Raw genomic sequence first — 70,748 nt, forward strand, 5'->3', positions numbered from 1 at the left:
ATTTGAAACAGTGGGGCAGTCTGTGGGGGGCTCTTTGTTCAGAGAGGCGCAGGAGGCATTTCCCTGTCCATGAAGACGAGACCCATGCGATTATGTCGGGGGGGGGGAACCAAAAAAAGGCGTTTCGGGGCTGCGTGGTAGGCCAAAGGAGATGGATGAAGTGGCAAGTGAACTGTTTGCGTAGTACAAACACAAGACGGGGGTCTGCTTCTAATGATCGTGTGGAAGACGCTCGGCACTCGGGGTCGCGCCAGAGGAATTTTCCTAAAAACACAGAGCTCTACCAAGCCCAAGATAGACAGAAAAATAGCGAACAGGGAAAGCGAGAGACCCTCCAGAGAGCCGTGAAATTTTTTTTTTCCGTCAGGGTTTGGCGTGCGCTCGTGGCGCCGGCATGGGTGTTAGCTGACGAGAGGCCGTCGTTCGCAGTTGACGCGGCGGACCCTCGCCGTGTTGCCGGTTGCGCCGGGCTGAAGGATGGACACCGTTATTGTGGGTGGGTGGGTGGTGGTGGTGGTGGGGGGTGTCACTGAAAAGCAGCCCAGGTTGCCTCGCGAAATGCCACAAACTCCGCGCCAGCGGAAGGCTCCCTACTTTGTGCTGGCCCTGCACAGACAGCCAGCTCACGTAAACATCGGTTCATGCTTTATTGCTCCTCTCTTCCTGTTGGGTGTGTGATTAACTTACCACGTAGCGTAACCTGAGCATGAGCAATGTTGTTGTTGTTTTGTTTTGTTTTTTTCTGGTTTAGGCTTCGGAATGTAGGTTACTACGTTAATTCTTCAGCTACATGAAATTTAAATTCATGTGCTGCACGTATTCGCATCACAAAACCTATACACTAATATTAATGTTTTGGCCTCCCAGTGTTTGCAGTGGTTATGTGGACACTTTTGCAGATCTGTGTTTTGTTTTCAGTACAAACAATAATTAATAGAAAGCACGCTTCTTTCTTTCAACCCCGCAGCAAATAGCAGTTCCATGATGATTAAGGTTTTACGGTATAATCTGTAAATGAAAACTTAAGAGTGCCACCACAGGTGAATCTCTGCCTCACATACAGTACATAAACAAATGCTCCCGTTTCTTTACTTTAAGATGAGAGGTCTTAGCAGGATCCCAGGGGTATAGGCCCACAGAGTGTCATTTCCGTCTTTCTTTGCATCGCTCCTGGATGTTTACTATTGCACTTGGGATTTTGTCTCCACCTGCCTCTGAGCAAAAGAGACATAAAGAACAGAGTCGTAAAGATGAGACTCAGTGCTAGTGCTTAATTCCAAAGGGATTTAGGCCTAAATTATTAGCCATGCATGAACATTTGCCTTGCATACTTAGAGTGTAATTATGGAATAGACTTCATAAAATTACAAAGAATTTCCCAGGAAAATGGACAAATGGACAAAAGTTACCTTACTGAATTACAGAATATTTCTAATATGTCAAAATCTGAACTCAAAAAGGATTTCTAGAATAATTATGGATTAGGGTGATTTTGTTGATTTAGTTGATTATGGATTTTGTGGAATTATGAATGTGAGATGTCCTATGAATTTGGTTGTTAGAGAGCTAGTAAATCAATTCAATAGCCCTAAATCTTTATAGTTCTTAACTTTTAAAAGTTGGACACAATCAAGAGATCCTAGTGGGATCCTAGCTTTATTAAAGTCATGATCTATATAATCCATACATCTACTTAGAGAGTACATAGGTTAGGGTTAGCTGAGTTATTAGGAGGATAGTGTTACCTTTTACATTTCTGTGTTTAATAGGAAAAAAGACTTTCTTGAAAAGCTTCCACAGACTTGCTGAAGTCTGTGTGCTCATGTGTGATGGAGCGCAGGGACTTAGTAACGCTAACAAAAGTGAAACTGATAAATTCATCAGCCTCCCTGTGAAAACACATCAAACCCCAAATCTTATGGATAAACATTCCAGGGCCTGTCCGAGCACCACTACGCTTATTTGAGTTTTAATTCGTTTTCGTGCATTTTTACAGATCCATTAACTAAAAATATCTGAACATACACAGAAGCGCTGGCACACAAGAACCAAGAAAAATAAGCCCCGGATAGCTAAGATACAGAGACTGTGTGTTCATTATAAGAGGTAGAAATTCGATTGCCTCATTAATTAGCTCATTGCCTACCAGCTACTCCAGAGTGACAGGTAGGAGTAGTCACTAGAGGACTGTCTGATTATATGTCAAGAGTGCAATAGCGTGTGTGTGTATGTGTGAGTGAGTGAGAGTGATTTATGAAGCACTCGATATGCGAAGGAGCACTATTCAAAGTGTTGTATTTTTAAGCCATGGTGCACATATGTGGGGTATTTGCAGACCAAACCCCTTGAGACATCATTTATCCTTTATCACAGGCACGCTGATAACATCCTCCTGAGCACACTAGGCAAATGTGTACATGGAGTCTGGCAGTGGTCAGCTTCCTACAGTACAGGGCAGGGCAAGAAACATAAATAAGAAGCCAGTGTTTAGATCTCAGTCAGTCTGCTTTTATTTGTTTATAATCCTAGGATGTTAAACAGGAAGTAATAGAACAGCATACAAAGGACCATTTCCTTCCTGTACAGACAGTATTCTAATTCCCACTGCTCCATTACTTTCCACTGTGTCTCCAGATTTCAGTTTCTCTCTGACGTGATTGTGGAGATGGTTGTTTTCATGAAAAGTTTTTAAAGTCAGCTGAAAGGTTTATTTAAAACAATCTAAATGCCTTGCATTAGAGGAATGCAACCCAATTGTGATTGATTTAGTGGAAAGACAAAAAACAGGGCGGGGTCTTAAGACATGTATGTTTAGGAGTTTCAGATTATTTTAGCTCTGTCTTTACTTTGAAGGAATCAAATAGTTGCTATTGCATATTACTTATTGATTAACTTGGTGAACAAATAGGACTTCTTTTTTTCTCACTAGTAAACAGGTATGCTTGGCACTGTAGCGTGACTCATTGCCGAAATCATGTTGGGGCAGTCTGGCATGTGCACTAAGACTAGGGCTTAAGAAGACACAGACGGGTGAACAGACACAGTTACACAACATGAGAAAACACGGTGTGAACAGAAATCTGGCACCAGCGTGTAAACTCAGCTGCTTTACACAGCAGCAAGCTGAGATGCTGCTGCCTGCTACCTCTGCTTGAGGATGGACTCGGACAGAGTGTCCTGAACATAGACACAACCGGGAGCCTTTTCTAGGTCTAGAAGAGAGAGAACGATTCTCAGTGGTAAAAACACACGGTTAAAGAGCAGGCACTTATGAGACTTAAAGAAAGCAAAGTACTCCACAGAAATAGTCATTTTTTCTGTATGCATCAGCAAGATTGTCTGTAAGAACAGCTGTAAGATCTGTTGTACTAATGGTATGACAATTCAGTTTGTGGAAGTCCGCTACAGCCCTTTTGCTTTTTTAATGATGCTGCTTGATGTGAATATTGTGGGAAAGCCATCTAAGTGATTATCTATCCACAGTATTGTATCTCCTTGTCCACTGGTGAAAAACATTTTGATATGAAAATGTCATTACATGGACCATTATTATCAATTATACTGATGCTTTTAGGATTATGTAATGCCACAGAAGAGCTGTATGCAATTGAATCTGAACAGTATTCAGACTGCAGTATGAGTTTGTGATGCATGCAGTCGGCAATGATTATGTATTATGTTACTTTTCCTGCAAGTTATACACAATATGGCTTCTAGAACAGATCAGAAATGTAAGATATGCAGTTGCAACCATACTGTGGAAATATCATAGCATTAACCTATGTGGTTGTAATGTTAATACAGTAATATTTCCATAATAAAACCAAATTAATAAATCATTCTCATCTGAAATTAGCATGAAGCCGAGATTTGATGTGTGCTGCATTTCCAAACACACTAAAAATGGGGGCACTTTGACTCTATACTGCAGGCAACGGCTCTTTTACAAGGAATCGTATAAACCTCAAATTGCTCAGAACAATTCCAATACTTTTGGAGTTGACCACTTTAAAACAAGTTATAAATACTGTTTGATGGCTCTGTCATTACAGGTCGAGTGAGGAGGAGGGGGTCAGCCATCTTGTGGCATCGGGGAAGAATGGCAGTGTTTGATGTGGGTGAGCTCTTTGAGTCTCCATACCGCAAGCTTCTGTACACATAAGAGTGGCACTAATAAAAACACACTCATGTAAACCAGATATACTGTACTTGCATATGTGCACGTTCACACACCACACATAGAGGCTCACATGTGCTCATTGTAAACACACAACTTGCTGAGAGCATAAACATAGCAAGAGTAAGCATGACTTCCATGACACGGCTTTTACGAATGTGTCTTGAACTCTGTAAACATGAGAAACAAGAGCTCTTTGTTGTTGCTGTTTATGCCTTTTCATTACCCTAAAATAGACACTTGGCATCATCTCAATTATCACCCGTCACCAGTGGTCGGCATTTCACATAAGCCACATATCTGATCACTGGGACTCTAGTCACATGGCACGAATGCATCAGTAATGGTCACGTCCCACTTTGTCACCTTCTCCCTGGAAACAGTAATACAGCGCGGATGAACTCTGACCCCTGCCTGTTAGTCAATGTGAGTGGAACTGAAGATCACTGGAAGAGCTGAAGCCTCTCATAAGCTTTCATTGTCTAGCTCAAGCCACGCTTCCAGTAAACAGTTCATGAGTTCAGCCTCGGTCTGCCTAGCATCCACAGCAAAAGCAACAAATTACTGCGTGACTCCCTCTGATGAGAACATATGACGTTTAGATGACTGAGCTGACTCAGCGCTTTGCCTGTGCTCAGACCTTGATTATAGCCCTGGTTTCCAGTGATCCAGGACTCAGATGTTTGGTTCTGTCTTTCAAAGTGCTGATATACAGTCAAACAATGCACACTATTGTGCTGCATTAGCATTTTGCTTCACTACTACATTTTTATGAAATGACTTGCTACAGCCTAGCCTATTGAAAGTTAGATAATATTCCCATTCACTGTGAACATAAAAAACAGAGTATACATCAAATAGCTAAAATAGCTAGTAGCTAAAAGCCTCTACATCAGTAATAAGCCATGTTTTTTTACAATTCATATTTTATATCCTTGTATGTACTGAAATGAAAATTTAATTGGAATTTTTAAAAAATACAAAATCAGGGTCAAAAATGACAATCACATGCTCAAGTTTTCTGTAAGCCCTAATAAACTGTGCGCTAATGTAGTAGCCCCCTCCTCAAATCCAGAAGGCCAGACGAATGCTTTTTTTTTTTTGCTCTTTTTTTTCTAAACGTTCCCATGTGAGTGCGCACACGGAGCCAGCAAGCAAATGAGAGGTTGGTGCGGAGATCTGAGGGGGCCTGGAGTAGTGATTGATGGGATGCCGGAGGATAGAGAGGTTTTGCCGTTGACAGGGAGAACTCATCCAGGCTCTGCCCGAGATCACAGGGCCCGGGGCTGCTCCGCCCGCGGTGAGCAGACCGGCGAGCTCTGCCTCCCGTCTCATCACTCGTTCGCCTCACTCCCCTGCTCAGCTCAGCCCTTGACGGGTGAAAAGGAGGGTTCGCACGGCCACCGTAAAAGCCACTGCATAATGATGGGCTCTCCCGAGATACCGTGCTATTCCAGCCTGGGAATGATTACACAGAAACGTGATATGGAGGGATTTCTGGAACCTAGTATGTTCCTGGCTGTTGCGTTATTTTTATTTATTTATTTATTTATTTGTGCTGTTAGAACAATAACATGGTTCTCACATGAATTTTAATTTGTAGCTTCTACAGTCATCAGACTTTAATTACTTTAATAGCGATTTTAACTGAAAATAAAATTCATTATGTCTGAAAATCGAATATGCTTCATTCTTTGCAAAATGAGTCTAAGAATTTGCAGCAAGCAAAGTGGGGGGTATGCTAAGCTTGGCATACCAGTGGATCTTTTATGGTCTCTTAACATCACAATAAATGACAATAGCAATACAGACACCTCAAATAATGGACAGAGTAGCCCCAGCAATAGGGGCTCTGTTTTATCTAGGGAAAACTAAGGGCTACACTCACATTTATTTATCTAGGGCAGCCTAACATGGCTTAAATCCTTCTCCTCGAGCTCTAATGGGTCCATCCGGCAGAGGGACAGTGAGTCAGCTGTCCGTTTACGTACAGAGATTCTAATCTGATCCGCTCCCTAAATTTTGCCTGATGCAGTTTAAAACCGAAAATGGAAAAGTATAGTCATTGCCTAGTCATATTTCAGTAAGGCCTCAGAAACAGTGTTATCCTGGCTTAATGTTTACTGTATTCCTGGGTCAGTGTTTGTGTAGATTACTATTTCTGTCTTAAAACACTTTTGTCGCATTACCTAGTTTTACCGCTTCTGGTTCACATCTGTGAATTTAATTTACATTTTGCATTCACAATCTGAACGAGGTAGTAGGCATTCAGATGCTGTTACTGTGTTTGACCTGGGACGCCTGACCTCCTAACGGCCCTGTGTTCCTGACCTTCACTGCTACTGAGTCTGCACAGGTAAGAGGTGAGGAAGTTACAGCAGCCTGGTCTGCTGGAACCCAGGCAAGCACATGTGAGGCCCATCTGGGAATGTGTGTATATGTTTCCACTTGGACAAAGCCTGTGCAAGCAGTTAAAACTCCCACTCAAACTTCCAGATCCGAAGGAAATTCTTTAAGGAAATACTTTGTCTGCTGTTTCTTACAGCCTTGCGATTTATGCCTTCTTCATGTTCAAACCAAGGGATCTTTGAATGAGTGGATGTCTAATTCAACCGAGTGACAGTATGTATATTTAACAGTTTATTTATTGAGGAGGGATGTTAAGGTTTATAGGGCAAACCAGAAAGATTGGAAGGGGAGTTGGGTCAGTGTTTTCTGAATCATACATAAACAATACTATAATTACTCAAAATTATTTCAGAGGAACATCAGAACCTTTAAATCACTCCCTAACTCTTATTTGCTAGAAAAGGAGTCTTAGCATACATTTCATATTAACTTCAGTATAAAAATGCCATATTCAGACAATTTTATATATATATATTTATTTATTTATTTAGTTAGTTAGTTATCTATTTATTTATTTGCAGTACAATAGTGTCTGAATATGGCAAATATTGGGGGGGGGGGGATTGGGGCTGGCCTTTAAGGCCTATTGAGGCCTTTAAGAAGCATTGATTGTCACCGGCTTCCTTTATCAGATTGATTTATCAGATTGAAATAATTCACTGGTGTGATTCAGATCATTTATACATAATGTACATTTTAATCAACAATAGCTCTAACAATTTCTTTGCTATGTTGTCATATTCAAGATTTTTACATTTTACAAATTTCTGGAAAGTTTAAAATATATAACTCAGGTAGTGTTTCATTTTCACTGGCCCATAACACAATACCCCTTGTGTACTCCAGACATGAGACAGTTAACCTCTAAGGTTCCCTGATGTGCCCTATTCTGGTTTTTTCCCTTCTTGAAGTATGAACTTGAAATGACTCAATGTAATCAAGTAAATAATAAAAATTTAAAAACAAATCCAGTTAGGAATTCAGTCTGGTTCCCAAAATCTCATTTTAGTAGCATGCAAACAAATGCCTGAGTGAGGCTGCATGAAGAATCCTACTTACAGCTGGGAGTAAGGTAGGGGTGAAGGGTGCATAGACACCAAGGCTCCCGAAAGAAAGTCCATAGAGCGACAGTTTTCTAAACAGCGCCATAACCCAGCTACCATCATTCATCCCCTGGTGGTTAGTGATGAAACGCCCCGGTGACATCAACTACTCCACAAGCTTCCAGATCTTGCTGATTTTCCACTTCTTCGGATCTTCTCGTCTTTCTGGTGAACAATGTTGATAACTGTTTCTTTTGGTGTAGGATATTGTTACCAAACATGTGCCTGACTGGCTGTGATATTTTGAAGTAAGGTAGTGATTGAACATGGCACACAAAGTTACCATAGCCTGACTTGGCTCATTACAGGCGTCATCATTAATTAAGGACGTGACTGTACAGCTAAATTTAACTTGCGCTGATCTTATTTATGATTCACTTGGAATCACACACTCTACTAAGAGCATTAGTAGATTGTGTGACAGAGCTCTATGTACTGTAATTTCACCCTAAAAAGCTCTTCAGGAAATCAATGTACCAGTGGATTTATGATGAACAGTTCCCACATGTACAATATCTGGAAGAGTTGTAGCATGAAAGGAAACACTCCGCAGTATGGCATTATGCAGTATGAAGCAATATAGAAAGAAGAAGATCTGCAGTTGGAGCTGAAGTAGATGGGAGAGGAAGTAGCAGTGGAAATTAGCTAAATATAAGCTGTGTTCCTATAAAAAGATCTAAAAGTGTTTTAAGGACTTAAAACGGATCATTTAATGCATGAGCATATTCTAGGAATGACTTAATTATTTAACATTAACTGCTTATTGCTTTCTTTGAGCACAGGTGGTTTCAAAGGAGTATATCAAAAACTGAGGCATTCTCTGAGACACCCATAGAACTGAAGAAACCATCATTTGCAGGTCTGTCCTCTTTTACCACAGAGGCACAGAATACGAGAGGCCTTGTTCTTTGGTAGTGTTGCATTAAATCAGTGGAGAAAACTTTTCACGCACTGCTTGTGCTACTCGGGAGAACTTATAAGCTCTCAGGGACTAACCGAGACCAAGGGTGATTCAAACTAGTTAAAAATAACATTAACGCCCTTACTAAGGGTTTTCTGTGCTAATATTTTCACTCTGAGCGGAAAAAATGGCCTGGTTAAAGTGCTGATGTGTTTCAGTCTCTTTTCCATAATTCCTCGTTTTTCATGAAATCCCAAAAAGACATGAAGCTCTACAGAGGGTTATTTATGGTTGCATTAATTTGATTTAGAAATATTTTGATATAGTTTGAAAACAGAAAATAGGTGCAAATTGACAGATTTATTACATACATGGTAAGCATTTTGCTGAAGTATACACATTCAGACGGCTGTTACATTTTATTCGATGTATTTATTTATTTTTTTATGTGTGAGGTCCATAATGAAATTACATATAAATCTTTGCCTTCGGCCTTGACTCAGTTTCGCACAAATTAATGAAACAATCATATGGAAGCAATCTCTGTGAACCCCTGTACAGACAGAAACCAGGAGCTCAATGAAGAACATCCTCAAACTCGACCACTCATTTGTTTTTATTACCTATTAAGTGAAACACCTCATTTATCAATGTCAGCGTCTGCACAAAATGATAGCTGTCCTCATGTAAATCAGCTAATCTGACGAATGGCTCAGAATTAAGTGGCTGCTTTCTTATGAAATGCTCACTCTGTCGGTCGGCTGCCCCTGCTAACCCACCCACGACCGGGCCGTTTTTCTTTCTGCACTCAAGCTGGCGAACTGACTGACAACAGTGTGAAACAGGTCTGATTAGACACAGAACAAGCCCTGTTCCCCACCACATAAACCAGTCAGCGGTGGAGGTGGTAATACCAGCACCCTGGAATGAGAGTGGAGCTCCCACAACAGCGCAGCACAGCCACCACTGTCTTCCAGCGGCCTGGGTCGTCTTCTTGCGCTTACTGCATTTAGATTAGTCCAAAAGATCCTACCTGACCACACATTTTCTGTGAATGGAACGGAATAAGTGATAAAAGGAGTTTGCTGAGGACATACCGCTCTTGAGAATGCTCACCTAATTAATGGATACTTGGGCGAACATGCCATGTTTCTCTTCTCAGGGTGTGAAGTCACTTATTTGCTAAAGGATAGTCAAAACAATGTCAAAATGCTGCCTTCAAAAACAAAGGTGCAAATTTTTTAAGCCATCTATTTATGAGAAATAAATTTATTATTAATCAAATTAATATTTACAAGATTAAAAAACAACCTGCCATATCTAATTTGATAAGTATAAGGTCCAACAGTAACACTTTTATTAGAGACAAATATCTCACAACACTTACATTTACACTTTAACAGAATTCAGATATTCAGAACTCAGTACTCAGAACTTGCCACTGATATACTGCCAAATTTTGTTGTAAATGAATCTATTTGTAAATGAATCTATTTTCAAATGATGCAGTGATGTTGAACAAGTGCTTTGACCAGTAATTTGAATTGTTGTCTGCTTGTACTAATGCCCTCCCAATTGTTTATATAAGATTACAGCCTAAGAAAGCTCTTTTCTGTAATTTTGCGCTATAGTGTGACAGCACTATTCCCTTTCCAGTGGAAGCAAAAAGGTTTTGTTTGCCTCCCAGCATTTGTTATTCTCAGGGAAACTATGAAGCTACAGAAGTGGCCTTAGAGCCTGCAAACTGGTCCTACAGGGCCAGGAAAAAGCCACTGGAGCCAGACGAATGAAAAGCAAAGAGCACAGACACCGACGCCGACGCCGCTCGGCTCCCAATCTGGTTCCCGTCAGGGTACATCAAGGGGACACCCGCAACGCAATCTCCAAACGGCCTCCCTCCCCTCAGCCATACGTGTCTCACTGACAAGGCGACTGAACCATCGCCAGCTCTCCGAAGAGGATGTTTTTTTCCGCCGTATTCCTTCTTCTACCCCCCTTCTTGAGTTGGAACTGACCCGCACGGATGAGGATCAGTTCTGTATGACAAGATAATTGTACCGTCATTTCCAATATCTATGTGATGAAGAGAGAACTCAAAAAGGGGAGAGATATAAAAGAAATTTCAAACTTTCCATGTGGCCCAGAGCTGAGTCTAAAAACCCACATTCACATGGGCATGCGTGCTTTATAATTGTCTTTAATGAGAAAGCAGTGATTATTACGTGATTTATAAGCATTAAGTGCTTCCTTGGTATCTGTTCCTGCACAGCTTTAGAACATCTGTTCAGTCATTAGGGATTTATTTCCTGATACTGTCCGTTAACACTAACAGCCACCACAGCGCGAACAGTTCTCTGGGATATTTTTCCCGACATCATTCTGGGGACACAAAGAAATCCACTTTTGCACACCAACCTGACATAAAAGCGAATTAAGCATATATACACAGTAGCTGCTCGGAGCTGTGTTTGGCCGATCTGACCTAGGCACAGGATGGATTTGTTTAACCCTGGATGTCAACCTGTGCAGTGGAGATCATACGAGCGTCTAATGTCTACCAGATGACTAGAGAATGAGTCCAGGCAAACTGAACTGAAATGTAGACTGGGAGAGGTGTTGCTGAAACGCCAGCCATACAGGGTTAAAGTGTTATCACATACTTCATTACACTGCCAGCAGCATGTGTTTATAAATAGGCCTACATAAAATATGGGCCTCTAACTACTGTGCTATAGATATAGAGCTATAAATAGCTGTTGGTTGTGAATAAATGTACTAATTGAAAACAGACTGATGCAACAGACATGATATCATGGCGCTGGATATGCAAATGTATTTGACTCTGCATGCGTCCTGTATATGAACACTTTCCCACAATAATACACAATTACCGACACCTTATTTTGGTGCTACAGTCTAAAATAGAGCGATTATGTACTCAGTTAGGTGGCTAAATGTTTGTCCACTAAATTGAGTGCTGCGTAGTCATTGGAGTATGCCAGGCAATGTCTGGATGACCAACCGCAGTCTTGGAGGATAAACGAGCTGCTGTTAGTAGGATGTACAGCCAATGATTGCTCTTTCCATAATGCATATTCATCCTGAACACAAATAAATAAATAAATATTCAAATCCAAACATAGGGGCATCTTTGGTAGGCCAGAGGGCCACCCAGGACGGCACAGGGGTTGGCTGCACATTTTTTAAAAGGTTACTTTACAAACATCCAAACACAAAAAACAAACATCAGCGCCACAAATATCCCAAAGCTCATCCGGGGCTGGGGCAAAAACTAAGATATAGATTACATTTAACATTATAAGAAAGTTAGATAAACGACCTAACAACAACCAAAATGTCCATGAGGTTGTAATCCTACCTTACGTAGCCTTGAGCTGTTGTTTCTATTGCATTGTTAGTCCTCTTAGTTCATGCTGTCACTCCTTTTTTTTCTAAAGTAGATTAGATTTTTCACACTTGCATAATAACACGCTAAAACATTGATGGCCTATTACTGTTAGTAAGTTAGCACCCACTATATAAGATGATATATACTGAGAAAATTAATTATTTGAAAATCCAGAATAGAATCCTATTCTTTTCAGCAAGCTTCCAGAAGAACAACTCCATAGAGTCAACTAAACGTCTTGGCCATCCTTCCCATTCAATGAAAAGATTTAACCTTGTACTCGAATGACCTGTAAGGGAGAATGAAAAACTGAGTGGAAAATTCGACAGAAAAAAAAAACATTTTATAAAGGACATAAAGGACATTTTATAACCTAACTACTTGCAATCAAATAGGGACGCTGCAGTGCATGTTTTATTTAGACTAAAATGCATCACAGACACAAGGGAGCTTTCTGTGTCTCTTCATGTAACTTACAGTACTGGACCTCCAACACTGATCTGTGTAACAAAGTAGAAAACAGACCCCTGGGTTTGAGAAAGATGTTAGGTGATGAAAGCTGACTTGAGGCTGCCTCCTGTGAGCACACCCCTAGCCAAGAGTTGCACCTGGTTCTAAGGAAGTGGCCAAGCATACTTCCTTTTCCCCTTGTGACGTCTTTTTACATCCTTGTTTCGGCACCTAAATGGTCTGGACAGCTACAGCGACTGCAAAAATCTACACTCAGACACTCCAACCAACCACGAGAATTATTCAACAAAAGTGTGTAGACTCGGCTAGTTTTGAAACGGCGTACATTAAAAAGGCTCTCTTGTTCCCCTCCATGCCCTTTGACAGAAACACGGTGCGAAAAATGAAACGTGTTCGAAGTTACAGTTGTGTAGACCTCAAGAAGTGGCTTTTACCAAGTCATACGGTGACACCGGGATGAAAAACAAATAAAACGCCCTGTTAGAAATGAGTAAAGTATAAAACATCTATTCCCAAGCTCAGGTCACTTACAACATCATGTCATACTGGAAGTTCCCATATTTAACAAATTTCAAAGTGGCTCTGATCATCAGTAACAACGCATGAACTCACTGCTTGTTACTACACATTAATCAAAGTGTCAGCTAAGAAGAGACAAAGCTTTTGTTTTGAAATAAGCCTCCAACAAGCTTCCAACCCAGTACATCTATTAGGGGGTTAAATAAACACAATTTGCTAATAGGGCTTGTATTCCTGAGTGGGAGGAAGCAGAATCACTTTTAGTTCTTCCATACATGTGCAGGTCTAACACTTTTAGACCTGAACATGTATGGAAGCAATCTCTTAGAAAAATGTAAACACTCAGTGTGTGTGTGTGTGTGTGTGTGTGTGTGTGTGTGTGTGTGTGTGTGTGTGTGTGTGTGTGTGTGTGTGTTTGTGTAAACTTTGGTGACCAACGCTAGTGCAGATGCTGTACACACTGTCAGATTTGGGGGTGTGGATGTGCACATCTGGAGAGAATTTATTGTATAATTCAGCCTATTATTGGTGTGGGCTCCGCTTAAGTAGCCTGAACACAGTCATGGTCCAGTCCTCAAGACTACAAGTGGCCCCTGCCCTACACTAATAAACCCAAAGGAGTTGGGAGTGCTAAACTCACTTGGAGCTGCATAAACATTTCCACCCAACCCCCTGCCATTATTCAAGGAACCTTGGTACATAGATAATTTGCGAATAACAGAATAACAAATAAAATCCTTACAGCAACATAAATAAAAATACTATATATACATACATGTGGGCTCACAAAAAAATGTGGTTCTTAAAAATGGCATGCTTTATATAGCTTTTTGTTGTTCCTCAGGATTTTAAGAGACGAATTTGTCCTTGATGTTACTAAGGTAATATAGTGCATTAATTCAAATGTGACACACTCTCTTGCACTGATAGTCACTTACAACCAAATTCTAACCTCCGTGGCTAATTAAAGATAATGTATCATAAAAACACGTTATACAGACTTTTTTACGGTGCAGCTTTATTTTGACCCCTAAAGCCTTGGAAGCATTGTATCTCTAGGTTCATCCCATCTGCAGAGCTAAATGTTTCATTTTATCTCTGTTTTCATGACTGAACAGCATTTTTCAATGCCAGTAGGTGGAGGAAAACCCTAATGAATGTTATCATGTTATTGTGGTTACTGTGATAGCCAAGAAGCACTATTGATCCAAATACGTGCTTGCAACAAACAAGCAAAGGCAGCTACTCTGCCTCCTACAGCACTGTTGAAACCACACTGTTGTGTCTATCTTGTGAGGAGATATCTCTGTTGACTATAGCACATGTTCATTCCCGCATATACATGGCCTTCTGAAGTTGCTAGAATTCAGGGCTGCTAAGATAGAGTGACTGGCACACTGAAGAATGTCTAGTAAATTGCCCGTATAGGTGGAACCTATAGGCCTGGGGGTCGTGTATTTTCCCTTGACTGGATTTCCCTGTTTTCTCCCGTTTCCCCACTCTTGGTAAGTGGATGTGTATAGGGCTATCACTTCAGTTCAGTTTTGCTAGGCTGTATTGTCAAAATGCAAGCGCAAATGTACAGTTTACGTGTGAATCACAGTAGACAAAACAAAGGGGAGTAATATGTAATATAGAAGTTACAATAAAAGTAGTAGAACAAGATATCACATTGACACAATAAAGCATGTTTGCAAACTTTTAAAAAAGCTGGACAGTACTGATTCAGAAGGATAAATCTTGAATACTGTTAATTATCACACTGAATAAATTAGTATTAGATGAGAAAATTGGCAGTTATAAAATGACTATTTCCACATTGGCTTTGAATAGTGGAACCTAGCAGCATATATACTACCTCTCTCTAGATACTTTCTAGATACTCTCTGCTTAAAGAGATACAAGGGGACTGCTAGCAGACATTGTGTTATTTGAACAAAGGAGTATGCACTGATGTGAGATGATAATGCACCAAGAATCAGGCATGCTGACAAAGCCCATGGGCTAATTTGACAGACTGCAATAGCATAAACACATACTCAGACATTAAAGGGTTGGGAAAGGTTCTGAACTAAGGACAGGGAACCGTTTGAACTTGCCCAGATGGCAGTTTGTGTATGATAGGAATAAAAGAAATAAGGTAGAGTGTGTTGGGATATACTCATCTCCCACTGTGAAACAACCAAGTGGCTTGAGAAGACGGTTATAAAACTGAAACAATGGGCCAAAATAGGTTAACATGTGAACTTGTATTATTTTACATGACCAGCCTAAAAGAGAAACTTTCAGACAACCAAGGGCTGAACCCTCCGTCAACTTCTTTATGGCGAGTCTCCAAGCTGAAGAGTAGAGTGTCTTGGGTGAAAACTCTCAATTAGAACATCTGTTAAGATGTATTTTTCCTTTAGCCAGTGTCACACCCATGGGGAACAAGGTTGGATGCAATTGTGAGACATTTATTAACAAAAACTCACAATAGTTCAGAAACAGGGTGAAACACTGGAAAACGTCAACGTCAAGAGACTTTGTAAACAGCATCAGCAGACTGAATGTATAGCGAGTGAGTAATTAGTCACAGGTGTATAGAAAGAAAGAGAAGAGGGTGGAGCCGCTAATCAATAGGACGCCGATGCTGAGCTCTAGTAAGTGGGAGGGGCCGGGCTCTGGAGCACTGACAGCCAGCAGCTGATAAATCATTTCCTGATGCCTAAATGCAATGGAGAAACCCACATACAAAGACACATAAAGAAGGACTAATTACAAGATAAAAAAAACTAAACCAAAATGCCATCAAATATTTGTGGTTTCTTAAAGGGTGTCATCTAACTACCATTCTTGACAAGGGATATGAAATGTATTGTGAATATGCACATTAATCAAACAGGATATGAACTAGCCACCAAATAACACCTTAAATGTGTTTCCAATATTTGTAGTCATAAAGAGACAGGACAATCAACTACTGTTAAAATGCACGTCGTGATTAACACATAGCGCGATATAGCTGGAGTGCCATCAGTAGGTGTCTAACCACATGATTATCAGCAACCCCAGTAGGAATCATATTGATCTTCAGACCAAGGAAGTGTTTGCTCAGCAAGCTACAAAAACAGAGCGCTTGGGAATCCCAAACCATCTATGACAGGAAAGCACTTGGGTGGCCTAGCCTGACTTAGATCAGAAGAGAATTCTGAACACTCTAACCTCTGGACATGGATATGCAGCATTTAAAAAAAAAAAAAGTAGTTTGTTTTTTTCCCTGTCTCTTGATTTTTGTATTACAGTTCTTACATGAGTGAAGATTCTCCCTATTGTCATTGCCCAGTTGATATAGTTTGTAGATTTAGACTATGGGTAATCTCATGGTGTGACTTGGGTCATCGGCTCAAATTATGTCCCCATCTAGCAAAAACGGTGGCATCCATGACCTGGACTTCTGAGTACATGCTCCAGTGAGCAAATCCCACCTAAATGAACAGGGACTAATGCTAATGACTCCCTCAAGATCCTATAATACCTCCATGGCCTACTCTAAAGGAGTATAGGTTGCAAAGTCTTGGTTGTTTCAGGGTTGTTACAGACTTGTCCTGTGTTTTTAACCCTACTCAGCCTTCTTTCCTTTCTAGTCTGAAGGATCTTAATCCTGGAACACTAAACCATCCTACAGAGTGAAACAAAACAATATTTGCCTTTCAAGACCTTAGAGACTTGAGACAAAATAAACATGGAAAAGGGGGACTCAACATGGGCAATGGAACATTCTAGAAATTTTTTATACATTCATTATTTTGCATACACAAAGACTCACTCACTGTTGGACATCCATCACGAATCAAACTGTTACCACAGCGCATTATGACCTATTAGGGTGAAATTATGAAGAAATACGTTCTAGCATAACACCATCCTATACATTTAATGACGGTTTTACCACCCAAAGTATACACACATGTAATGGACCAGTGATGGACCAAAGGCAGAAATGCTTCTAATCACTTAGACTACATTGATACTGTATATTATAGGCATACAGTCAAACAGTTATCCTCATGACATTTGACATGTTTTGTACTTTAAATGATTGCCAATCATTTCTAAGGTTTGAAAATCAGTCGGTGCTACAGTACAGTAGTTGTACTATCATTTTCATCAAGTTTTTTATCCGCCTAATTCTGACCGTCTTACTGATTGATGTACTTCTGTGTAAGGTGCCTGTCCACTTGTAGCTAAAACAACCAATTCAGTGTCTGTCAATAATTATGTTTACATGCACACCAATGGTTTGATAGTATTCTGACTAAGCTGGCAGACTAAGCTGTGATGTAAACATTGTGGCGCGATCATCAATCTGAATAGGGTTTAAAATAAATTGTCCAGTCTAATTTGAGTGGCATTATTAAAAGTAGACATGAAATACTTACATTGAGCCACTGATTCACTGATTCACAAGTTCTGTTGAAATTTTTGAGGACTTGCTTCAACACCACTCTTTGTTGTTATCTTTATTCTATTCAATTTCTTAGACTGATTAGTAGCACAATAATGTATGGCCCTGTCTGTCTGCCAAAACAGAGGGCTGAATAAAAGTGTAATATAAAAACATTTTTTGAATGTAATAGGGCATTGTAGATAGAGGTGTTTCTAGCAGAGACGCAGTGGCTGGCATGTGTGAGATTCACTCAGGTGTTCCAGAATGTCTGAGCTCAGTGTCTCTAAGCACAGAACTACTGGTGAAAGAGAAGACCCGGATGCAAGCCACAGAAATTATACACAGGAATATTGGCAACTGGGAATCCTAGAATTACAGGCAGCAATTTATATGTTCAGTATTTGGCAGATATTTTTATCCAGAATCCCTTACATATTTACCACTATGAAAATTTGCTTTGCGCTTAGTAGTACTGCACGCTACCCACTCTACTAGGTGAGCTGCGAAGAGGTCGCGAAGCAGTCAGTGAAGGTGACGGATAATTAAAATAATGAAAACGCGTTCAAACATAGAAAAATAAAATATATATGATTAATAGGCAAGTTACACTTCAGCAAAAGCCCCTTAACTGTGTGTTTTATTTGATCTGTATTAGAATTTTATAAATCTTTCATTCTTTTGTTGCTTATTTAGATTAGCACATTACAGTTTCCCATACTTCCATCACTGCATTCCTGCAATACTATAAAACTTATTTACAGTGAAGAATGAAATATAATGTAAACAGAAATGCAAATGTAAAGCAATAGGAAAATGTGGATGTGATTTACATAAAATATTTCACGTCTGTCCTACGCCACTCGCAAATCACTGGCTGCCTGCTCTACAGCCATTTTACATCCTCCAGCGATTCATCGGTTAAAACGTCAGCTATCTATTAGAAACACATGTCTCATATTGAACTCTTCCCCTCCACTTCAAATAAATCAAGCACACTTGACACTCCAGTTTATTGAAGCGGTATTACTTATAGCCACGCACAGTCTGCTGCGTCTTAAACGTTTACATATTTGAGATGACAGATTTATATTAAAAAAAACCTTACATAATACAAATTTAAATTAATTCCATTCTGTAAAACAGATTAATAATGAAGGAAGGAGAGCAGCTATGAAATGGTGGGTCCCTATTCCACTGGTAGGACTAATGTTTCTACTAATTTGACAGAAGAACACAATGAATAAAATACTTTGCTGTAAAAATGGCTCCGGAACCAATAATTGGGAAACGGTCGTCTTCTTACTCACTGCACTGTCTCACTGGGGCTTTGCTGCTATAGAAAACAAGTGTAGAATTCCTTTTCCTATGATGTTTCACCCATAAAAATCACCCATACAATTGTGGAGAGTGTGCAAATACCAGCGTAATACACTGTATATGTTTAATACACAAGCAAATCATGAAAAAGTAACATTAAATGGAAGAAAAATCATGAAAAAATAACTTTGCACAGGGTCTGGGATTCTACAGACTTCAACTGTATTTGATGCAGTGTCTCTTATAAGCTTGAATTAGTGTAGATGATGTGCATATTCCAGTTCTTCTCTGTTAAAATAGTACAGTCTGGCAGGATTGACAGGGGCCAACAAGCAAAGTGTGGAAATATAGGCTAGCATTAAAAATGATAGATGCTTTGATGTTCATACTGTGTTGGTGCCATTTCATAAATATTTTGAAGAATGTCAGTTAATGCTGAAATTCCAGGGATGTGCCCTGTACAGAAAAATAAACACCAGTTGCTGCTCTGTTCAGTCCTGGATGAAAACTTGTTATTTTGCTCATACCATTGGCAGGATTTCACTTCAAAAATACAGCTTATTTTGCTATGCTTCAAAATATTATACCCATGTCAGTTAACATTAAGACACCTGCGGTGTACAGCACACTCTTCTGCCCTGGTGCTAGCATGTTCCCTGGGGGAAAAAAAGCCACAATATATCTATTTAAAATATTTTTGGAAAATGTAAACTACTGGAAAAACTATTGGATCACAAATTGAACTTTAATGACATAAATCAAAGAATGAAAATCTTTAGCTATCTATCCTAAACCTTAAACCTTGGCAACCAAAAGCAATGATAGCTTGACCCTATGGTAACGTGATAAGCTGTCCAGCCCAGTAGTGAGCAGACCCCCACAAAACTACATTCCATACTAGTATAACAGCACAAGTACACCAGTACACCGCAGTAAATGGCAAAATTATTGCGCATCCATTCTGAGGCACGCCTAAGAAACCCCACTATGGCCACATCGAATGCCACTAACATCAGGTAGCACTTAAATCTCCCTCACCCCAACATATGACTAAACATGCTGCCCAGTAAGCAAACAAGGTAATTCGGACAGTGCTCTGTGTCTCACATCGGCCGTCACAACGAGATAAAGATGCCATTACTTCAATAACAGGATATGGTCAGAGTTTGCAATACTGAAAATCTGTATAAACAGCATTTTTAAGAGATGTTTTGGCTATGGTTTTGCTGCCCTCATTTATCCTTTAGGTCACTTTGTCATGCAGTCAACTGCACTTTACAGAACAGTCTAGCGTAATGGAAAGCAGAAGCAAATTAATTTAATATTGCCATTAGATTGTTATTCCCCAAATCAGGAAACAGACAGACCACAGCAGTGCATGGCTTAATGCTCTTAATGCTCCTCTCTATGGGAAAGCCTTGATCTACATACTTTTGGTGAGATTACTGGGAGTGTGTAACCCAGTGTAAAACAATTGGTCTTCAAACCACTTGCTGAAAGTATTCTCCTAAAACACAGACTGGCCACTGAACAAGCCTTGGCTGATATATTCATAATACTACCATAAACATGACCTATTGCATAAAGGACTGTTATAAGGTAAAAGGCATTCATCATGGACCTAACAGTTCTGCTATAGTACACGAAATTAACTAAATATTAAACATCATGAACTGGTTAATGTATAACTAGTGCTAATCATGAAGCAAAGGATATAGTTGGAAAGGAAAGCTGGACGACACTCACAAGAGGCCCAGGGGACTTCAAAATGTGTGATGAAATTCAGTATCCCTGAAGTTCACTTAACAGAAGCACAGATTCTCGCAGTTTCCACAGCTGGCAAACGCAAAAGAGGTAGAGAAGGGTTTAAGTAATAAGACTGCAATGACTTCCAGAGAATAGGGGCCCCTTGTCCCGGCGTTCCAATGAGCCACATATCACAGTCATACTAGTCATTTGTTTTCTGGATCATCTAAAATTCTGATCTGGCGCCACTGTCTGTTGCCAATTAAAGGAAAAGTCTCTAAGCAACACTGACCATCTGCAAGGTGGGTCTAGATCTCAGCCACGATTTATTGTCTCTCTTTACAGAAAAGATATTCTAGAACACCTAAATAATGACACATTGTGCAAATTGCATGCAATGACAAGCTTCGTCAACAATTCCTTGAATTCATGTAAGACCCCTTAATGAATTGTTTCTTAGATCACTAGATTTGTACACAACTGTGAGATGTTCATCTGCATAAATTTTCTTCACTGGCATTCTTCAGACTGAATTAGTCACTGAACTGCAGGGTACCACCTTATGCTGCATTTGTGGTAAAAAAAAAAAAAAAAAAAAAAAAGTAAAGTTCCATGGAATAACACCATATCCTGCTCATTTCTCTGCCAAATGTAATTATAACATCTGCATTACACTTGAAGAATGGCTCGTGAGCGAGTACCATGTCATCAAATGCACCTCCATAAATCAGCAGCGAGTGAGGACAGGGGGTAGTTGGGAAGTTAATCCCGGCACGGGACTGGGAGGTCTGGGATACGGCGCAGAGCCACGTGGCCCATGCTCTGGACCTGATTATTCACATTAGCGAGTGACTCCAAAGGCTTATGAAGAACTTAGAAATAGCACTCCCTGTCAGCAGCAGCCATCAACCTAGTGAGGACTGCAACCTTGAAACCATATGTGAGCTAGAAAATAAAGAATCTTCATAAAGAATCACCTATGAATCGTAACGGATTAAGTTGGCGTCGGCACAGGCGTTATAACACTATATTAAATGCATACTGTACATTAGAGTACAGTCATGGACATCAGTTGTAACTGGATAACAGGTACAAGTTGCTTGTACTTTTCTTGAAAACAAGACTAGTTGTCAGGCTTTGTTTAAAAGACCATACCCGCCAAGACGTAGCACATGCTTGGCTTTTTCCTCTTTTCTATGGCGTATTATGGTTGATATCTTCTAAATGAGCACATCTTCCTAGAAAGCACATCAATGGCATTTTAAAGGCTCAAGGACAAGTCTGACATCTTCATCTCTGCATTATCTCTTTTTCTGCCTTTCCTCCTACTTTCACATTCATTCTCATTGATTGCTCAGAGGAAGAATGACTGTCCTGTACGTTTATTGGCCAGTCGATGATCTGATTTGTAACTAAGATCACACAATTTGCTCCGCTAATTCACTTCAATGTTATTAGTTCCACTCAAGTTCACTGGGAGTGTATTATTACGTCCTATTCCTCTGCAATTACAGTTAATAATGAGGGAGCTGTACTGTTCCATTATGCTCTCAGCCATGAGTGCAGCCTCTACACTGGAGGAGCTTCTGTGTGGTGCAGACAGTCTTTTTTGTCTAATCTGTCATTTGTCCAGACTCACCCTCTTAATGTATGCACTGGAATTGCTTGTATTTGTATAGTGCACATGCACTACTCTTTTAATCTTTTAATACTGCATGTTGAGTGATGGAGAAAGGAACTTATAAAGATACATTCTTCATAAATAAACTGTACACATACACAGAATTGGAAAACACCATATAGTTACACTTTTGCACGGCACTGCCTTGCAAGTGTATATAATTGAAAGGATATTGCTGCATCTATATGGAAACCCACTGTTATTCATCCAGGCCAAGGAGAATGTCGAGGAGGCACTTGAAAGTGACAGCTTTTATGAAAGAAGTACTGTAGGAGAGCCATTATTCCCACTCTCTCTCTCTCTGAACCATGCAAACACAGTTCAGCATTACTGAATGATTAAGTGCAAGACATGTACTAAAAACATCAAAACCACTGATGTTAGCTTGTCCACTGAATGAGGAACTACCAAAAGAGGAACAAATGATGTAATAAATTGCCATGAATATAAGCCATTGTACATGTCAAATGCCACTCATTATGACCACCCATGTAGGAGAGCCATTCCACTATAGCAGTGTCTCTGAGGACAATCGCAGAGGTACGTGAGCGCTGCCTTATTGACCACACACGTAAGCACAATCATAAAAGAGGGAAAATATAAAAGGGAATAAAATAACACATTTCCTTGAAACGTTAGTAATAATAGAGGTTCTTTTGAAATGAACACTGTATCCGGAGTTCATAGCGCTCCAAGGTTTGCTCTTACACTTCCAAAGCAAGCAATCCAAGAATATCAGTTCCCAACGCAAACCTTTTCCAACAAAAGAGCCACCCAATAGCATTTATAGCGACACGAGTACAAACTGAAGTGAGAGAAGGTGGTGCTCCAGTCGAGATGCTATAACACCTTGTTTGCTCGCCGACGCCTTTAGATCTAAGCTGATTTTATGGTTCCAACACAGCACAAGCTTTATTATTTAGATTTTCATTACTATTAAACAATTATTGTTTATATAGTTTATTTTTTTATTATATCATGCAACATATTGATATATAAACTGATGGGTGCTAATCAATCTTTTTCATTCCAGGTCTGGATCTCATGCAGCCTTCTAGGTCCTCGCTACCTGCCATAGAGTCAAGAGAAAAGCAAATCAGAAAAGTCAACCGGGACATATTTTTAGCTGAGCTTGGTACCTTTTGCATGTCTAAATAAAAACATGAGCTTGCTCCAGGCTTGCCTTTCAAATGTCAAGAAGAGGAAAAATACATCTATTTGTAGTTCAAATTAAGTCTGGCCTGAATTAAGACATTTGAGCAGAAAAGAAACACTTCTAAGGTGTTTAATGTTTCACATATGGTCATTTGCTCAGGGTCAGACATGTATGGAATGGTCAAAAAATAGCATGGCAAATATGTGTTGGATCCAAACCCATGGTTTAGAGTAAATGGGTATCTCAACAAATCAAAGCCAGAAAAAGGGTCAAAGTGAAATATCCATATTCATCAAGTCAGTTTTTTCACACAGGCTGCTGTTTATAAAATATACTATAATGACATCCAACCTAATTAAAGTGTCTATGAATTCTAGGGCAGTGTAATCCAAAATCCAGTCATCACTGGTTGGTCCAACAGCAAACACACACGTCTCTGCAGGCTATCTTCCTTACCCAGCATCCAACACTAGCTGACCGAATGTCATGATTACTGTTGAATCATGACCTCTCAGGGTGATCAAACAGTCTCTAGGAGTCTGAAATCTATGGATTGAGCAGACCACCAGAACAGCAAATTGTTGGCACCAGGGTAGATTCTTTGGTGTGCCCATTAAATCATTCTTCCATATTCCCATCTCAGTATAGCAGTAGGGTAAATATTTGAGTAATACACACTGAAGGTACAGCTCTGGTCCCAAGCCAAAATCACCACTACAGGCAAAAATGCCTGAAAAGAGGGCATTCACCAGCCACCAATCACCACACATTTGGCATCCGAGTCCTCACAGGGCAGATCTGGTTTTTGTAGCTTGACCCGAGGCTAACAAACTAATAAGGGAAACTCTTATTTAGGGTTCGTATTTGCAAGTTCTTATTCATTGTGTAGAATGGACTCAGGCCTTCTGAGATTGAGTCTACTGGTATTTAAACAGGCAATGTGCAATAAGATTTGAGAAAACCTTTACAAACGGGAAAACAGCCCAGAGCATTAGTTTCTGTTTCACATGGCTAATTGTGCCAGATGGAATATTAGAGCTGCTGCATGTATTTTTAAAAAAGTATATAAGCAAGAGGTCAAATATAAGGCCTGTCTAGCCAGTAAACTGTAGAACCCCAGTCTTCAGTGATTTAGCAGAATACTAGTCCACAAACATTTAGCAACAGAAATGGATTACTGAAAAAGTGTATGAAAACAACATCCAAGCTTTACTCAGGAAGAAAAAATATTCCCCTTCGTGGCGACATGAATATTTGGCTCAATGTTTGCTATGTCTCTTGCACAATGCTTTTGGGGTTAACCATAAATCACAGTGACAGAGCTGGCTTTCATTCTACATAGAGTGGTTTTGCATAAATGAATGTGGAGTTTTACTCCTAATTCAATCTAATGTGACAAGCACCAGTATGCCCAGTGCGTATTCTTCATATTTCAGGCTCCTGCATTGCAGAAGCACATAGCAGTTGTCTCATGCAGGTATTTACACTATTAGCAGCACACAGAAGAGATGCCTGCATGGCTGAAACTTAAACCCGTAATCATGATGTCTGGGTGTCCTCAGGCACGAAGAGCATTTTCGAGCTTTACAAGTCTAATGCTTTGCGCTAGAATGCGTCACTAAAACCATTATGACGGGATATTGAGTTATTCATCTTTTATTATTATTTCCATTCCTAGATTAGATTTTCCATGCTATTTGACCTATATAAAACTAAATTCAGTTTTCAGAAAAGATGTATTTTTGACATGGAAAATGGACGAAATTAAAAAAAAAAATGTTTATGTAACTTGACATCTATCACGTGTATGGGCATATCTGTTTGATTTCAAAGCTATACATATCCACTATCTGTTCACATGATCGAACGGCCCAAATCCCTCTTTCTATTTGTGATACAGATTGAATTTGATCACAGCACTTGGTGCACATTAGCATGATCTTTCCATCTGAGGTTTGGGCTGCTCTAAAATGTGCTCCTAAATTCGACACATCCAGTCCCTGACAACGCAATCCAACTGTGGGCTATCAGGTTTGGACTCACAGGCTTCCGTACATCATGCTTGAGTGCACAGTCATGTATCACTGTCCACACTCACGCCTCAGCAGTGCACACCTCCCCTCCTACACGCCTCCCCTCCTACACCCACACTACTCTGTGCACTTCCACAGAAATAGTGGTGCTTTTCTCACCTTCTCGCCCTTATTCTCAACACCTGAGAATGTCAGCCAGCATCTGCAGCACAGTCTCTGGAATGAAGGCTTGTTCTGTTGCTTCATTCATTTCACAATTTCACCGATGAACATTTGTTTGTTTGTTTGTTTGTTTGGTTTTGATTTTGGTTTTTGATCATATATGCATTCATGCATGTGATGTTGTTGTTTTTCTACATGTGAGCACTTGGGCTGTTCCAGGCTATGTGTTTATTTATAATAAAATGATTTATTTCAGCAGCCTGAAAACATGCATGTAAAAAGTCACTTCAAAAAGATTGCAGAAAAAAAAAAAAATCTGAATCAAGAATTAATATCTGTAATGTAACCAAACCTGTTTTGAATTACATAGATTTCTGTATGAATGGCTTCTAAAATGTGAGCTGATCTTCTTCCAGGTAATTATATTAAAAATAATTTAAAAAACATATTATTTAATAAGCAATATTCATAACATTTTATATAGCAATATCTATATTGATCTTATAATTTAATTAATCAAGATCATTAAATGTAAAAGGATGTGAACTTTTAGGAAAATCACCTTGTTAAAAGAAAGAAATTGGATTCCAGGCATTTCAGGTGTAGGCTGGACCCGCCTTACCATAGAACACCTGGATTCTTGTAAAGCTGCTTTGAGATAATATCTGTTGTTAAAAGCACTACATAAATACAATAAAATAGAATTGAATTAAAAATGCACAGTTTTGGTTTTATACTCTTAACAGCTTAGCAATGTTTTGGTGCATAGTGTCAAAGATGCCTAGGATGATAATTCGCACTTGGTAATATCTGTGTTCATGAAGCTACCAGAAGGAACACTGAACAAAAGTGGCACTCAAAGTTAAGTTTACCACAGAGAGAACCACTACTCTGCAAAAAATATGCTGTCTGTCTCAGATTTGTTACAGATATTCCAGATCCTTACTAGAGCAATGTTATTTTATGTGAACAGATGAGACAAAACCTAAATGTTTTTTGGTAAAAGTAAACAGTGTTATATTTGAATACACTGCATATAAAATACTGTACCACCTACAATCACAACTTAATATAACCACAGAAGCATAACGAAGAGAAAGTAGCACTTTGGGGTAGTTTTTCTGCTTTGGGGCCTGGATAGCAATAATTGAAAGACCAGCAAATTCCAAGCTGTATGAGAAAGTTCTATAGAGGAACGTTGTGTCTGTGATCAGAGTTTAAAAGAGGTTGGGTCATGCAACATGACAATAATCCAAAACACAGGACTAAATCAACAACAGTGATTCAGGCAAAAGAAATTCTGTATTTTAGGACAGCCAAGTTAGGATCCCATTGAAATGCTGTGGCATGATCTGAAGGAGGTCATTCATGCAAGACATCCCAAAATTATACATAATACGTTTTGTATAGAGGAATATGCCAAAATACCCACTAACTGCTGTGTAAGATAGCTCTGCAGCTACAGATAGCATCTGGCTTAAATTACTTCAGATAAAAAAGGTAACACTTGTTAGCAAAGCTTTCCATCCTTTATCCAGTGATTTTAAATGTTTTCAACTGTTTGTTTAACAAAGATATAGCACTATAAAAAGTGTTTCATGTTGTTAATTCAATACAAGTTTGCCTTTATTTTTCATTATGACTTAAATAATGATGGCTGCATTTTGTTTTCAGTGTCTTCTGTCTCTTCTTGGTGCCACTGATTGACCTTCACATCTTAACATTACTTATATTAGCAACGTATATACTGCATCTACACACGCTCGCAAACACGCAGAGCTTGATCGCTAACTGTTATTCACATGTTTTTTTATTCAGTAGACAGACTTGACAATAAATGGTATGCATACAGTAAATTATTTTATCTGATAGGCCTTTCCAAGGTACTGTCATAAATCATTACAGGGCAGAATTTCATGCAAGTCTGAACATATCACACCAGGTTTCCTTCAAATCTGTGTGTCTCTGCTCTGTGAAATCTTTTATCTCTAATATCAAATACATTCCTCTCCATCTCCTTAATTGCTCTTTGCTAAGTCGAAGAAGTTCCATGCTTTTCTACTGCCTCATAATCAATGCATCCAAAAACAAGCTCCTAAAATCAGTAGTGTCCCCCAAACTCAGAGAGCAAATTGCACAGGCAACTCTGTTCTTAGACGCGATCAGATTCAGAGAGTTTCATGTCTCATAGTTTTCCACTAATTGAAAAATGTTCATTTCAGATACACACATGGCTTTTGAGGATCTGGCAGACACCATTTAACCATGACTAACCTCTTTAAAATTAGGGATCGCTCCAGTACATACAACCATATTAAATATAGGGGGAACTCATGAACCTGTGGTGTTTGCTGTAACAAACATAGGTCTGCCTAATCACTGTTTTCCACCATAATACTCTTGATGGGGAAAAGACAGATACCAAGGCTTTGACCAAATGGTCATATTCCTGTTTTTGATACTGGGTGAGTGCAGGTTTAGTGGTACAAAACCACTGAATTTAGCAGTAGACACCATGGCTATAGTGTCACATCTAAACACCAATAAGTGTGCTCTAGCACTGCACAGTACTTACTCCTCTTCATTGTGTAATTAGTAAACAAAACCTAAATGTACTGTTCCTCCCTTTAATGGTGACTGCTTAGTCTACTAAAACCTTTTTTATTCTAGACCATATTCTTACACATTTGGTAAACATAATTTTTAACTGAATTTAATTGGATGTTTTAGTCACTGTAAACTCTCCTCTATCCACTGGTGATATGCCTTTAATAATGCTATGGTGAAGCCACAATTACACAAAGCAAAATGAGATCCAGCTGTCATGAGTCATTTTTGACACATAGCTTTCCTCCCGTTTAAGCAGAATTCTAATAAAAGTTGTCTTTGTGTAAATATTAAGAATTAGCTGGACCTGGGCAAAATATATACATATTATAGATTAATAATACTCATTTTAAAAAAGCCAAAGTGCATGACTGTGTGACAAGCTAGGCTTTTTTCTTCATGTGTCAAAGTTTGTCAGATATGCTAATTACATCAATATCTGTCAGCTAAAGTACTTTAACTCCCCACCACACATATAATAAACAAATAAATAGACACATAATTAAATACATAACCAATTAAATGTTTTTAAGTCTTCTTTTACCTTTTAAATCACTTTCAGCTGTTTCATTTAGCTATAAAATTGCTATATATAAAACTAAATGTTCCAGTATGCCAGATATGGTGCATTAGTTTGGCCTATTGTAATGTTAAGTCAACTGCAATATTCCTACACATTCGAGGAAAGGTTCAGATAAATAAATAGATAAATAAATAAATACATCATCGACATATATGTGCAATTCATCAGCAGTCACTTCTATTCCTGAATGTCATTTAAGAAATGCAGTGGCTGGCGATCCTGGGACTAATCCCAGCAATATAAGATCCATACCCTCATCCATCTTTCTAAAGTTTCTCACTGTAGTAAAGCAATGGGTTATGTGTATCATTGTATTATGACGGACTGAAATGGGAGTCATTCTGCTTCCCCTGTAACATCATGTGAGGGTGCCAATTAACTGTCACATGAGCCTTGCCAAAAGACGTGGGGCAGACAAGGCCCTTTTTGTTCACTCGATTGTTCACTGTGCTGTGTAGATCACACTTACTTAAAGGCTCGTCGCTGAAGTAATTCATGCGCTTTTGTTTGCTTCAGATGCAGTCTTTCAGCAGGAATATTGTGTGTAGTGCCTTTCAGATAGAAGGCGTGGTCCTTACCGAAGTATAAGTTAGCTTACATTTGTTTCACTCACATGTTCATCTATCTAGCTAGACTACATTAGACTGTATACACTGCAGGTGATAATATAATTAATAACATGACAACTGCCATCTTTTCATTTTTTTGCACTTGCAGATGGTGTCTGAGCTTAGAGGGTACCAGATCAAAACTGCTACAACATTTCCAGCAGTAGCATGTAAGAGCCATGGGAGTCCTCTGGAGACCACAGTCAGGCTTACTGTCATGGCGGTTGTCTGTATGCGGGCATCGATACCCTCCAATAAACAGCACTGTTCTATAGATGGACCAGTACACTCGAATATGGGACTTAAGTCAAACTAGATCACAAAGTAATGTAAGAAAATGCCTCCCAAAGTAAATGTCTGAAATGTCTCAAACTCGGAGTCACGTACAGTCAAAGGTGGACAGGAGTCAGTAATACAAATGTGAACAATGTATCAAGAACCACAGTCATCTTATACGAAAAGAGTATGGAGTTGAGGACTGTATACTCAGCAAACACTACATACATCTTATGATCCTTCTGCTCTTAACCAAAGGATTAAACATGTGAGGGGAAAGGTTTGGAAATCATCACTCCAGTTCCCGAGAAGCTCTGCTGGTTTGAACTGCTGTGTAGGTAGACTTGTGTTTACCCTGGATGCAATCCTCAAAATGGCAAAAATGAGAACTTTTAGTGGTTAAGCCACCAACCTGAAATATCTTCTTTAGCAAAATAATGTCGCTGCAGTATGCTTTTACATCTTTTGTGTGCATGTGTGTGCATGTGTGCGTATGTTTTAAAATTTTGATTTAATTTCTACTCCGAGTTATTTTTAATGTATGTTGTGCTTGAAATTGTGCCATTCGATATTAAACATTTCCCCCCTCAGCCTATTCTGAGGGTGATTTTATTTTCCTTCCAAGCTGCAACTCCAAAAACAGTCTACCAGACACCACAAGAAAGGCCCTCAAGGTCACTGGAAGATGGAGGCTCACCGTCGGACTGCTAAGGAAAAATATCTACTTTCATTCAAATTATACCTTACAGACCATACTGAACAATTCTCGCTGAATGTAAACATCCTTGTGGAAATATTACCTCACGTCTCGAGTTTCTTTTAGCCTGGATGTGCTGTAGACTTTACAGAGGTGAACTCTACAAGGTTTCACAAGTCTTTTGGTTAGCACTGTCGATTCCCACCTTAAGCACTGCTGCCTGTTTGTCACTGCAGTTGATGTGCTGCCTGCCAACAGAAACTGATTACAAGTGGGGTTTGTTTCCTATGAAAGCATGGTAATTCAGAGGCCACCACAGTGTAAACTAGCCTGGCGTTTTGCAGATGTAGCCTGTTAAAATAAATCGCTGTACCTGCCTTTTCGTCTATTCATTTCTGTGTTATGCTCTGCCAAGTGGGATTTAATACTTTAAAGTTATGAGGAATTCATATGCAATCCAGTATACAAGCACGCACACACACACACACACACACACATGTACACACACGTCTGTGTATGAGAGCACATAAAATGCTCATTAAAATATTTCAGTCGATTTTCTATAGAGGATGGCCTATATACTTCAGCATTCAATCAGAGCACTTAATGTCACACTTATTTTATCGTGCTAACTAGTGACTGTAACATGGTAGATCTAAACATGGAAGACTTATGATGAAATCGGAGCAATGCACAGTCACAGGTACAGTGTGAGTGAGTGAGTGTTTAGCCAAATCTGCACCTAGCCTACTTTGAACTCACAGCCCTTAGCTTGCTGATGAGGCTAACAAAACTATTACCACGTGGTGAACGTCAATTAAAACTAAATCTAAAACTAAACCTCGGTTTGTCTGTACTCTGTTTTCAAAAGTCATGATGACAAGGATTTAGTGGCCTTCATGTAGCACAAGCATGGATTACAAACAGAGCACTGCCCCCTTCCCCAAGAAAACAAACAAACAAACAAATGTTAGCAAACATCTAGATGCCAGTTAACACCATGCCTATACTAGGGCACAAAGTGATCATTAAAATAGATGACATAAATGTTGATATGAGAATGGGAGGATCCCTTTACATGTTAATGTGCTCCTGGTAAACGGTCACACCCAAAGAACTGCATGCTCAAAGCTGCCTTCAAAGTGATCGTATGACAAATCAAATATCCAAGCTTATGGGAAATATTTGTGATGTGGGTGTAGCTTAGGTTTTGAAAACACACAAAGGAGTTCATAATGATTTTCTCCAGTACTCACAAGACTCATCTTGAGCTTATTTATCAATCTTTATGTTAGTGGTTATTCTAAGAATTTAATATATATTGTGATCAATAGTAAGAAACTTAAACAAACAAATTGTAAAAAAAATCTAAACAACAAATTAAAGGTGAATTAAATCAATTAAAGGTGCATTGTAGCCCACCAAACAAGTTTTAAGTGTTCTTTACACCTTCTTACATTCTAATTGGCTAAATCTATGTACAGGGAAAAAACTACAGCACATTCCGTACATTCCAAAGGGGAGATGCTGCTTGAATGCCTGCATGTTTCATCTGTAAAAACAAATGCCTGCAACCAGTGATTATAGAGCCGCCCCAAGCCCCAGCAGGAGTTTTCAATGTGGCGTGTGAACCTGATGAGTCAGCCGAGTGGATAGTGGTTCTTTGGTGGCTTTTCCACCCTCCCATCATCCTCCTGTCTATCTCACCCCCACAGCCTAGGCAGGTATGTGTCATTCACTCCCCAGCATGGTTCACCTCTTGTATCTTGTAGTGAGAACCAGTTACAGAATTGAGAAACAGGCTCCTACAAAAAAACACACATGCACAGATCTGCACCCTCTCATCCTTCACCCTAGCAGAAGCTCCAAGAAGTCCCATATAAATTAAGCAACAGAAACACGAAAAGAGTGACGTGAAGGATAATGCTACTGGCTGTTCCAGCCGCCTCCACACCATGTAGCAGGCGGGCCACCCTAACTGCCGTCCAGCCTGCTGGCCTCGCAACACCTCTGACATGACAGCAGCGACAGGCTGCAGCATGCCTGCCGCCAGCACATAAAACATGAGTGAAGGAGACGCAGGGAAAGCAGCAAACGCTCGGACCGCCACCCCTGTGCTCCGTGCGCTGTGGGAGGCTGAGGTTGCTTAGCACTCACACGTGCCCTCCACGCCCCGCCCCTATCATCACCCCGCCCCCCCCCCTATGACTCAGGGGAGCTGACGAGTTCCATCACCCACACCCCTCCCTCCACACAGCTTCCCCTGAGTGCCAGGAAGAGTTGCCGAACCACGCGTCTCCACAAGAAGAAAAACAGAGTGGGTGAGCGAGAAGGGGGAGAGGATAAAGAGGCAAAAGCCACAGCACTAAGCTGGCCCACTCAACTCTGGTGCTTCGGTGATGTCACGAGCATGTGACCATGCCTCTCCAGTGACAGAGTTTTGAAGGGAGGGAAAAAAAACAGAGATTTTTAAAGCTCGTGTCTTTTTGGGCTTGTGTGAAGGCTCTGCTCGCCTCCCAAGCAACCACAGAACCACAGAAGTTCGGCTCAGGATTTTTCTATGGTGCTCCCCGCGGCACGTAAATGGTTAATTGTTGCAGGTCAGCCTTGGGCTTACGGACCACACCAGCCAGTAAGTACGCTTCAACCACACTCTTCAATGCAGCAAGCTTGGCTCCATCCTCTCCAATAAGGGGACATTTTTTTAATTTTTTTTTAAAGCCAGACCTGGTCATTACTTGTGGTCATGAAAATAGTTGATACGAAAACACAATTCTTGTGGATGTTTTTTTTTCTTTTGCCTTTTCTCCTGGCATGATGCGCACTCCTAGCTGAGGACACCTCAAAGGTCATCAAAACCATAGAGAAACTAAATTTGTCTGCGGAGTGACCGATCGTGGCAACAATGGCATCCAACAGCCTCTTCAGCTCAGTGACACCCTGCCAGCAAAATTTCTTCTGGGGTAAGTGCTCAATAAGTTGAAATGTTTTCTGGAAAAAATGTATGTGGTCTGTAGCTGCTCTCTGTGGGGCCAGAGTTCAGGGATTACATAGAGGTCGAAGGACCAAATATGAATTAACATTACCTACACTACACCATGCGGCATATAAATATCTGCTGTCCTGTCAAAGAGCTTGTTCATATGTATTTGCAAATATTTGCAAATGACCAACCTGTTTGTACAACTAAGGCTACACTCATGAAGTGAAAAAAGGGGGCCTCAAAAGACATTTCTGTCAAGCGTAAACATTCAGTCAGCATGCCGCACGCAGTCTCAGACAAGCAGTCGGACTAGGAAGGAAAAAGGAGCGTGATATGGAAATGAATACAGGAATGTTTGACATCGCCTGCTGGATTAGCGCCTGTGTGAGCACCTCTGTAGCAGAACGGCCCTCACACCCCACAGCCTGGTGAAAGATGATCTAGAGTCAGTGAAACACACAGGATGTTTTAGCTGGGAAAACTCATCAGCATCTCTCTAATGCACCAAACATTTCTGGAGAAGAAGTGTCCCATGATGTATGAGCATCCCTAAAGATTCTGGGTTTTGAACATATTGAGAATCCATGTCTTGCACAGGGGCCAGTTTATTTCTGAAACTCTCAGCCGTTTGGAGTGTTGCATCAGATTTATTGTTTACTCCAAAGACAAAAATGTGTAATCAAATAAATGCAGCATTAAACACGTACATCGTAAAGCACTGTTAGAGGGATTCTGTTTAATTTCAAACAAGTCACAAGCAAGGTTTCAAAGAAAGTGCCTCAAAATATGAAAACTATTAAGGGACTAAAATGCAAACCCTGCCCTGAGATAAAAACAGCACAAATCTCCATTGTGTGTGAAGAAATATGACTTGTTCATGTCAGACCAGCAAAAAGCATGAAAGCCCATTCATTCTGCTTGATCTATGGGCTCACATATCCTTCCAAGAGAAATGTTTCAGAGCACTTCTGAATAAGTCCAAATGTGTAGTTTGCAAACGCAGCTGTGCGGGGCCTTCCCTGGGAGCCGCACGTGCCGCGCACTTCCCCGAGCGGGGCCACAGCCAGAGAGGCACTTGTAGCAATCAGCACCCCCCTATTAGCACGTTAACCTATGGTCCCCTTGCACGTCTCTGCGAGCGCAGGAGGATGGGAGCAGTGGGGCGGAAGTCCCGGTGCCTGGAGAACGTGAAGACGCCTCCATTATGGCATGTGCAAGTGTTGGAAACTGTGCAGGGCCGCATGACCTCTAATCAAAGGTCAAAGCATTTCAGCATCCAGGGTACATTTGAGTCCATTCTGCACCACAAAATTAATCACTATTAAACGTACAACTGGATGTCACATATCAGGAAAAAATATAGATATTGATATGTGATAGAACGAAGTAGATGGCTTTAAATTAATGTCATGCTGAATTAAAAGAAAATGTTATTTTTATTTATCATTTCAGTTCTATGTCAAGGATCTCCGAAAAATCACAGTTCTCAGCCTAGTCTTTGAAAATCTCTGTATACACAGTAGCCTTTTCTTTTGAATGCACAAATATACAACACAATGCAGAAAACACACACACACATGCACACATTAGATTCATTCAGGTTTCACTATGAAAGATTTGGATTTAATTAGCTAGAAAACATTCTTTGTAACTTTACAGATGGGTGTGGAATAATTGTCAGCACATGTGGCCAGACGCACACCGTCTCTCTAGGGCAAATTTTATTCCTTATTTTCCTTCTATCAAAACATAGTATTGACAATTCTCCTATGGTGGTAATTATCATTTACAGAAACTGGAGAGAGAGACAGAGAGAGAGAGAAAGAGAGAGAGAACCCACCTAAACTCCTGCTTTATGAAAGCAGAGAGGATGGTGACTCAGGATCCAGACCCATTCCAAAATATCCACGTGCAGTAATTGAGAGAAGCTAAGCCGAAAATGAGAAAGGCAGCTTCTGTTGCACGCACAACCTCCTTGCATCCCGCCACACACCCTCGCTTTTGAGATATCTTAAAAGCAAACCAGACATCTTTTTTCCACAGCAGTACCAGTGGAGGGAAGCCTTCTCATCAATAGATAATTGAACTGAGAGGAAAATCTTTAGGTCCTCGGTGAAGGATTCTGAGAGAAGAGAGTCATCTAGAAATACCAAAGGAACATTTATTTAGTGCAGTTTAATTGTAGCTGGTAAGCAAATGTAATTCTTACAGGAATGTATAGATAATGATGGCTGGAACTGTCCCTGGAATCTGTCAGTTTGCTATCAGTATACTGAAACTAATGGAATAAATATGTAATTTGAGGTGTTTTGGCTTTTAGTTTGATATTATGTGTTTTAGTTATATAGTGTGCAGCCTTAATGAAAAGTAGTCTTTACTTTATTAATTTGATTTGCTTGATCTGTTATGAAGCATTGTGTTTTTTGGTAATATTTCCATAAAGTTGACAGAAGCTGCCGAAAACCATTGTAAAAACTGATCATTTGCACAAGCCCCTGCTACTAAATTTGTTGAGGTTTCTGTAGCTATTGTTTGCAATACTAACTTGAATGATAACTCCTTAATTACATTTCCTTTCCTATGTCCAAATTATAATCATAATGCTACATACATAAAGATAAACAGATAAACATTACCAGTGGCCGGTCATTTTCAGAATAAAGATACCAGTAACTGAAACATGACAAAAGGAAGTGAAAATTTAATCAACGCACTTAGTCATAATGTAGGGAAAACCAACCCTCTGTGGTTCTGTCACTGCCTATGCACAGTCTGCAGTGCGCAGGGATGGTGAGAGGCGGAAATGACTGACCAGAAAAAGGGCAGACTTGGTTTCAGGATGCCGCAAGGGTCATCTCCTAATTTGCTCAGATTACCTCCCTGCGCACCTCCATGAATGTTGAAAGTGTGAAATGTGAGGGATCGGCTGCACACCTGAACATCAGCCCATTGGCCACCGGGTCCGGCTGCTGCCGCCCACGTGAGCCTGTCGCTGAAACCGGAGCCGGCCCGTCACAGGGCGCACGGATCAGCTTGCGCCTCAGAGCTGCGGTGCTGCTGTGTCACAAGAGACCCACCTGTGGATCAAACAGCACCCATCTGCTGCTGTGTGGGTGTTGGGGGAGCGTTCGCACCCCCTCTTCCTCCTCCCCTCCTCTTCCTCCCACGCGCCTAACCAAACCGGCTCGGTGTCCCTCGGCAGGGGGGGGTCACGCGCTCTGCTGGGAATGCCCCCGAATCGCTCTCAGCACCTGCAATGCATCCCGGCGCAGACACACTGGGTTTTGTGCACCTACCCATCCGTTCACAAAGGCTGAAATCATATATGTAGCAGACACAAAAGAAGGAGTGAGCGTGCACTGTGATGCTGTGTTCAGTAATTGCCTTTGAAGTAACAGCCGCCTGGTATTTTTGATGCTTCTAAGATGCCCTGAAGCAAGCAGGAGGGGGTGATTGGGGAGGTTTTTTTTTTTTTTTTTACCCATGCAGTTTAGGTTTACCTGTCACGGTGTCTAAGGGGAAACAGAGGGAATTCAGCTCCTATATTACCCCAGAGGACCCACAGAACCACATCTTTAACATGAAACTTCAACATGGAACAGCTGCACTTTAATATCTGTCTTGGGTTTTTGTAAAGCTTATAGGATCATTGTATGTATTGAACAAAGATCACACCTGACAACACTTTACAATCTACCTTCTGTTTCCCAAGATTATGTGAATGCAAATCCCTAAGAGTAGTCCACCTGTCCAAACGGTTGCACCAATGTATCATTTCAAACCAAGATTTTGTGAGAAGAATATTATAGTGCTTTTGTGCCATGACTCTTCACAGGAACTGGGATAATAGAACAAAGGGCTTTGGACAATAGAGGCTCAGGAATTTGAAGTCTGAAGCATTTGTTTTTTAGTTGGCAGCTGGGCATACTTCTTGCTTTGTTGTTTGGGATTCAGAGAAATAGGACTGGTTTGGATCGGGACTGTTAATAACAGACCCCGAGTTGGCAAAAATGTCCCAGAGGTCCTGGAAGTATATTGTAATTTCTTTCCCGAGTTGTCATACATTTTTAGCAACCGCAGGCCCTGTACATGAGAAAATGAACTTCAAAGCAGCTCTGTTTGAAAACACAACATTCTCAGACCTTGTGTGTTTCCTCTTAATTCATTTTGGAGCCTTAACTGAGCCTTCATAAACTGTGTTTTTGTAGAAAATACAGAACATGTCTATTTTAGCACTGCAGTCAGCAGCTTGAAAATGGTGTTAAATTTGAAGTGAATGTTAACTGAAAACATTTAACGTTTTTATAACTGGAAGAAGTCATTTAGCTTGTCGTGGTTTTTTTTTTGGATTATAACAATTGAAAAGGAACCAATACATTGTTTAATTATGCATAAAACAGTAGTGCTGTTCTTTCAAAAATCCAAATGTTTGAATTGTCATCAGGAAACAACATACACTGCTCTGCTGATCAAATATGTGCATTTGGTGTGTGTTCCACAGGAAATATCCCTTTAAAGGTTTCATGTGTCCATATATACCATCCCACACATACTTAGCACAACATATACCAAGCCACAGCTGTATACCATTCACAAACCTCCTACACACATTCTCCAGTTGTCTCCTGCTCAGGAACAACTGACTTCACTAATAAATAAACTCCCAGATGGCCTTTGAGACACCCTTCTAAATTATAATACACTTAATTCAGGTTCCTTTGAGCCAGCCATTTATTGACATTTGCTAACCATGCCCTGTTGAGGGAAAATTCAACTGTCTATGCCAAAACAACATGCATATTTTTTATTAATTTGTCATCTAAAATAAGATCCAGATATGCAGCAAAAACACCAAGCCCAAGAACCAGAAAATATAATAAATAAATAAGTACATTTTAAAAAATGGGTGCTTTGCTTTGACCCTGTTTCACTGCATCATGTTCAGTGCACTAGACAAAAATCGGTGGAGCTTTACAGGTCTCTGTAGGAGAGTAGCTAAGCACACCTAAACCCATGTATCCAGCCCAGATGAACACGGTAAACGCTTTACACAAAGGGAGCAATAAATGTAGAGAGCAAGCAAAAAGTTCCCAGCGTATAAAGCGTATGAGATGTGTAAACATGGTGTTTTAATTATTTTAATAAGACTACCCTAGGGGGGAGGATTCATAAAAGCTAATACTAATAACAGCCACCTCTTTCTTTTAATCGAAAGGAAGATGGATGGTTATACAGTTTTAAACGTGATGTGTTTTTAGTTTAACCAGCTTAATTCAAATGTCATTTCAGCCTTGTAATTATATTCTGATTTGTGAGTTTGTGAGTGACTCTGGAAAGAAAAACAATCCCAGTGTTCTCCAAAGGTTTGTTAGCCACCCTTCTTCTCCTCATCAAAGGTCATTTTCTGGACCACTCTTGACTAGATATGCTTGGGTGGGAGGCGGCTCACAGCTGTCACACGAACACCCTGTAAAACCCCCTAGCAGCACTACTCTGCCCGACTCACTTAACCAGTGCAACATTCCCTAACATGTCAATGTTACTGCTGTGTTGAGAATAACTTGCCAACCGAATAACATCTCGTCAGCAGCGGTTCTGTGGTCTGAAATTGATCAGTAATGAAGGGGGTCGAGTGCGGCTGACACATTGTACATGGCAGCTGACTGGCTAGTCTGTAGTTGTTCACCTGTGCAGTGTAGTTATAAGACAGGTCTACCTGGCCTGTGCATGTGAGTGAGACAGGTAACTGTTTCTAATAAAGTGGGTGTTCAGAGTATATTTAGAATATGACTGTTTACAAAAACCAATCGTTCACTTTAGTGCAAATATTTACAAATGCTGGAATCACTGTCACCATCGAACCCTCTGAGTGTTATAGAGCAGAATTAAGGTGGAGTGTGTAGTGTAATTCCAAGACATTTGAGATCCCCAGTCAAAATGCCAAAGACTCATTTCACTCAATTCTGAAACTAGAATGCGATTGCAATGTCATAGGCAAACCGCAGAGATATCGTTCCCAAAGTGCAGCAATTATCAATCAAATAAATTCTCCCATTGGGATTTGGGAACTCAGACAACCTCTCACTCACAGTTTGAAATTCATCTGTGTTCAACAGCCTAAATTAGGTATGATTTTATAAATGTGCAATTAAAAATGTATAAATGTACAGTTAAAATGATTTTGCTGTTATAAATGTGCTATTTAAAAAATATTTTATTGTGGATGATGCACATGCACTATTTTGTCTTTTAAAGCTGGGTTTAAGGCCATGCTACTGGGCTTAAGGTACATAGGAGATGGGTCATGTGCAGTGCATGTAAGGGGCCCTGCGAGAAATCTGGTTCCCATGTGTAGTGAGAGATGATAGACAAAATGTAAATAGATATGACTAAAAGGTGTATAGCATCGGCTCAAACTCCCAAACCTTGAAATGATTTCTGTGGGTGTATGGATACCCTGTACTTCCAGAAGCATTTCTTCCCATCGTTTCCTGCATCCTCTCCCCTCTCCGATTCCCACTGTTGCACTTACCATCATGAGTGTGCATTAATAAGCGAACATTCTGCAGTTTTAGCGTTGTATTACCATTTTCTTCTAAGCTTTGCCAATGTCTAAGTCTCGCTTATGGTCTAGAAAGACCAGAAGACTGGACAGGCCTGCTCCCCATGAGAATGATTGAGTTACTAGCAAACAATGGCAGCTTTATTTTTTTTGCTGAAATATCAGCGCAGTGGCCAAGCAAATCACCTGGTTCCACAGGCGTTTGACGTCCTGGAATAATTCATTTCATCTACTGCTGTGCACATGTGCCTGTGTTATACTTTCCCCCCGTCTAAGGTTTATGCACAGGAAGAGCGATGCTCTGTGTGTCTTGCACAGGCTCTGGCTCTAGCTTGGCAAATGTGACCACGGCTGCTGTAATATTCTGCCTCCGTTGCTGCCCTCCACACACGTCTTTTCTTTCATCCGCTGATTTTCTTTTGAGCACCTGGGCATGAGCCTTTCTCTGTCCAAACACTCAGAAGCAGAGCAAACGCGAGCTGTGCTAAATGGGTTGTAATAGGCAATGGTGAGCCATGCTCTGGATACCTGCCTGTTTGGGTTGTCCTCTAGCTTCTCGAGCTATCACTGGTGCACATTATACCTTCAATAAATCATTCTCACTCTACTGTGGAACAAGGTGAAACCTCCCCTCAATAAATCTGGTACTAGTTTTACTTTGCAGTATAGCACTAAGCGGCCATGGATACATGAGAACAGCATGTCTTGCACATGTACTATAAATATTTTTCAACTAAACCAGGCAGTTTCGGAGAGGAAGCAGACCAGTGCAATCCACAGCGGAAGGGAAAAGTGTGAGGTGGAATTCTGGCCGTCTTTTCGTCCAAAATAAACACGTTCCCATGGAAAAATGACACCCAGTCTTCAAACCTGAAGAAGCAACTGTGAAGTTCACATTTACCCTTCTCCCTTGATTAATCCGCTGTCTAAATTAATTACTTCGTGTTTGAACTATTCAAAATAGTTTTATTTATATATATATATATATATATATATATATATATATATATATATATATATATATACATATATACATATATATATATATATATATATATATATATATATAAATGAATTAGTTAGTTAACTACAAATATCCCTTGGAATATTTTAATATGTATTTTATATAAAAACAGCTCCAACACAAAACATCTCAATATACTCTGTAAAGAAACAGTCAACTGCAACCCAGCTTGCACATTCTAAGACATGTTTCAACAGCGTGCGCTTGCACAGACATCAATAAGCACATAATAACACAAGGCCTCCCAGCACAGCTACGCCACAGCCACAGGGACACTGCACCTGAGTGCGCGAGGCTTGTTTCAAATGTCTGAACGCCTAGCGAGCTCCACAGCAGAGCAGCACGAGCTCTTAACGCATCAGGCCGTCATTACGGGTGTTTTATGGCAGCCTTCGTCACGTATTAATGCCCTTTATTTCTTACCCCTTTATGAGCCACAGAGGTTCCTTTTCTGTTCCTATTTTTAAGTACGAGTGATCTCAATTAAGGACCTCCATGAAGGCTGGAGGCAGACAGTCATGCCAATCGGAGTAAAAAGGAAACTGCCTTTGTAGCTACCCCACCACCACCAACCACAGTGGCCCTCCATCTCCACTCTGATTTCCAGACGGTGCTGCCATGCCGCACGCTGCACTCATCCAAGACAACCAGAAGAAGGCACACAGAGTGCCCGCTCTCCCTCCTTTACCCCCTTATGGAAATTCTCCTGCCTCGTTTCTGCCCTTTCACTCATGCGTTCTCTGCCACGGCTGTAATTTGCTGGGTAGGATACTTTGCCTTACGTCCTGATACCTTGGCGAGTTTTTTTGCTTTTTTGGGGTTTTTTTTTCAAGGCAGTGTTGCTGGCTTCTATGATGATGTCACCAGCCATTCAAAGACAAATAGTAATTATGGATTTAGATTAAATCTAGGGATCGAGAGGAGTTGAGGAGGCCTTCCTGGTGAGGTAAGGAGTATGATTTCTGTGTATCTGTCATTTTTGTCTCTCTCTCTCTTTCGCTCGGGCTCTCTTTCTTCCTCTCTCATTCTCTCTGCCTCATGTTCTTTTGCCTGCCAAGGATGGAAAGTAACTGTTTAAAACTGGAAGCTTCTGTGGCCCCATCAAAATGCTCCCCACATAAAGCCATAATTAAGTGTCTCAAAAAATGCACCACTGTGAAATGGAGCCTTGATCCAGGGCCTTAAGTGGCTGTATTTTTCCTCCCAACCAACGAAAGAACGCAGAGCTAGAAAAAAAAAAAAATTACACAGAGAATAACACTCATGTAGCACGTTACATAATCCAGGGACTTTATGAATCTCAATTGGAGTCATTTGGATATCATTACAGCCCTGGAGCGCATTGTCTCCTTTTGTTTACATTACCAGTCAACAATGGATTCTTTGTCTCATGTCATCACTTATAATAAGGTATGGATCACAGTGGGATGAGAAGTGTTGCTCACTGACTACTGCACAAACTACTCATCTCCCTGTGCCGGAGCCTAGCATGACAGAGTTTCATTCAGTACTGTTTCACTGAACGCTAGTTTGTCGAGTTGTACACACTCCAAGATCATACTGTCATCTCCATCACAAGTTCATTTTGTCATGCCATCACCAGATCCTGGCTTTGTTACACGGGGGTGCCTTTCAGTGAACATGTGGGCTTGAAGACCAAAATAGCGATGAAGAGTGAACAGCAAACCCATGTCCTTGCTCATAACGAACGGCTTCAAGCCCCAGTGTTTGCAACACATCCCAGCCTGCTGTGTGGCCTACTCTCGGCTCATTAGAACATCAGACGATGGGTACGAAAGGAGTGGGCAAAGCCCTGGTCTCAAAGTACAGTGAAGGACTGAAGTTAAGTGCGTACACCCCCCACTGATATTGCTGGCAGATGGTGCCCACACTGTACAACAAAGTGGATTCAGATGTGACAAACGCTCTTTGATATCTATTTGTGTATGACTTAACACACGGCTCTGGTTGAGTATGTCAACAGCCCCTCTGTTCCTAGCGTTACGTTTTATTTGTGCCATTCCTTTATTGATTGTCCCGATACTAACACATTTTTGAAAAGTTACATTCAAGAGCAAAACTGTTAAGTGAGTGATCACCAGGAAGACTGTCCTAGAAATACTCACATAAAACATTTCTTCTTCACTCCCACTGCACACACTTTTTACCCCAAGTGACTAAATAATGGAGAAAGCAAAAAGTAGACAGACCTGAGATCCCAGACTGTTTGAATAATACACAGTGCAATTTTAGCATGGATATGTTTAATGCCATTATGACTTTAATTACAACCCTGCTGATTTATCTCTCCATAAATTTAAAGTTGATCTTTTATAATGTTGGCCAATCTGCACCATATTTTGGTGTTCTGGGCAGAAAGAGAGTGAGTGTAATTCAATAGGGGTTTTTTTTTCCTCCTCTATCATAACTATGTGCCATATGTGTGCCAGTGATTCCTGAGACCTTGTCTAGCCCTCCCACATCCTCAGACAGACACTCACCCACACACACAAAGACACGCACAGAGTACATACATAGTGGTAAATGTCCCAGGACAGACATATGTTAGGAGCGTTCAGCCATACCTGACCTATACTGCCAGGTTTTAAATCAATAAATTCCATAAGAAGCAAGCAGCTTTCTTTCCTTTGAACAGTTCTGATTTCTTATTTTGGGGGAGTTGGGGAGGAAGTATCACCTACTGATCCACCCATGTGCATGTGAAAATCACAATATAATAAGCACCATTGCATAGTTGTATTTACTTGCTAGTCATGGACAGAATAATGGCTACATTATAGGGCTGTGATACAAAATGCGACGAACTCCATGATGCCTTCTATCATGAAACACCGTGATGTCTACTATCAAGGAGAGAGATTGCCATCTATAGTATAATGGAGAGATTAGATGAGAATCCATCGCATAGCCTTTCTTGATCATAAATGACGAAGACTATATGATTTACTAGTCCTGTGTGATTGCCACACCCATCAGTGTTCCTGTTTTTGTTCTGGAAAACTAAACACGGCATGTCCATAATTATTCGTTAATAATCATTTGTTAAGTGCTTGATTGCACCAATAGTTATCGTGTATTTCTGTATTTAAAAGACCTGTCTGTATGACAATCAACATTCAATCTATTGAATTGAATGTTCAGTACAAGCGCGCGCACACACACACACACACACACACACACACACACACACACACACACACACACACACACTCACACACACACACACATACACACACACACACACATACACACACACATTTGGGACTTTGCGTCAAATCAGCGTGAAACCACACTTTCATTCCTCGAACAGAGTAGTCATTAGACGAGTGAAAAAATTCATTTTAACAAAATTGATAATCACATAACTTGAGAGCAAGACCATTAATAAATCCGGTAGCCTAGCTGCAAATCCACAGCAGGAAATGTATACATTCTATAACAAAGTGATAAGGCTGCATAATAACATGTTGAGTCAGATTCTGACTGCAATTAGAAATACTGCATTAGCTATAAAGTGACTTCAGACACCACGCTGCAGCAGTGACATCGGGTTAATGATTGTGTAGTTAAAAACAAGAGAGTTGTGCCTGATTCAAAGGCAAACCACACTGGAGGCAACAAACGTCTGCTTCCTACAAACTCATTTCATTTCACCACCCGCAGAGCTCCTGAGTTATCGCTGTCGGAGCTTGGATCCTGCGCTGCGAGTTTACCTGTATAACCAAGCACACAACACAGGAGACGCGACATTTCTAACGCGACTTAATAAAGAGGGGAGCAAAATATTAAACGACCAGGAGAAAATTTTCAATTTATTTCATCCACATTAGAAAGCAACTCGCTACTGAATTCCAGTATCCTATTAGAAATGCTAATGAAACATGTTGGACACTTCGTCTTTCTATTTTTTTAAATTACAACGGCGTACTCCAGTAAGCAGAAAACAATCGAAAAAAAATACTCGATGTTCTAGGTGTTAAAGAAATGTGGTGGGGGTGTTTTTTTTGTTTTTTTTTTTTAAACGTGCTACGTTTTAATGCAGGAAAACGTAGTAAATGACGACTCCGCACAAAGCGCCAATTGAAGTCTGGTCGTACGCGCACCACTTCCGACACTCATTTGGAACCGGCGCGGCTGCGGGGCCGTTGCGCGTTCAGAGGTTTACGCAGTACAGGAGAGGATCCCTGTCTTGTCCCTGCCTTGGCCGTCACAGGCTCGCCTTACCTGTGTGTTCATTCAGGTTGTTGTGATGCGCATTCCCGTAGATCCCAGCGCAAGCCGGAGGTTCAGTCCCCCGTCCAGTAGTTTACAACCTGTCCCGGTGAAAATGAACGAGGCGAACACCAACGCGGGACAGCAAGACGCGGCGGTGCCGAGGCTGCGGCCGCAGGAGAACCGCTCTATGGCCGAGATCATCGCCGACCACCCGGCCGAACTTGTCCGGACTGATAGCCCAAACTTCCTCTGCTCCGTGCTCCCCTCTCATTGGAGGTGTAACAAAACTCTGCCGGTAGCCTTTAAGGTAAGTCTTATTTTGACGTTTTTTTAAAAAATAGATATTTTATTGACAAAGAGGCTTGTAGTTAAATCGAACAAATTGTACTTTAGTACAGTTCCTGTACATAGAATACCTTTGCGCGTCGGTTCCAGGAAAAACATAGCCAACACGTTGTTTAAAAAACTGAGGATATTACAGACCTTTCGTTTTTTCATGAAAACGAGGGATTATTTACTGCTTTGGCGGTACGGACCAGCCCTGTATTTTTGGGCGCGTTGCTCATTTTGGATACTCCTTGTTTAGCAGAGAAAAACGATTATCCAGTAACAACAATAATCTTAATGGTTCTGAATATTTTTATTATACATATTATTGCTGTATTATAACTGCAGATTACATGGCATAATTTTTTACCGTGTTGAATGCTTAAACATTTTTCCAAATCTCCAAAAGTAATTGTAAAGAAGCCCGTTCCTTCAACTGAATTTCTTTAATAATCTTTATTATTAATAATTAATTCATATTTTTTTGCAGCTTGTTGTATAGTGAAGGGGGTGTTTTGTATTGAAGATGTGATACATTAAACAAAATTAATGAATATATACGGATTCAGATATAAAAGTTCACATAAAAATGTAACGTTTACTTGCACGCTGTGATACTGCACGGGCAATAAGCGATGTTTACGTCTTGCTTGCGCAGAGGCTATAAGAACTAAATTTTGGACTATGATATAATTTGTGACTTTTTTGTCATCAAAATATGACATTAAATTCATTATGCATGTTAATTATGTTCTTCGTATTAAGTACATCACATATCTTACATAATATTTTGTTCATAACTTATAATGTTAATAATTTAAGAAAGTAGACTATAGACTAAAAAGCAGAAATCTTTTTTTTGGGGGGGGGAAATACTCGACCACAAGACAGTATAGCCCCCCCAGGAGCAGGTAGCCATAGTTACTGAAATGATGGGGTGACTTCTGGAACTACTCATGCCTGCAGCAGGGCACTTCTCTCTCTCTATCTCTCTCTCTCTCTGTCTCTCTCTCTCTATCTCTCTCTCTTCTCTCTCTCTCTCTTCTCTCTCTCTCTCTCTCTCTCTCTCTCTCTCTCTCTCTGAAGGTCGTGGCCCTGGGAGAGGTTCCTGATGGGACGGTTGTCACTGTGATGGCTGGCAACGACGAAAACTACTCAGCTGAGCTACGCAACGCTTCAGGTGTGATGAAGAACCAGGTGGCACGCTTCAATGACCTGCGCTTACGTGGGCCCGCAGTGGGAGAGGTCGGTCCACTTGCGAGCAGCACACCTATCCGTGTCATGGCTTATAGCTTTTCAAAATGAGCTAGGTCTGTTTCCCATCTTATATTGTGGAATAGGACACTCCCCTCTCTTGGCCCTGATGATCAGGCCTCTTGACTGCATTTCGTTGGTGGCAGGAAAGAATAGCAGGGTCAGCTGATGAAAAAAAGCAGCCATCACTGTGCTGTCTCTTGTATGTAGTTTCAGGTCTGAGCCACTTAATGTTTATTTACTGTTGTAATCAAAAGTACATCTATTAGTAGATTAGACTATGTGAAGGACACTGTACTGAGGCAAAATTACAGAATAAGTGTCTAATGTTTAATATTAGACAATGTCATCCCATGTTGGTGCACATCAGGAGAAGATGTATACTGATGTGGTGCTGTCACGCATGGACACACCGAGCAATTAGAGCCAGTGGGTTTCCTTACCATGTTATGATCTCATACGGTCCTATAACCACCACCGCTGGGCCAGTTAAAGTACAGTCATTAGGTCTGTGTGCATTCCTCACCACAAAGCGATGTCTGACACTTACTAATAAGTTCATCCTCCATAATAACCTAAGAAGGAATATTATCCAGTAAAGGGTAATGGTAATGTTAATATGAATTTTCTCGGTGCTGCAAATGCATTGGCAGCTTGGTATCAAAATGCCTGCCAGCAAGAATTAGTGAACTATGCCTGATACTGGGCATAAGTTTATCTTGCTTGCTTTTGCTATCTTGTTTTGCTATCTTGTTTTGCTATCTTGTTTTGCTCTCTCCACAAGATACATATGTGATATGTAGAGTAGGACACTATATTGGGTGCTGTCTGTGACAGACTCTTCCCAGCTCCAATTAAAGTGTTGTATTTGTTTCACCTTCACAAGAGAGATGTCTGAAGTACAGCACTTGAGCCGTGCATGTCCTCATTGTCAGGAGTGCATGTGCGCTGGCAGCTGTCTTTCAGTGTTACCATAGCATTCCACCCACCTCTTCCTGTCTCCTTGGTCGGCCAATGGCACAGACGAGCAGGGCCCCTTAGGCCGCCACGTTAATCCCCAGCATTCCCTTCAGAAACCCCACAGGAGCACAGTTTATCTGGGATCTTTGTTTAGGGAAGTTGACTGGTGAGTCAGGGCTGTTAGTCTGAATGCTGCTATTCAATGCTGCATTGTCCCAAATTTGAGTACTACTCACCAGTAACGCCTTATCAAAAGGATTATATCTCGATTGGGGATTAAGTCCAGATGAGGGATTCTCTCAATGAAGACGTATCTGAAAGGTGAAAGCCTTAAGTTCCTGGATAGTCTGGCAGGAGGAGGTGAGGTAGCGCAGAAAAGGTGGGGCCCTGTCAAGAGCATGTGAGTGTTTTTCCTGTCAGCAACTGAGCCCTTAAATGTGTTTGTGTTTGCGCAGGGAAAAGCTTCACCCTGACGATTACAGTGTTCACAAATCCGCCGCAAGTGGCCACTTACCACAGAGCCATTAAGGTGACCGTGGACGGACCGCGAGAGCCAAGGCGTGAGTGGCCCTTATATTACACACCGCTTCCTCTGACTGCACCTCTGCTTGCCACACAACGCACCCACCGCTCAACAAAAGCCTGGCCTCCTGCTTCATCACATTCTTTGGCCGTTCAGTTCCTGCCGAAGCTCAGATGTCGAAATCCTTGGTCATCGTTCCACGTGTCTCCACTTGTGAGGACTCATGTGATTAGGCTTTGACTATGGAGGGACATCAAACTCAGTCTGATACATCGTTGCAGAGAATTTCATGGTTTTACATAGGCTTACATTCCATCAGCATTTCATGGGAAGTCACAATGAGCATTCATATTAGTACAATGCGGTACCCGCTTTATCGTGTGGGCTTCTGTTTCAGATTTCCATTAGTCTGCACAGTATTCCTTTTTTGTTTATTCAATTTTTTTTTACCAGTCGTTTGCACAATATTCCTCTTAGTTGAACTTTTTTCTGCTTCATTGTTGTGAGCTGGTAGTTGTCCAGTCACTGTGTGGGCTTGGAGCAGGTTGTCACTGTATGTGTGATGCTAGACTGAACAGAGGCCCTGCCAAGGTGCCATTGTGCTAACATCAACTCATTTAAAGGGCTTTCAGTGCCAACTGGTGTGCAAAGCAGCTGTTTTGCTTTATCATACAAAAAAGAGTATATACTGTCATCTTGGCATAGGAATCAAGCCTATCACATCCCGCACATTTTCCCTCCCTCTCGTACTCTTCTCACTGAACACATATGGTTCTGGTATTTGACGGCACTTGAACGCACAGGCTGTATGGTCTTGATTCTTCATTGTATTAAAATGGCCCCTAGCAATTGAAGAACTTTCCTTTGATGTCAAAGACTTCCTATACGCCTGCCCCATCCTGAAGCGTGCCTTCAAGGGGCGATTACTTCTATGTTATTGTGCCCAGAAACAGATGAGAGGTTCGGAGGACATGGAGATATGTTCGGAAAGGCATTCGTTTTTAGCACACCAATTTTCTGAATACGTTACTATTTCGCTCTTGGTTCCCGCCAAGCCCGTTGCACGAGGCCATGTCGGTGGAAAGGGGCCTGAGAGCACGTTTTAAAACCCAAGGAGGTTTCAGTACAGAAATGTAGACTGCTATTGTAAGAGACTGTCACCATGGCAACACAATGAGACAGAAAGAAGCTGTGGCAGGCCAGAGGACATGCCGCTGCATCACGGGTCACTGGTCCTGATCACAGGTGGAAAAGCACATGTGCCCTCTTAATAACATCATATTTCAGCCCTTCCTTAACACTAGGATTCTGCATCATTAAACTTCCAATTGGTGTTAATGAGAGGGCAATTAAGGAAGAGGTCCAGCTGGCCTGGCCAGACAATGCCAACAGTGTGCTGTCAGAAATGTTCCCAGCCAGACACCTGAAAGAGCACGTATTCTGATTCACTTGTTGGCAATTATATTTGTTATGATTTCAGCCATTTATGTGTTATTTAGAAATAATAAGTGCATGTTTTTGTACAAAATGTTTCATTTTCAGTCAAAATATCATTATGTTTTCCTCATTATATTATGGTCCTCTATGTCCCAATATTGATGTTCATGTTCATTTAGGCTTTCTTGCTCCTAGTCTAGTCTGTCTGCAGAGCCTGTGTGGTATATAAAGTGTAGGAGGTATTGGTCCAACACTGTGTCACAGGGCCTGCATTATTAATGTGCTTATGTGGGTAATAGGCCCTGATGGGTGCCATATGAATCCTGTGGGTATGAAGACTACCAGTGTGTGTGTGTGTGTGTGTGTGTGTGTGTGTGTGTGTGTGTCGGGGGGGGGGGGGGGGGGGGGGGGGGTGTTGTAGAGAGACTGTGTAAAACAGCAGAACAATGAGAGTGTTGAAAACCTGGTGTCACATACACATCTGTGCACTGACACCACTGTGTTCCTCAAGGATGTTTTTTTTCCACTCTTTTTCATCTTTTATCTCTCATAGAGAGACTTTGTGCAGATGGGCCCTCGTTCTCCCTATAGCGCCGCCCTGTGCTCGCATGCAGCCGGACTATCACACACTCTCTGACACTTTTAAAGAGGGTTGATATTGTTTTTTCATTTTTCTCCTGCAGTGTCATAACTCTGTTTTTGACTGTTTTGTTTGTGTGATTTATATTTATGCGATTTAGATTCAAAGACCGAATTCCTGAAGATTAACAGTTTACACCCCTCAGACTGTACCGTGCTTTGCTGCAGCTGTGTGTGTGTGTGTGTGTGTGTGTGTGTGTGTGTGTGTGTGTGTGTGTGTGTGTGTGTGTGTGTGTGTGTGTGTGTGTGTGTGTGTGTGCCGTTCAGGAGTAGCTCCGACATTGCCGTAACCCCTAATAGCACTCATTAAAAGTCATTTGAGCTAATAGATTGGGCGGGGTTGGTTAAACTAACACACTTGTGCTAGAGGCCCCATGTAATTATAGAATGCATGTTGGACTGTCATGCTTTGTCACACATTTCGAATGATCTTTGTGCTCTGTGTTTCTCCACTTGAATAATCACAGTAGTGGAATGATGCAATGTGCAGGGATTAGAAGAGGCCAGGTGCTACTTGGAATTTAACAGAATCTTAACATATTCTTCTCATTGTTTTGACACTTCAACACATCAAGGTGTTGAATGGGAGCAGTAACTGGGATACAGCAATAACAATGACCGAGGCGTTTGCAGAGGCGGTAAAAAGGATATCGCTGGCTTTTGTTCAACACCCTCTGCTCTACAGACCACACAAGACCTACAGACATCATTTAACCTTGCAGCAAATGTAGAAAAGTGTCAGTTTCACTCGGCCTAGACTTCACTTAGGGCAGCGTTTACAATGGGAACTGCTCACATAAAACCAATCCAAACAAAGGAGGAAAACAGAGGTGCTAGCGTGTGTGTGTGTGTGTGCGTGGGTGCGTGTGTGCGTGTGTGTGTGCGTGCGTGCGAGCGTGCGTGTGTGCGTGTGTGTGTGTGTGTGTGTGTGTGCGTGTGTGTGTGTGTGCGTGTGTGTGTGTGTGTGTGTGTGCGTGTGTGTGTGTGTGCGTGTGTGTGCGTGCGAGCGTGTGTGTGTGTGTGCGTGTGTGTGTGTGTGTGCGTGTGCGTGCGAGCGTATGTGTGTGTGTGTGTGTGTGCGTGTGTGTGTGTGTGTGTGTTTGTGTGTGTGTGTGTGTGGGGGGGGGGGGGGGTTAGATTGAGTACTTGAGCTGAGCCTGGGTGTCTGTGTCTGGTGTGGACAGCCAGCCTGTGCATCAGAGCTGCATCATTACAACTCAGGAAATACAGATGGTGCTCTGTTAGAAGTCACTACTTTCATATGAGCGTGGAGGTGATGAAGGAGTGTGCCTGCGGTTTCAAGGGGCTGAGGCCATTGTAGGTTGTGTGTGCGCATGCGTGCTTGTGTGTTAGTGTGTGTGTGTGTGTGTGCGTGCGTGCTTGTGTGTTAGTGTGTGTGTGTGTGTGTGTGTGTGTGTGTGTGTGTGCGTGCGAGCGTGTGTGTGTGTGTGTGTGTGTGTGTGTGTGCGTGCGAGCGTGCGTGCGTGTGTGTGTGTGTGTGTGCGTGCGAGCGTGCGTGCGTGTGTGTGTGTGCGTGCGAGCGTGCGTGCGTGTGTGTGTGTGTGTGTGTGTGTGTGTGTGTGTGTGTGTGTGTGTGTGTGTGCGTGTGCGCACTGTGCATACCCTTTCCCAGCCTGGCTTGCCTCCTAAAGGCTGAAAAGTAAAGACCACACAGACACCTGGCAGCTCTCCACGACAATCTGACTCTCCATCGCTCTCTCTCCCCCTCTCTGTCTCATTTTCTCCGAGACCTCATTGAGCGTGGGCGTCTGGCTGTCACCCATGCTGTCTTTTTCCCCTCTCTGCTCTTTTTCAGTCTTGTGCGGCTCTCTCTATCGCTCCTACTGCTAAAGAAACATCCAGCAGCAGCAGGGAGAGCTCTTCTCTTGCCACTGCAGAGAAACGCCTTCATCTCTCTTCCCAGATATTTACTCGCTGCCTTCATGATGTCACTGTTACTGCTCCATCCTGATTCGGTTTATTCGTGTTCCATCCTGATCGGTTTATTATGAGTCTGTTCCTTCGGTTTGCCTTGTTTGTTCTTGCGGTCAAGTCCTCTGCTCTCGGAAGTGCCTGACACATCCCTCACCCTCCGACAGAGCCACTGTTTATAGCCCTTAGTCGAAATGGCCACACATACTGATATAAGGGCAGCAGGGAAGTCTCTGATTGTATCTCTTTACGCATTTCATTTACTGGTTTGGGATCAGATTGTCTGCTTAGTCAGGGCTTTTTGCTATCAGGGATGATATGACTGCGTGGCTGATGGTGCTGTCTGGGAATTACCTTCACAAAGTGACAAAGAGCCTCCCTTGGTCCTGCTAATCAGGTCTGTGTCAGCTGGAGATCGCATATCTCATTGCACATGTTTGGCCTGGTTCCAGTTGGGCCAGTCAAGCATCTGGAATGAATATGTCCACACTTCCACTCACTGATTGGACAGGGAAGTATTGGCTATTGAAATCTCACGCTGTTGTCAGGGAGATGATGGGAATGTTTGGGACTTTCCCTCCAGTGATGATATCATCCAGTTTCCTGACTCTGTTAAATACCTCCTCCAATTCACCCTCACTCCTGGTGCTAATTCCCCAGCACCAGCTGACAAATCACATCGCATGGCATCCAGAGGTGTCCTGCGTGAGCCCTGTTTTTGGGCCTCAGCTCAAACACGACGTGTTTACAAAGGTCTACTTTAACAGCTACTACCATTAAGTAGTTTTAATCCTGTCTGAGAACCGTTATGGTGCCTTATGTACCTTAAGCTCTTGCCAGATAATCCACGGGAAACCTTAAAGAGGTTTTCTTTGCACAGGGTGAAGTATAAATCAACGACGTGCCATCCCAAATGGACTGACGACTATTTAATATAATGAGTGTTCACTCCCATCGAAGTCTATAGCTGTGCGTGGATACTAAGGATCTTTGTCACAGTTCATGTGGAATGCTCTCTAGCCCCCCGCAGGGTAGTGAAAACATCAACCTCCCTAACTTTGAGTGTATAATGCTCCTGCACAGCCAGTGTTCGCAGTAGTGTTGAAGACGGTCCACCTCGTCTCTGGGCACAGAGCATCGCATTTTGTATGAAGCGCCGGGAAATAAATCTGCACAAAGCACATCTGTGTCCACAATCCTCCCCCGCCTTTAATTTATTTTAATATCAGCGCCTGGGCTTCCACAGGGGAGGAAAATTAAAGGGAGTCTTATAAATTGGCCTTGAGAGCATGCTTTGCACTCAGTGCCCACTGGTTGTAATTGCATTCACAAATGAACAATGGAATAGGTTTTGTAACAGACACAGGATGGGATGTATGTTATTGTATAAGTAGCATGCATAGTATTACATAAAATATCTATCACCTACCCCATACCTATAATGCATCAACTGTTAAAGATACGTTTTTTTTTTCACCGTGTGGCATTTCCTCTTTGTCTGTTCATTCTCTCTCTTTATTTCTCTCTTTCTCTCTATCTCCTTCTCTTTGTCTGTCTCCCACCTTAGTTTGAAAATTTGCATGCTGTTTCTTTGTTCTCTGAGCACAGTCAGATTAGCTCAGATCCTGTGCTGCCTCTCCCTGGGCCAACTGGACATGTTCCAGCTTCAGTGGGAGTTTCTCTCTCTCTCCTGTTTGATATTTACTTTACTGCCTTTCCAGGGAAACCGGTGCAGGCCTAGACAGACAAACCGGGCCATTTTAATGGGGCACAGAGGTGGGGGCAGCTCTGCTCAGGGCCTCTCAAGTCTCTTATACCCCCTCTGCTATGGCTGGAGCAGGCGTGGGGCACCTGTGGGCCCTTAAACAGCCTTGTTATGGCTCTCCCTTAAAGAGCCCCCTGTAGGGCCACTGAAGAGAAGGCCGTTGCTCTAGAACAGGGAGAATTTAAAACTCACCTAGGGTATGCTCAGCCGTTTGTGGAGAATCCCCAGAATGCCATTTGAAGGCAGAGACACATGATTGCGGGACACATGATTGAGGACATTCTAGATTGATATGCTAGGCTTAAGGGCTGAATGAGACACGAATGTAGAAGGAAATGGAACACCTGTCTCGTTTTTATCCAGCACATTCCGTCCCAGAAGCCTGCTGTGTTTCAGAATACAGATTGTATTAAAGCAGATTGTATTAAACAGATACTGAGACAGCAGGCTTCAATGCACCATTAGGGAATTATAGTTCTGGCATTTAAGGTCCTAAATGTACTTGTGGTAAAGCAGGTTACCATATTTCTGTCACTGCCATTCTGCAAGCGTGAGGAAATATTTGTTTTATTTAATGAATAATTCAGACGAAGCTAAAGCCCTGGTAATTCGTCTATGTCTGTGGGCAGCAGGGTAATATCTGCTATCGTAAGGGTCTCCAATTGGCCCTTTGGCGCTGCTTTTTTGTATTTGGTCCAAAGCTGAAAAATGTCGTTCTGCTTGGCCTATCAGATGACTGACATGACTTAATTTGAGGTGACCCTGGTGATGAAGCAGTCCTGCGGTGGCATGCGGGTGGTCCTGCTGACGTCAGCTCATGGGCAGTCTCGTCTGTTGCAGGACACAGGCCGAAGCTGGATGACTCCCCCAAAACGGGCCTATTCTCCGACCGTCTGAGTGAGCTGGAGCGCATCCGACACACCACCATGAGGGTCGCCGTGCCAACGCAAACCCCTCGTCCCTCCCTCGGCAACCCCACCTCGTTCTCTCCTCAGGGCCAGAGCCAGATCTCAGGTACAGGCACGCTTGAGCTTGCATGCAGTTCTCACTTCTACCGTTATTACTAAACTGTCCCACGCTTCTTGGCCTGAAAAGTAGTCTAAAGTTTTGCATAATCTTTTGATACTTGTTTCGGGAGACTAAAAACAAGTTCAACGCTTAAACTAAAACCTCAGCCATGAGACGATCTTAAACTAGCTTTCTTTGCGTCGGTTCAGTGAGTCCTCAGAGCTCACGGGACAAGTTTCTTCCTGTCCATGAACGGTTGGGTCAGTCACTGGTTATTCACTCAGGAGCAACAGTGAACTATACTGCGCAGGGGCCTGTGGAAGCTAAAATGGAAAAGGGAGGGTGGACAGTGTGTTGTGTATCTGTTAAGAAGAGGGCGTATCATCTGTCCTTAACTAATGCTCTGTAAGGGCATCTCTTGTGACCTGGCTATTGTTACTGCATTCTACTGTGCTATGCCAGCAGAACGTGTAATGGCTAAGCAAATGAGTAATAATGCAAAGAAACACTGCTGAAGGAGTTTTATTTGTTTTTATTGTATTTGCTCTAAAACCTGGTGACTTCACTGGAATGCTATCATCAACTTTAAATGGTTCAAATTTGATCAGACATGCACAGAGTGAACACACGCACAAAGATACTCTTGTCTGTTACTGAAACTAGGAGTGACACATTGCTCTCATACTTTAGAATATGTAATATTACAGTAGTAACTATGCAGCAAATAGGATGACTGGGTTTAATCTGTGGGAATACGTCTCCTTCTCTTTGCTGGGTGACACTGGATCAGACCTGCGCCAGTCCCAGTCCCCCCCGTGGTTTAACGAGCAAGCGTACCCATCGTACCTGAGTCCCATGCCTTCCCCCTCGGTGCACTCCACCACACCTCTGTCTTCCAGCCGGGCCACAGGACTGCCCTCAATCAGCGACGTTCCCCGCCGTCTCCCAGGTAACCCTTTCCTTCTCCCCGCCCTCAACCTGTAGGTGTGACCTCTTCCCCTCACCTCACACCGCCATTGGCTATGGTTTGCGGGGCCAGGGGGAGGTGTCTACGTTTAACTGTGGATTTTTCTTTTTTTTGATATTTTTACTGGCTCGTCTTGTTATCTACAGTCTGCATTTCTGAAATTGTTTGCTTGTCATATGGTGCGTCAGAGTCCACGTTCTGTTTCACTCAGTCGCAGTCCATTACAAATGTAATGTGACGTTAGCCACATTTTCATTGGCCTATTTGGCGGTGGATGTGCAAAATGGGATGTAAAATTTCTGAAACATCAGCTACCAGAGAGTGATGGAAAATCCTTTTTATCTGAATCAGAAAAAAAAGCGATTATTTCTTTTTCCTTCCTGCAAGCCTTTGATCTTGTGCCGAATATGGTTAATAACAGACTAAGGCATAATAACAGGCCAGTGGCAGGCAAATAAAACAGGAACCCAGGTCCGGTCGGTGCAGGGCCTAATATGCTCATTTGTCCTCTGTTGCCCTGCTCTGCCCAAGTGCAAACGTTTAGATGTGGGCCAGTGGGTTTCTGCCTCCAAACACCTGTTTGAGCCAGGGCCAGGTGACTGGGTTTCATGCTTTTTTAAAATTTCCTCCCAGTCTCCTGTGCCTGGAGAGGCTGCAGGCGATTAAGCGAGTGGCTCCCTGGCGTGGCTGCTGTTTGGCGGTGTTTGAACGCTTGCCACCGTCCCCGTCATCTTGCATTACCCTGCTTGCGTCAGCCAGCAGCAGGCTATGGCCCTGCCTGCTAATAGCAGCCATCATCTCAGATAAGGCCAGTGCTGTTTGACACATCCTGCTGCCAGCCAAGCAAACAACAGTTAGGGGGAAAAAAAATCCCTCCTGTTAAATGCGGATGCCGCTGTCAAACGTCATTACACTCCACTGTCATCTGAAGCCGACAGTGTAATACCTGCTAAAAGTATATTTCCTTGCATGGCAAGCCGCAATGCCAAGCGAACCTTTAGCCAGCGACTGAAAGCCTGCTTATATGTGCAGGGCTCCCATCTGGCTCTGACTCCAGCACTGTCTCTTCTCAAGCGTTGTGGCGTCCAGTGTCGGTGCCTGTTTAAGTACAGCCTAAACACAACTTTTATGTGTAGATGAGTGTGGAAAGTGGGCGGTGGCCTCGTTTGAGCTGTTCTGCGCTTTATGCTGAGCACACCCTTTCTGCTGCCTGGGGCCCAAGAACCATTATTCTGAAAGGTTCGAATCAAAGAGGTTAAATATAAAAGAGAAAGAGAGTGTGTGGTGTATGGGGGGACTAGCGACAGTCCACGCCTCCGCAGTGCGCCCGCACATAATCACAGTCCCCCTGAGCGCAGACATGGTGACAGGAAAGACGCCTTGTGATTTATGATAAGAGCGCTGCGTCTGGGGTCGTGTGCCCCCCCACGCACCCACCCACCCACACACGCACTCTCCACTCCGCTCTCGCTCTCTCACGTTTTGGCACAGAACTAATGTGAGCAGAGCAGTAGGCCATTAGTGCTGTGTGATTTGGGAGGTGAGCAAGGGAGAGTGCATGAAGCACAGAGGCTGGATGGGACGAGGTTGTTGCCTGGGTGTACCAGATACCAGGAGCCCACATCTGAGGCAGTGCCTGTCTCCATGTGCTACTCGCCACCCCCTCAAAAGTGTTTCCAAATGTGCGCCTACTTATGCAACCCCGACTGTGTTTTAGGTATACGCTGTGGCCAAGTTACACACATATACACACACACTCGTATACACACACACAATTTACTCAAGCGATATGCATACCTAAGTATACACAGGCGAATTTAAACATGTGCAGACACATAAACAGGCATATAAATAAGCTTGGAGATGTGAAGCCAGATGAAGAGAGGCGCATGAGCGTAGACATGAATACACATACACACGAGCTTGTCTTGGGAAATAAAGGAGAAATGCCATAAACTATTTTAGCTAATCCAGTGACTCAATCCAGTGATTCAAGTTATCTGTATTGAACAAAATTCAAATCCCAAAAAAGTTTCAGACCTTTTCAGACGTTGGGTTAAGATGCAATATATACAATCGTTGTTAAAACTTCACAGATTTTTTTAAAAGTCAGTAAAGTTGTAATAAACTGTGTTAAAATGATTTCATCCGAGCCAGCAGGTTATCTGAATCAGGTCAGATGACTAAATGTGCGTTTCCTGTTGCCCGCAGGTTCGACAGACCTGAGTCCTTTCCCTGGCCAGTTTGAGCGCCAGTTCCCCGGTTTCTCCTCACTCACCGAGAGCCGATTCTCCAGTCCACGAATGCACTACCCAGCCACCTTCACCTACACGCCCACGCCTGCCTCCACGGGCATGTCACTGGGCAGTGCCCATTACCACACCTACCTGCCCCCACCATACCCCGGCTCAACCCAGAGCCAAAGTGGACCCTTCCAAAGCAGCAGCACCCCCTATCTCTACTATGGGGCCTCCTCAGGCTCCTACCAGTTCTCCATGGTTACGGGAGGAGATCGCTCGCCGTCCAGGATGCTCCCGACGTGCACTAGTGCCTCGACTGGCACCACGCTGGGCAACTCCAGTCTCCCCGCCCAGGGCGATGGGGCCGGCGACGACGACGGCAGTCATAGCAACTCGCCCACCATCCTGAACCCGGCGGGGAGGATGGACGAAGGGGTGTGGCGGCCATACTGACCCCACCCGCCTGGGCCACAGAAACAGGATCATGAGTGACCCTGTGACTCTCAGACAGGGCAACTCGCAACCATCGACGTGGTTTTAAAGCACAAACCCTAGCAGGACTTCTTGCTGAGCTATTCTATTTACGCTTTGTTTATTTTTAAACCTTGTAAAACATGTTCTTTGTTGTTGACAAGTATTTATAGAACAAGGTTCTTCAAAGGGAAGTATTTTAAAGCAAACCCCTGCGACAGTTGTAAGTTGTATAACTGTAGTATATGAGCTATTACTCTGAGGAGCTCTACTCTGATAGCTGTCAGCATCACTTATGGTTAAACGAGTAGATATGGTGTGACTGGTTTTGTTAGCTCTCATCAAAGCTGTTACCCTTAGTGGACACTTAATTTTTACAGACAGTTTAAAGCACTGAGCAGCAGTGGCCTTCAATTGAATATGACAAACAAAGTTTGTTTTAGGATTAATTTTCTTTTTTAACTTAAGTAATTTAAATTATACGTATTTGGTGAGAGGATACTGAGTTGTAAGTTATAAAGCCATAAATTAACTAATGTATTTGGAACTTGATTCATAGAGGGAATATTTTTGTAATGCATCTATGTTCAAGTTGATAATAGAATTAATAGGTAATTTAAAATGAGTTTAATTTTTCCTTTTTTTCTGTTTATACTATTTTCTAAATGGCTTCTGGAATAGGATTTCTACATCTTCATACAGTACCTTATAGAAAATCTCTATTCTTATGTAGCAGGTAGGCATTCTGAATCGTTTCTTTAATGCTTGGTACTTCCACCTCTGATGCCCTTGTAATTTTTTACTTCAAACCAAAGAGATGGTTGCATATGCTTCGAAATGTTTGCTAAATCATAACATGCTTCCTCTCACTTGTATGCAGTATGCTCAGATATTTTGGTCAGTGTTAACCGTGTTTAATTAGAAAATGGCTGCAATCTGGTCTAACAGAAATAAGGGCTATAATAGCGAAGTACCAAAGGCACAGCACATGAAGGGGCCTGCTATGTGCCCACCTGAAGACTGGATACGTTTACTGGAACCTAGAATGTACCTAATGAAAGCCACACGCAATGCACAGGCTCAGAATATTGTGTTTACCCTCGATGCAGATGTCGCTCAGTTTCATGGCAGCTAAAATCATTCCTTAGACGATCGGCAATTTTTCTATATGTCTAAACTTGGAATACAGTTAAGTAGTTTTTCAGCTAGTCTTATATCTTTTAATACCATCCCGGATTCTGGAGATTAAGGCCTTTTTGTCATTATGGAATGCTAAAATGGGTGGTCTCAGTAACGATCGGATAGCTTTAACGCCCAGGCCAGGAATAGCTGAATCAGTTTCCAGCTCCATGATATGTTCAATCGGTCCTTTTCGTGAATACTGCAGCACCAAATGTTGGTGTAAACATGTAATACTGTGGCATTAAAACCTAGCCCACAGGTTTCGATGATCCCCGACCATGGCTTTAAAGGGAAACCTTTGTTGTTGTTTTTTATTTTGACTTAGAATTGTTGTTGTTGTTGTTGTTGTTGTTGTTGTTGTTGTTTTGTAATGCAGGGGTTTATACTTGCAGTGCAATGTCATGCTGAGTCATATCAGTGACTGCTAACTTTGCCTTTCCTTTTGACTCTATCACCAGTGCCTTATACCTTGCAGAGAGTGTATAAAACAGAACTGATGTCATGGGTGGCCTGCCTATTGAACTCAGTTGTGCTCATTTATGAGGTTTTCGATATCCCAGATCTATTTGACTGTATTTTACTGAGACTCAAACTCATAAAGAAGACATTTACACAGTCAGATAAGCAACGCACTTAGTCATTTGTGCAGTTCACATGCACCATCACACCACTCAGTCTGATTGAATTAACCGTGTCATTGTGAGCCAGAATTATGCCCTAACTTGACATATGCATATATATTTTGAGTTTACAACTAAGCTTTTGTCTATTAGCATCAAAATGCACATTTATTTTTTATTTCATCATCTCTGGTGGATTAAGTCCAGTTCAGTTGGTTTGTATTTAATGAGAAATACATCATTGTATGGACTTGTATGGACTTAATTAACTGCAAGAGGGGGCAGAGCTTAAAATTTGTTTACAAAATGTTTACAATATTGTGATTATAGATTGTTATTGTTCGAGGCAAATAATCCTCCCCATTTGCATTTTCTGTGCTTATTATTCATTTTCTTTATATGTAAAATATTTCTCTTCCCTGGTAAATCCACCAGAATAAGGGAAGCATTTTGTAGCAGATTTCTCTATGGCGCTTGCATGCTTAACTTGCACAAATGTGTTTTATTTATCTTTTTTTCTTGCCTGTGAGGTCCCATCTCTTATATCTTTATGGAACAACAGCTAAACAGAATGACCATCAGGACAACAGTGAAAGAAATTGGCATTTATAATTGTACATTGTTTGAACTTGATTACTTTTAAGGGTAATACAAATAAATTTTGCAATGATTTTGTGATTCTCGAGCAGCTTCTGTTTCAGTGTTTTGTATTACCTGTTTCTTACATTTCTGACTGTTTTTTCTTCACTGAACTATTTGCCAGACTGCCACTTCTGGCTTTTGCTTGGTTCTCTTTGTCTTTACCAAGCACACATCCCTGACATGGGAAGATGGTCAATGTCCATGCAGACAAAATCTGATGTTTTCAATTTTCAAAATGTCATTACCTTATCAGTAAAGCAAGGGAGGCCTGGCCAGGGATCAGAGGGCAGGTGCCCTCCAGGACCTTGGCACTGCTGGAGAACACATTGGCTTGAAGTGCAGAGTGGATCAACATTAGCTCTGGAGAAGCCGAGCTGGCATCATGCTGCTGGCTACAGCCGTGCTTTCGTCTCCCTGCCCTCGGTAGAACCAGGCCTCCGAGACTGGGACTGTTCTGTGTTGTTTCAAGACATAACAGACAAAATCAGAGAGCACTCCGTCTCCAGTTTTCTCAAAGGCAAATTGGGAGCATTCCAGGGATTTCCCTGAGTATGAAGTGAGTAGGAAAAGTGGAGCAGGGCTCAGGTTCGCATTCCCGTCGTTCCGATCCACATCTAGCAATTAGGATAATGAACTGGAGAGGAGTAACCAGAGACAGCTATATGATATTCCATAATGTGTGGGGGATGGCAGGGAAGAATCTTGGAAAAAAAAAAAAGAACTGCTGTTCTGCAAAACACCAGTGCTGAAAGGTCCGACTATTTAAGCTGAAAGTGCCTCTAAAAGCTTCTTTTTTCCTCTCTTTTTTTCTTTTTATTTTGCGTTTTACAGTCAAGTAAAGATTCACAGTCAAGTAAAAATAAATTCTACTTTGAACGTCAATCCTTGAATCTTACACAAGACAAAAGAAAGGGCAATAGGGGTACAGAAGCCAAGGGAAAGACGTTACACTGGCCAGTCAGCACCTCTGCGTCACACAGCCCAGGACAAGCTTGACTCTGGCACAGTCTCAGCAGTAGGACGCCTGTCTTGCAGTCCACCTGAGAGGAGCATGAGGGTACATTAGCACTACATGCTCTACTCGGCCACATTCTGTCTGGGCTCTGGCCTGTTCCCTAACCTGCCCTTGTACTTCTCACATGAAGGAACATCGTATTTAAAGCTGAAAAACAGCTTTTCCTATGTAGCGTGTGCAAACCGCTCTTTCCTCAGGTGGACTGCAAGGCTGTGGGTGCTGCTGATCCGCTGGTGAGGTGCGTGAGTCATCTGAGGAGGTGAGGACACCTTTGGACTTCTGGGACTGCCGAGTGATGTTTCATCGGTGGTTAAGCACGCCCTCACTGGCCTATCGTACTATACGCACTAGAGTAAAGCATGGTGAGATCAAGGATGTTTATACATATATGAGTATTTTTTCATCTTTCATCTTTTTTGTGATGTTTTTCACGCTTATTTGGCCATACTAGTAAAACTATGGACGGCATCAAATTTTAGAATAAAAATATGCTGTTTAAGTTTAGGTAACTTCACATTTCTGTCAGAACATACTGCTATTTTCTGGAACAATCTGAGACGTTTCTGCATTTTAAATTGATTTTTTTTCTTTTTCTTAGCGTTTCAAATCAAGTTGGTTCACTTGCTCCATCTAGTGTTCAACTTCAAATATTAATTCATTGCTTCTGCTGAAAGATGATAGGACATTAGTAGATAAGAAAGCCCCATTCTCTGTACCTACTGAAACTAATTTAACATAAATATAACTCTTCCCTACAAGACACTACATTGAATTTCAGCATGTATTAGTTAAAAATAGAGAAAATGCAGCATTTCAAAAATATTTTGGTATTGTCATAGTCCAAATCATCACAACGATCAATTTAAGGACTAACCTTGGGAAATGTTAAAGTTGTTGAGGTCTTTCAACACATGCAGAGAATTGGACCATTTTTCTTAACTTTACCTTAAAGCACTGAACCATGAACCAGATGGCCCATAATAATAATAATTGAGAAGATGTCCTAATATCAGTACCATGGACAGCTACTACGCAAACAATAGGTCTCTTTGTTGAGAGTTCATATCAGTGCCAGGAGGCTCGAGTTATCCTCCATCTAAATTGTCAAAAACTGCTCACAACGATTGAGTGCCTCAGGCACCAGAACATTTGACAGGACAGTGCTGTGTGTTGTGCCAAAAATTCATGCAAAACAGGCCTTTTCCATATGTTCGAGCCAAGCAGTAAAATTTGAAATATTTGGACAGAAACTCCATCTTCATATGTAGCCAGCCATCGAGGAGCACAGACATGTTTCTCATCAAAGGCATGGCCATGTAAACCTTTTCATGGGACTGAGTGTTAATTGAGAACTAATGAACTGGTAACATAGAACAGTCCCATCATGCTTGCACAGGGCTTTTATGATGACTGACACACAGTGCTGGTGACACTACGCCAATTATATCTGATTCTCTGTTTTGGAAAATGACAAAGTAATCGTGGCTGTTGCTGCATGCCAGACCATTCCATCGATGTCCGAACCTGCTTCTCATTTAGACTCCGGCCCTAGTCTCCGAACAGCACAACGTGTGTTATTATATTAATGACAGATTTTATGGTTTATGACTGGAAAGTCAAACATTCTTGATTTCCTGGGGAGAGCGCGATGATTTACAGGGCTGAATGATAAAGTGAATTTTCTTGACAGCTGAGGACCTGTGAGGGCTTCTGTGGGTGAGGCAGCATGCGGAGACAGCAGATCGCTCTCTTATGTGGAGAGATATACTGTGCACTGGAACACAGCGAGAGGAACTCAGTTGTCCTCATTCTTCATTCAGGCACCAAGTTATGTCATAAGAGAATTATAATAGGCCCAGACATACTGTAACTGCCTGTGTACCCACATCCTGCCCCTGCAGGAAGAGCGACTGCTTGAAATATCAAATTAAGACTCAAATGTCAATCTTTTCGCTGAAGCTATAATCAGTCTGTTAATGGTACATACTGGATCCCATGCTAAAAACCAATACAGACCATTGCTTTTATAGCACTGGCTTTAATCAATCAGTTTTGTGGGTGCATGATATAGTAGGCCTCTTGATCCACCAAGAAATAGATCCAAATGGTAGCACTTTGATCTGGAATCAGGATAAATTAAGTACCTTGCTTTGCCTCCACAGCACACAGGATTTGGATGGATGGGACTCAAGGTTGTGGGTGTGAAGCAAGACAAGTCACCTAACAGACCCTGCGCCTGACGTGCAGCTGACGTGACATCCTGACAGAGCGGCGTGCTCTGGAGCCAGACATGCCTCTGGTTAGGTCATCAGCTCTACACTTGAGCCGCAGGCGTGCGCCCGTCATATCAGTAATCCACTTCAAATCCCACCGCAAGTCACTCATGCTGCAGACCAGGAGGAGCTGGGCCATTTCACCGGGACTGGGAGGAACAACCCGATACTTGCTTTCCCTTACGAAAAGCCTGGATTTGTGTTTCTTCCACTTTGTCTTAATAAAATCTATATCCTGTTTTATGACAGAATGTTGGATCAACGCTTGATCTCCTAGACCATGATTCCACATCAATCTTTAATCATGAATTACCGCAGAAAATAGATAATAAAGAAAGGCCTCCATGGAATTATAAATGACAATCCACTGTTTCACCAGGGTGAAATACCTAAATGCTCTCCTTATTGACCAGGGGATCCTAAGTACAACAAAGCCTAAAAAACCAACAGGCATAAAACATTTTAGTGAGTCTCTTCCTGATCTCACTGGCCTGTTAATCATTTTACACTGTAGTAATAATGTCTGACTTACAGGCTATATTTAATTGATCATTTAGTAATTTTTTAAAAGAAAACACACATTAAGATGCCTTAAGCTCTTTATTATGCATTAAGACTTTGCGTTTGGCATGGCGGGCAGATTGAGTCTTAAATGGCACCATCTGCTGGCCATGCTAAATAAATGCATCAGGCAACATTTTATTTTTATATACTGTCACACATAGGGGCCCACAACTCTGCTCCTTGAGCGTTACAGCACTGCACTTTGTATTGTTTTTTCACTGGATGATACTGTGTGTCACTGTGGTCCTGCAGAATTCCATCCCTAGCTTACAGTAAGAACTGCACATCAGCACTACATTAACTAGACTTAACGTGAGCAAAGCTGGTGTTCTAGGAAAAGGAAAAGAATCCCATGCTATGAGTAACACTTATTAACATAACCTGCCAGTGTAGCACATCACTTTATAAAGCGCCCACTGACAAGCCCCACGCTTCCATGCTCTGTCCAAGGACTCGCTTAAGACGGACTCCCCACAACAGACAAGACTCCCAGCACAGCTCACAGAAAACCTTGGCATAGCACCCGGCACTGGTGCGTAATAAAGAAGTCATGAATGAGTCACACACCATTAAACCATTTAGCCATTATCACTGTGCCCATGAGCAAGTCCACTAGGTCACATCTGTCTGAGTAATGCTGTACATAGCTGGTCCTGTGCCCTGAGCCTCCCTCCCCGTGTTAAAATCAGAATCTTACAATAATCAGCACTCCAGTGAGGGTAACTGTACACAAATAGCCAAGTTGAAATTGGATAGAAATGGCAAACAAAGAACTTCTTTGACCACTGAAACTTAAAAGCTATCACTATTTCCAGGCTATCACATTTGTGGCAAGTGACCTCACTGAAAAACAAATAACTGTAATAAAATGTGTATTTCACACTCTCATCCATATGGTTCTCACTGGTTGAACGTCACAGTCTAACGGCGCTATGTCTATGTACACACAAGCAGTCAATTAATAAAAGCCAGAAGGTATGAAAAGAGTAGATCTGAGGAATGTCTCCTTGAATGCACAGATCTTTACTAGTTGTGGATCACTTGAGTGGGTGCCAGCAGATTAGAGTTACAGTCCTGGATCAGCGTGAGACATGTTTGACATTAATGCCCCACTGTATATTATATTGCGTGGAGAATGTTGAATGTGGGCGCCGAGATCCAAGGCATAGAATGTTTAAGAACTAATTACGAAACAGCAAGGCACAAGTCCTGCACATATTTTCTTACTTGTGTGTAAAAACATGGCAGGCTTCATTTATTTTCCCGCTCTGTTATTTCTGGATGGGGCTTGCTTCGGGTAAATAGTCCTGCTCCCTATTGTAAATCTGATGGGCGCAGGACTTTTGAGTGAGGCTCTTTTGAGGAAAAATCGAGACGGGTTGGACGGGTTTTTCCACCCTAATGAGAGAGTAGAGGAGAGGCAGGAAGCTTTGATCCAGGGCCGGGAAACCCATGTTTAAATCTGTTAGCGGTCATCACTCTCCCTAGCCCGGGGGTTGAGAGAACAGATCAAAGTTTCTTCATTCTTAATGGACAATGAACTGCAGGGAGATCCCAGTTGAAACGGAGGCTGGTTCTGTCTGACTGCTCTGTTTTATCTGATGTTAAGTATTCTATCCGCGTCCCACACCACAAGACGTTTTTAGCCCATGCAAATAAATTCTACATTTTCAACCACATGCATTATGGGTCATCATTCAATTATAATATAGAAGATCCATTTGCTTCTATATGACGTACACCCCCCCACCCGCATATAATTGCATTAATTAACAAAAAAATAGTACATAGGGAAAATGAAATAATGCAAGTAGAATTGTGAAAATATTATTTTAATCGTAGAGGTTGGTGCAGGATGGGCCTCTGGCGCCTTACTCTCGTTTCATATCAAACGTTAGTCCAAGCCACACAAGGGAGGTGAGTTGTGTGAGGAGCGATGCTGTGGTGGAGTGTGCTGTTCCAGCACTGCCCAGAGCAGAGGAAGAGCCCTGGAGAGGAGCCCAGCCACATCACCTTCCTCTGCTTAAGAGCACTACTGGGGGTCATCAATCTTCTTTGCTGCACCACTCAATTTAATCAGACATAATTTAGGTCAGGACTAAATCTTTTGGGGAGATATATCTGCTGATGAAGAGATAAGTTAAAAGCCAGTGTGATAAAATGCGTTTTGTCGGAACAGCTGAAAGAAGAGGGGTGAAAGCTACTTGAAGCAAAATGAAAATATACTGTATATGGAATGCTTTATGTTTAATATTTTGGGTGGGAACCTCTAAATGAAGGCATGTGTCTTGAATAATCTGTTTACTTTCATAAAGAAGTTGACTGGAGACAAACTGCTTTGAATGTTTAAAAGAATAACATTTAAACAGCTTGAGTTCAGAAACAGCCCAGTGAAAATTTGATTTGTTCAGTGCTTGAGGTTTTTGTTCTTCGTTCATTTTACCCTGCTGCTCACAATTGTTCCTTTCTGTTTGCATAAAGCATGAATTGTCATTAAGACACAAATTAAGCACTAATATACATCATTATGCTCAGCAAAACCATTCAAGAGTCCTGAAAATCATCAGTACAATACTATTTTATATTCAAACTAATCAGTGGATACTGTTTTAAGCAATCAAGCTTATATGAAAATTATGTTATAATTTGAATGCAAAAGGCAACATCCTTAAATTATATGACATTAACTAGTGTAGATAGAGAATCTAGTGATATTAATGACGGAAATAAATAGAGGAAAAACAACTCATCAGTAAAAAAATGCATCTAGCCAAGGTGGACGATAGTGTAGACACAACCATTGCAGGGGAACGAGACTTCCCTGACCCAGAATGGCACCATCCAATTTCTTTCTTTTGTGGGACCAGCGATCAGAGAGGAATTCTGGTGATCAAAGTGGTCCAAGCCAAGCCGAGCCAAACTATTTATATAGCATAAATCCTAGCGCACCGCTTCAGATCCATTTGGGCCTGTGTCGGTAAAGTCTTATTCCTCTGATAGTTGTGTCACAGGCTTTACTTGGTCAGCCTCTTAGCCACATCCTGATAGGCCAGCTCAATCTCTTTGTCGGCGGCGCAGGTGTTGGTGAACTCGTCTCGCGTGTATGCACTGTTTAAGTAGCGCCACACTGCCTTCATGTCTGAGGGGATGTCAAAGTTGCGATACTTCTTGGCGACGACCTAAGATGCCGTAGAAGAAAGCAGAATCAGTGGGCGATAGAATAATGCCTCATCCTGTCTGAACACAGTGTAAACTCCAGTATTAGACTGACAACTACACGGGTTATATTTGACACCGTTGGAGCGACAGCAGTCTGAGTTTCTCGGCCTGTCAGGGGAACATCATGGGGAACATCACGGTGATGCGGCTGCCTCGTTTCTACCCTCGCCCGCGAGCCGAGCGCCTCACCTTGACGATGTGGAGTTTTGGCAGCAGATTGCAGTCTGCCAGTGTGAGCTCGTTCCCATCCAGGAACTTGCGGATGGAGTTCTTTTCTTCCTCCATGCTGTCTGCATCTATCTCATCAGGCAGAGGGCTGTTCAGGTACTCATCCAACTTCCACAGGGCCTTCGTCAGGTTGTTCTCCAACCCTGCCACAGCCAAGGTTGTACAGTATAATGTTTGTTCATTAGTAAATGCTAAAAATGTTTTAAAAAATAAAAAAGGGTAATAACTAAGCAACAAAAAAGCCATCTGACATTATTTATACTCATTTAAATAATTGTAAATGTTTGAATCCGGTGGAATATTATATTCAGAACAATAAAGAGGTGATGTCGTGTCTTAGGTTTTTAATATATTGCTAGGAGAGTTTTGGCATACCAGCATTACATCCATTCATATAATCAAGTGATCCAGTTTGACATTTCTACCTCTATTGGCATCTGGCCTGGTGTTTTTGATGTAAGCTGAGAACTTTGCAAATATGTCAATCCCTGCTGTGTTGGACTCCCTGTGCCTGGCTGCCAGTTTGGGGTATCTAAGGAACACAGGGAACAGAATCCAGAGTATTTACTAGCACTCTGCAGCTCCTTTAGGCAAATACCAAATGTCATTTAATTCTATTCCTAACACTATTCAAAGTATAGTTTGAAGTAATAGAAGTATTGAGGCTGGGCGTTTGCTTTGCAGTCACGCCTATAAAGATTATGTACAATATATGTTACAAAAACCATACACTGCCCATGCAAAAGCCATATGAACTTACTTTGGTGGTGCCAACGCTTCCTCTAGGAACTCCTCAATCTTATTAATGTCTGTCTTGACCTCACCATTGAAGGTAAGGAAAGGAGGATGGGTTCCCGGTGCCAGATTATGCAAGTCAGCTGGCTTCCTGAAGAAAAAAAAATCAAATAAAATGAATATTAGAAAAGCTCTCAGAGAGTCTGTAGAATAAGTGTGTGGCTGAGCACTGTATCGCACATGATGCATCGTAAAAGTGAAACAGGCTCGTAGCTCAGTCTATGCTTCTCACAACATGTGATGTGAGACGGAACTTCACCTCTTCAGGTCCACGGTAGTGACGTTGAAGACAACGCCTTTGAGCCAGAGTATCATGAAGAGGCGCTGAGAGAACGGACAGTTCCCGATGCTCTCGCCATCACAGCCGGCCTGCGAACCGCACAGCACTGAGTAACATGATACAGTGGCAGCGTCACTATTTAGTCACCACAACCGCACTTGAGTCAGAACAGGTCATGAGCCACAAAAGGATGCAAAAGGTCAATGAATAAACCTCAGCATGGTGTGACCCGTGCTGTCGTAACATTTAGCACGTTTGCTGTCGTTCCAGTGTGTGACAGAAACTAAGGGGAAAAAAAAAAAAAGCATCACACTGCCCTCTGCTGACAACATCACACGTCATCTCAGGACTATTCCTCTAAAAATAATGGAGTCAAAGGCATTGCAGTTAGGTTTTAAAAACGTAATGGTACTGTCAAATGAGCAGAAAAAGCACAGATCGACAGAAGACAATGCAGAAGCAGACACAGCAGCATCAGCCCTGGAGCATTTCGACACAGTCTTCTGTCATCATGTCATGATAGCTGTTTTACATGACGGAAACTATTTGATTGGGTAATTGTAGATAGGAAATGCATACATTAAAACATATATGAAAATACAGTGAGAGTGCATGGGGGGTGGGGCTGTCACAATCACACTACTTTACCTCTGTGTTGAAAGATCAGGTGTCTAAACACCATGGCATGGGCAACAGGGGACTAGCTATAAAAAGTTTGTCATGTGATCTAATATCCAGGCAATATGAAGTACAAATATTGTTGATATCACAGATGAACATAAATAAAATTGTAAAAAAAAAAATTAAAAAAACACAACAACAGTGAGATAATATTTATTGCCTTGGTTATCATCTACTTCGATTGACAGCTGTCCTGTACGCACACACACACACACACACACACACACACACACACACACACACACACACACACACACACACACACACACACTCTCTCTCTCTCTCTATCTATCTACTCAATATGGCTGCCTCATTCACTGACACCTGAAATTTACATTATAGCTCATCTGCTTTTTTTTTATTACTGAATGCAACTGTAATTCTGCATCAAATTAATTATTTGTTTCTCTTTCCTTAAAAATATTTCTCCTGATATCTGATCCAGCATTTATTTATTTTTTGCTGATATTGACCGGATTTCGATATGCGGTATTGGATCGGTGCGATCGCTAATTACAAGTACCTATATGAGGCATGCAACTACACTTAATAGTTTTGTATGGCACTAAACTTAATCGTAATTGTCAATCTATGACATCTTTCACAAAATAAAAACAGAAAAAAGTAATTAACACAT

General features: G+C 41.7%; 2 protein-coding genes across 7 annotated transcripts in view; one reads left to right on the forward strand and one right to left on the reverse strand.

Moving 5' to 3' along the window:
- The first annotated feature begins 33,174 nt into the window (after positions 1-33,174).
- runx2b (RUNX family transcription factor 2b) lies at positions 33,175-58,594 on the forward strand. 4 transcript variants are annotated; one of them, XM_035524817.1, is made up of 8 exons: positions 33,175-33,247; positions 45,140-45,396; positions 46,503-46,652; positions 47,272-47,278; positions 48,086-48,190; positions 54,767-54,940; positions 55,725-55,889; positions 58,092-58,594. In XM_035524817.1, the coding sequence occupies exons 1-8, from the start codon at positions 33,190-33,192 to the stop codon at positions 58,592-58,594; spliced, it is 1,419 nt and encodes a 472-aa protein (XP_035380710.1). In that variant the 5' UTR covers positions 33,175-33,189. The 4 variants fall into 4 exon arrangements, with proteins under 4 accessions (XP_035380710.1, XP_035380711.1, XP_035380712.1 ...); XM_035524818.1 differs by having other exon boundaries at positions 33,190-33,247; positions 55,725-55,883; positions 58,113-58,594; XM_035524819.1 differs by lacking the exon at positions 33,175-33,247 and adding an exon at positions 57,209-57,236 and having other exon boundaries at positions 45,028-45,396; positions 55,725-55,864; positions 58,107-58,594.
- Positions 58,595-66,697: 8,103 nt separating this feature from the next.
- clic5b (chloride intracellular channel 5b) overlaps positions 66,698-70,748 on the reverse strand; it is an 11,434-nt gene continuing 7,383 nt past the window's right edge. For 2 of the 3 annotated variants that reach the window (XM_035523951.1, XM_027028288.2), the window contains exons 3-7: positions 69,410-69,519; positions 69,116-69,241; positions 68,781-68,887; positions 68,317-68,498; positions 66,698-68,087 (exon numbers count right to left, since the gene is read on the reverse strand). In XM_035523951.1, the coding sequence (XP_035379844.1) occupies positions 67,923-68,087; positions 68,317-68,498; positions 68,781-68,887; positions 69,116-69,241; positions 69,410-69,519 (690 nt within the window). In that variant the 3' untranslated portion in view covers positions 66,698-67,922. Of the gene's footprint in view, positions 68,088-68,316; positions 68,499-68,780; positions 68,888-69,115; positions 69,242-69,409; positions 69,537-70,748 lie in introns of all 3 variants that reach the window. The other variant, XM_035523952.1, reaches the window with a different exon arrangement.

Source organism: Electrophorus electricus, chromosome 3, assembly GCF_013358815.1.
Source record: "Electrophorus electricus isolate fEleEle1 chromosome 3, fEleEle1.pri, whole genome shotgun sequence".
In the NCBI taxonomy this organism is placed as follows: domain Eukaryota; kingdom Metazoa; phylum Chordata; class Actinopteri; order Gymnotiformes; family Gymnotidae; genus Electrophorus; species Electrophorus electricus.

Excerpts from the sequence above, each read along its gene's own strand:
- runx2b (XM_035524817.1), top strand. The coding sequence starts at position 33,190 with ATGGCATCCAACAGCCTCTTCAGCTCAGTGACACCCTGCCAGCAAAAT. Across the intron at positions 45,397-46,502 it reads CTCTGCCGGTAGCCTTTAAG|GTCGTGGCCCTGGGAGAGGT; the intron begins GTAAGTCTTATT and ends CTCTCTCTGAAG. Across the intron at positions 55,890-58,091 it reads CCGCCGTCTCCCAGGTAACC|TGCGTTTCCTGTTGCCCGCA; the intron begins CTTTCCTTCTCC and ends GATGACTAAATG.